Genomic DNA, 71509 nt, shown 5'->3' with positions numbered 1-71509 from the left:
AAAATGAGGACCTTGAAGAGTTCTACGCATATGTGCCCTAAATTCTGGTCCGGAAAAGAGAGCATGTGAAGCAGAGCAGGGTTCGTCAAAGAGTTATCTAGTTAACTGCCAAGTGTTTTTTTCCACAGAGCACCGAGTCTGCAAATGTTTGGACAAGTTACATTAGTCACTGGATTGAATTTTAAATTCACTTACATTTTGACAGAGTGAGGAGTCAGTCAGGAAGGTGTGCACGGCAGATTAAACATTTAACATTTAACATTTGAGTCATGGCTTCACTTTTCATGACTGTGTTAATAAAGACATCAGAAGAGTTGGACAACTGTCACTGATTGGCGTAACAACCTCATTTCCCCTGCTTCAGCTACAGTAACCATATCAATGAGTTAGATTGAATCTCTCAATCTATGGAGTGGTGCTGGTTCCCTGAACAACTACATACTGTAGCTTTCTTTAAATGAGTCCTTGCTCCACCCAGGGTTGCTTTCTCATCGCCAAAAGGCAGGCGTTCAGAATCCCAGGGCCCGTGCCAAAGACTCGCTCTACCGATAGAACACTTTGATGTTAAAGGAACACTTCACCCCCGAAATGACCATTGGTGTATTAATTACTCATCCAGTGTTGCACTGAATTCTTGAAGAAAACTTTGTTTTCCTCCCCTGCCTCCACGGTAAACGGAGAATAAAGAAATAAAAACTCTTGATGAATTTAGGTAAATCTGTCAAAGTTTCATTCATTAATTTGCTCACTACTTCCCAAACACATGAATCTTCACTGAAACCTTATATTTAAAACACTTCCTCATGAACACTTGTACAGGCACGCCGAAAACACTTCAATTATACTGCAGGCTGTGCGAGTGTCTGTTTGAGATCGTTTGCTGCCCCCTTTTACTTTAGTTCATCGCGACTTTTCTCACGTTTTATTTATTCTCTGTGGAGACGAGAGAAAAACTAAGTTTCCTTCAAGAATTTAAGGTAACTTGAGGGGAGTAACTAATGTATAAATGATCATTTTGAGGAAGATGATATCCATTTAATCATCGATGCAGTGGGCATGAATAAAAGTGTCTATGAAGTTTAGATCCAGCTTCAAAGACGATTGCAAACCACTTTCAAAGTGCTTTACCGTGTCTCTGCTCTGAGTAAAGTCACTTGGCACCGAAATAGACGACACACGCTCAATCAGTACCGGCAGTGAGACGAATTGTTTTCTGACAAGCCCGGACGAAAGACAACCCAAGTTGTCCACAGTCTCGGAAAATTCAACAGTGACAGTATTCAGGATGGTTTCTCTCCTTGACAGTGTTGCACTGCCATCATTTAAAGATGACATGGAACGAAATAATCAACAAAAAAGAAAGAAGATGAATCCATCAGAAGCATCCTGTTCCAAAAAGTCAGGAGTAACTCTCTACTTTGACAAAACCATTGTGGCTTTGGTAACTCAGGTCAGTAAGAGGTGAAGTTGTAAACACACTTCATAGCCGACTAAGTGGCGCATACCCGTCACGCAATCTCATGTTTTGGATGCTGCCATAAAACTGCTCATTGATTTGCAACATTGTTAACATTTTCCAAGAGGTGTTGATTCCGCTCTGTGATTGTTATTGAGGTCTCAGTTAGCGATGGTGTTGTATTGGACTGCATTATAGTGGACTGTGTTTGTAATATCCCTCCCCTTTTCATAAATGAACTGGGCAAAATAATAGGAACACCTCTCAATATAATGCAGTCTAGGTCATCGACACCTCCGACTCCAACATCAATAACAGAGGTATTAATAGATATACAGTACATCTATAGTTACATTAATACCTTATACCTTGATACTTACTATTAGCTTTTTTGTTTCATTTTATTTCATATATATATATATATATATATATATACATATATATATATATATATATATATATATATATATATATATATATATATATATATATATGTATATATATATATATATATATACATATACATATACATATATATATATATATATATATATATATATATATATATATATATATATATATATTTCTATTGCACAATATGAAGCATCTCACTCCGCATTGTACTTTTATAACGCGATGACAAAAACACTTGTTTTTATCACTGTATATAAACACTGTGGCATAATACTACATCATCTCATGATAAAGATCACCATGCTTCTATATTCAAGTGCGGACGGAGAGAGAGAGGCCGAATGGGGCCGGAGGTGAGGCGGACAGGAAAGGGTTCGGTAGACAAACAGCTGACAGCCAGCAGACAGACCTGGGGTTTCCATTACCTGAGACACCCTGGCCGGCCTCTGGCAGCCCTGTCACCTTAGAAGGAACAGCATTTCAACATCAGTTTGAACCCAGACAGGGACACTGGGTTATGCAAGGACAGAGTCAGAAACATCAGAAAAACAGACTCACGCCTGCTGCTGGCTGTGAGGAGCTGGTTTGACAAAGCTGCCAATTGTACTGTACAAACACTGCTGGTTGCACTTTAAGGCAACTGCACTGTTGCCACAACTTGACCACCGTACGCAATCACTAATCTTTGAAATGAAGTCCCCCCCCACCCCCAATGTGACTTATTCAGGAGAAAATCTCTACTTATTACCCAGTCTCAGGTAACATATTGCTCATAACATAACGGTGGAGCGACCTGAACAACAACGGAAAATGACAGACGAGGACAAGTCAACGCACCACGAATCACTATTTGAGTTTGAAACCTCTTTCTGGGCCTTTTATTCTTCACCGCAACCACTTCCAATTCAGGGCAAAATATTTAGACCCACAAAATATGCAGAGGCAGCCGGCGGGCCTGAACTACACAATAGACTAGAGGGTCAGTGAAAACAAAACAGACCCCCACAGGCACTAAATCTCCTCTCCCACTCACACACACACACACACACACACACACACAGCCGTCACCTCGAGCTTTATTAAAACGAAGTAATAAAGCCAAAAGAGAAACAAATCTGTGACTGACAGCTGTGAAAGCATGTCTCTGGTCCTCATGTGGTTGGGAGCTTTTGGCCTTGGTAAGTCATTATAGCAGCATACATCAATAACAAAGTGAGGTGCAGTAATCTAATTCGCTCAGGGTAAAAGAGACCCTTCCGTAGGTCTTGGCTTCCCTAAAATCACGTGGATGAAAAAGCTTTCAGCAGGAGAGTCGGGTCCGAGAGAAACACAAGGTGTAGCGCGCTTTTGTCCTGTGGCACCTGCGATATGCATATCGGTGCCTGTGTACAATGAAGCAGCATTGGTTTACTTGAGCTGTCGCATATGCAAGGGGGGGGGGGGATACTCACACGCAAGCAGCTGGTGACAGCAAACGTTTCGCTTGTTTGCTTGAGAAGTGAAAATGAATGATACATTTTTTAAATAGCTGCTGATTAATTGCAGATTAATCAATCAAGCCACTCATCATTTCAGCTCTATGTGTACATCTATTAACAGCCAACAAAATGTGCATAATCTTCATTTGTTGTAATATCCAGGCTATTGCTTTTTCTCCGATGATGTGTATTGATCTCAAACACAGTCTGTTTTAGTGGTGTGTTATTTACCCGTTCCGTGGTGCTGAAATGACACAAAGTTAATTGTGATCCATTGTTAAAACTCCACATGTATGAATAAATATTCATGTAAATGATTGGTTAATAAAAGTAAAAGAACAAAAGAGTGATGACAGTGCATCGAATATAATTGATTAGGAATGGGGGGGGGGGGGGCAATCGGCTAAACTAAATGATGCTTTTATCTCACTTAAATGTCAGCTCTGAAGGTCAGCCCATATCAGGCAGGACAGAGCAGTGATCTTTCAAACATACACGCAATGGGACCCTCCAAGTGTCCAGCAGGAGCACAATATAACATCAATACACACTGGAATTGGAAAAGGGGGAATCCGGTGCAAATGTATTCCTTCAAGTGGAAGAGAGTGGCAGAAAATGCTGCTGTTGACAACAAAACAACCTGGAAGCGCGTTATTAAGTAAGTGGAGGTATCTTCCTGCTGGTAGAGGACGTTTTACAGCATCAACAAAATGTTGCAAGATGGATGAAAAAAAGACATCGTACAGTTGTGATAAGACATTTTCCACTTGTGGATGTACAAATGCAAACACATAAGACTAAAATATGGTGACAATTATGGCCCAGACTTGTTTTAACCATGTGGTATTTCAGCTAGCTGAGCCAGTGAATAAAGTAGTCGAAATATGTTTATAATCCAAAGTATGCTAAAAAAAAGTATACAAAAGGAAATAGTTTCTAGGTTACAAAGTTTGTATTCGTCATTGTACGACAGGGTTGCACAACAACATTTTGATTGTAGTCCTAATTTGCTCCATAGGAAATAAAAAATAAAAAACGATGTTATATATTGAGGGTGGAGGATGAGTTATTGAGTCTCATAGCCACTAAGAGTTTCATTCTTAAAGATTAGACAAACCATTGGCTACTTTTTTGTCCCTTGTTTTACTGACATCATAACTCTTACAATATGGATTTCTTAGCGAGATCATAACTTTACAATTGATACGATTCATTGAGAAAATAAAAGATAATCTGTTCAGTTGTGTGGGTCTGAGCCAAATGTCACTATGTCTTTATTCAAAGACTCAGAGTAATAGTCATTTGAATGAAGTCCATGGGTTGTTTACCCCTTTACTATCAGTGGTCTACATTATCAATCAAACAATCAAAACTACGGATGGGTCACGAGGGCGTAGCTTTCAACAGTCTCCCAAAAACGGCCGGTTTATCCGCAGCACCTGTTCCCCTATCCTTCCCTTCAGCTTCCGTCTCTTTCTCTCTTACCTTCTGGTTTTATGGCACAGCTCCACCAGAGCCTGGCATTGCTTCTGGAAGTCTGGAAACACGCGCCCGGTAAAACTATCCCCGTCTTGACACGCCGCTGAACTCACACGAGTGAACTTTCCCGTTAACTCACAGCGCCGTTCGTTAACTAACGCCGGTGATGCTGCAAGCCCACGCCTGTAAGGATGACGTGTTGCCTTCACGGTCCCCTCCGAGGTTCCTGCTTCGAGGGACATCGCGGAGTTGTAAAAAGCGATTTGTTGACGCTGATTTACGTGTTTGTGGTCGGAAGTAACATCATGAATGTGTGTTTTGGCGAAACATTAAATAAATAGTTACACCCTGTTAGTTTGCAGACCGTGTTGGGATTTATTCATATGTGTTTGTAAATAAATATGTAGGTGCAAATGTGCGTGTACCCTGCATTGAAGGCTATTCTTTGTTCTTTTATTGTCTGCGTGTAAAACACTTTGGTGCTCTTTTTAAAATGTGTTGTATAAATATGTTTTTTTATTATTATCAATCACACAATATATTTGTTTTGATTAAACCTTCACTGCACAATATTCGACTAATAGACAATAATCGAGCATACAAATAATACAATTACACAGAAACATTGATTTTTCTACAAAACGTGGTGTTTGTTGTCAAATCTAAGAGCCAACACACTGAGTTTCAGTGTTTCAGTGAGGTATCTTTACTTTAACTCAAGTATGGCTTTTGAGTACTTTATACACCACTGCTAATAACACTAATAACTAAAGACACACAGTACTCATCACTGCCAGTGTTTTCTCTCTGTAGCCTGTTAGTTTAAAAGCTGCAGTGAGTATTTCAGTCTGAGGTATGTAGACTGTGTTCTGTGTCCTGTTTTAAGCGCAGGACCGAGTTCTACCAGCGGAATGCGTTTGTCTTATTTATGAATTATAAGCGTCTGGATGTTTAGAAAATTCTGAACGTGACATCATTATTAAAGAACCCGGAATATGATTATGGTGTTTTTTGAACTCTGGAATTAATTAATTAGGCTCAATGTTTCGGGGGAAATTGAAATGATATAACTCAAACCTGACATCAGGAATGATCAGCCTCATGTAACTGAATGAAAATGATAATAAATGATGTAAAAAGTCTTTCCTCTCTCCAGTTCTCTCTGACTTTAATCGTATTCATAACAAAAGCTATTGAAGGAAATAAGAGATCATGAAAAGACAAATCTTTTTAATAAATGAAGAAAGTTTTGTTGTTCAGACCTATAATAATGAACATCTATTTAAACCAGATGGTGAATCAGAACACTAATCAAATATCAAACTTGAGTTTAGTCTGTGATCTTCAGTCTGTGGGCTTTTCTTTTCTATTCATGGTGATACAATTATTACTACTACACATGTATGTGACATCACTGTAGCATACATCTTCTGATAGCCTGAAAAAGAGATGTAAGTAAAAGGATTGTGCAATACAGTATTGAGGTATACATGCATTATTAACAGGAGGCCAGATGGACCAAAAAATAGGAAAAATGTCTTCAAACCATCATGCAGTGTCTGAGTGTGGAGTCAGTCGAGCCTGAGATGTAAATCAAGGTGCTGAAGTTGGAATGGTGTTTGTACCTGTTTCATTTTTTGATTTCTGATATTTCTTTTTCATAAATGTTAGCAAATGAGTTATGACATAAATAATGAATGGAGGGGATACTGTAGAAATGAGAACAACAATTATTTTTTTTCAAAAGTGTATAAAATGTTTAAAAGTGGTAAACTATATCTCCTGATTCATGGCTTGTAGGTCACTCCGGACAGGATCTTTCCTGCAGTAACATGAATTGTAAATCTTTCATGTATCTAGCAAGTCAAGAACCCATCATTTAATTATTACAAAACTACCGGAAAACTGAGTGAGAGTGCATAGACAGGGTGTTTACAGTATGTCTGCTTCATGCAGATTAGTCATGTTAGGCCCCTGTTGCTCCGCTATAAACAAAATGTGCTGTGGAAAAAACATGTTTAATTTATGGCACAAAACAGTGTTCAGTTACATAAAAGAACAGGAAATTCCCTTTCCGCCTTTCATTTTTTTTTTCAGCAATCTGGTCAGTTACAGTGAGTGTGATAGCAACTATGTCTGCATCGCAGCTTTTTGTAGGATTTGACCTAGGTGCTGGTTTTAGTTGGTCTGACCATCACCGAGCTGTCGCTGGACAGCGTGGCGTAGAACCCGTTCAGGAACTGGTTCTTCAGCCGGTGCTGGAAGTGGACATACCTCACCCCTGGTCCATAGCCAGAGAACACGTGTGACACCTGCAGGTCAACAGAGAGACGTGCAATGAAACATCTGGATTCTGGCGCTTGGATACAAGCAGATCACTACTACCTGTCGGGGGGACTCAGGAACTCACCTCCTTCCAGTTGTGCGAGTAGGCGCTGCGGTCCTCGGTGGGGTTGGCGGTGTGCTCTGAGATCACTGTGCTTTTGTCTGCCCCCAGTAACTTCACGTGCAGCTCGTAGATGAACTTATGCAGCTGACTCTCCTCATACCTGATGGAAGGACAGAAACTTAAAATTGACGGTGCACCAAGAAATCATGAAGTAGTCTGACACGTTCATGAGTTGACAGATGGCAGCACATGCTGCCAAACACAGAATAAAAGAAGAAGTGAATAACAACTCATTTAACAGGTCGAATTCATTTCTTGTTCACTTCCAAGAAGCTTCCTGGAAATAACTTTAGCATTTGGTATTAATTGAGTGGTATATAGAGCCAGTGTTATTTGGTACACATCAAATTGATTAATTCCAGAAGATTATTATTAGTGCAACCTGGAGATTACTTTAAATCACAGCACGTCAGTGTAGCTGAAGATGCAGCAGTAGTACAGCCAAGCACACAATTCAATTCAACATATATGAGGAATTAAGAGTCCAATAACAAGTAGATCCATCCATTCCATGATATGTAACCACATGTCCTTTTGAGAATCGTGGGGGTCCGGGAGCCGATCCCAGCTCACACTGATGAGAGGCGGGGTAATACCCTGGACGAGTCAATCCCATGGCCGGCACATAGAGGCAGACAATCATTCATGCTCACATCATCACGATACTGACAATTCAGACTCCGCAATGAACCACGCTAACACAGAGAACGTGAGGATATGTTCACTGTATTATTAACGAGTCATTATTAGGTTTAAATCTGGAAGGAAAGTCCTATTTCCCTTAAATTAGTACCAAATGACAGAAAGTCATTTCCTAAGAAATTGGTAGGAACTGTATAAATACATGGATGGATTTGAATAAATTATGAATGAAGTTAAGCTTTGATTGTTTTTTTGTAACCTCTAGCAGAGGTGAAATAACACTGGGTTTAAATATTCAAACAAACCCGCCAAAGCAATATATCTACTGGTTTGTACCGCAGAATGTAAACGATGTAATTAAAGTCCTATTAGATTGTACTGTATTAGCGTTGTAAATTATGAACTTTTGTTGAATTGTTTTAATGTAACATCAACTAGCACTTGCACTTTGATGCTACGCTATGCTAATCTAGTCAAAGGTAAGGCAGTTTGTTTATCACAAACAACCCCAAATCACAACACTATTTCCTGCGCATCGTCCACACACGCTTTGCGACTGTGAAACAAATACTGTACACGGTGTCATCTATGAGTGTACTAACCAAGCTGATAAGACCACAGTGGTAAGTTATCAACACACGGGTGGGAGAGGTGGTGCGTGATGGGGGTGCTCATTAACCCACCAGTCTTGGACGACTATTTCAGGCTGAAAGTCGTCCAGCAGCTCTTCCCACAGTCCCTCTGCCTTCAGGTCCACAACCTGCTCCATGGTGAACCAGCTGAGGACAAGAGAGCGGACACGAGTCAGAGTCACTACATGTTAATGATTCAGCATCCTGGCCTTATATCTCTCTTGTAGGTGGTATCATATAATCCCTGTTGTGACCAGCTGCATGGTAACACCCACCTGTATTGAGGCAACTGACAGATCACAGCACCTGCCGGGATGCCACTGGAGTCGTAGGGGAGGGTTTCAGTGCTGGTGGTCCAGCCGCTGAAGTCGCCTATGAATTGACAGAAACCTGATCAGAGACTTTACAGAATTAATTTCCTGTGTTTTGTTTCGCAGCTCAAACATGCAGGACACTCCTGTGCCTCACCATGAGGCTGAAAACATGGGGGTCCATGTGTTGGCACTTCAGGCAGGTCGGGTTCAGGTGGAGGGACGTCCTTGCTTACACCTGAGAGAAGACAAAGGGACAATTGTAAATGGTCGCACGCCTACTGAAGCCACTGTAATTCCACTGTGAATCCCTCAAAGCCAGAGCATATATCTTTGTGACAGGGTAACTGGGTGTGCCTCCGAGTGACTAAAGTACACTTTAAGTATCAGTGAGCAGCTTATGAAGCTCACGTCGGCATTTTTGGAAACTTCCAGTGTAGTTGTGTTTGATGTCACTGAAGAATCCGACTTTGCAACTTTTTTTAACCCAAGCAAACCCAGTGGTCCGTTGAGTTTGTGAAGAAATGACGTGTGCAATCCTGTCACCTAGCTCCACTCGTTCCTTTGTATCTATTTTGGTTTAATGTTTTAAATGTTTTAAAAAACTCAATCAACTCACGTTTGCATTGAAGATATAGCCATTATAGAAAGTTATTATGATAAGTGATGCAAATTCTCTGTATAAGTCAGATTTAATTCATGCTTTTCTGTACCTTTATGACATATAACTGTGGTTGCCACTTCGCATATCCCTGTTTAATGGATATGTTGTAGTTTGGGTTAGGTATTGATGTTGATAATATCGCAGACAGACAGTTGTTGGCTGATGTTCCCCTTTAGTGTGGCTATCCAAGCACGGTGAGAGTGAGACTACAATGTAGGAGACCCCACAGAAGAAATACCAAACCGAAAGAGCAGCAATGACGCCAGAAACGTCCTCAGGAGCGCAGTCCTGCATTTAGCATCTCCACACACCATTAGTCAGGCTGCACAAAGCTGCTACGTCTGCGCCTTATTGGCTCAATTGTTACTGGAGAGGAACAGCAGCCTGGTGCTGACTAACAGATGAGTCATGCATTAGTTCTGTTTAGAAAACAACAACCCTAAAACCACTTCAGAATTAATGAAGGCATCAAAACAGAACTTTGAAATACTGTAAAACGTCAATAAAAATGATCCTGATCAGTAAGTAGGCTATAGCAGAACAGCACAACAGCGCACGAGTCGTGTTTCTAACGGTGTTCTTGTTGTCGTACCGTGAGGTGACGGGTTCTTCAACATATTTCTCCCCAGCGGTTTGACGTCATAGACGGACTTCCAGTCCAGGGTGTCGGGCATCGGTGCGCCCTGCAGGCTCCACTCATCCTCACATCTCTTCTTCCACTCAGACATGGTGCGACACTAACGCTGTGGAATCTCACTCTTTCACCAGTTTTTCAGGAAGTCTGAGAAGGTTTTTATTACAGTCTGTAGTTCATACGCCACACCCCACTGTTGCAATGGAAGTAAGGCAGCGCACAGCACGCTGCTGCCTGGCCTCTTAAAGCCACAGTGCAATATCATGAGATGTAAAAGATCAATGACACTGAAGTGAAAAGAAGTGATTATGGAGCCCCAAAACTGACAGTAAAAGGTTAGACAGTAAATGACCTTGTAATAACTAAACAGCACATGATTGATATCTAAAAGGTTTATTTTTGAATAACTCATTTAATTTTTACTGAACCATAGAGAGAAAAAGTAGACGCCTCTACCAAGGCCACCATTTACTAATAATTCATGCACATGAGTTATGATGCATGGCCTCAAATTAAGTAAATTGTTCACACGTTTTGATTCATTCGGGGGCAAGAATTAAATAACTAAGTCAACTTTGGCAGTGCAAGGCAAGTCACTGATTCCACCTGCTTAAAGGTAACGGCTGGAATATACATAATCATAATCCCAAACCAGAAATATGAAAATAAATGTATTAGTTGGCAAATTGCTCTTTCGTAAATATGTTTCAATTTCGGTGTAATTAATCAATTAATAAATTGTAAGTAACCACTGAAATACTTTCCAAGTATTTCCATTGCAGAATCCATACACCTTTGAACTATGAGTCATTCTACAGTAAGTAGCTATGAGTCATAGTGGCAGCCTGTCTGCTAGTTCTTATGGTTTACCAATATATGCTCTCTCCATGGTAACAGGACAGATACTGCCCTGACCTTTGCACTGCATATAGGGTGTACTGTGCGTTTATTACCCAGAGAAGAGTTTAAGTGCACTGACATGGAGCACAATGCAAGGTTTGTGTGCAAGGTTAAATGTAAAATGTGAACTGTGAAACATTTGACTTGTACAGACTCAACCTGTTTGACGATATCGCTGTGTGCTCTCTCTTCAGCAGGTTATCTGTGAACAAGGTACAGACATAAAGAAGATCTGGCCCTTTGCTGCAGAGTATTAATAATGAGAGGAGCAGGGTATTTCCAGTTTATTAAAATAAAATGAAATGAAATAAAAAGAAATGAAATAAAATAAAATAATTTCCTGACCATTAGAGAGGTTAAAGTTCAAGGTAGAACACAGATAGTAAATAATTCATACTAAACCTATATGGATGTGTAGTGAGCTTTAAAGGATAAATAACTATTATTAAAATCATGTTATTAGCTGAAACTGAGCCAAACCTTTCCAGTTTCCAGTGTACAGTGCATATATGGATCTTGCCAGGGAGTTACACATGTTTGTGATCTGCACTGACGTGATTGTTGACTTGGAGAGGAGAGGTCTAACTACATCTGAAGATCTGAAAGATGACAGTGAGGTGCCGGGTCAACTTACACTGCAAATACTTTACAAATGTCTCCACCTTGTGGATTCTAGGCAAGGCAAGGCAAGGCAAGTTTATTTGTATAGCACATTTCAACAACAAGGTAATTCAAAGTGCTTCACATGAAACCATTAAAAGCATAAAGGCAAAAGTAAAGGAGATTTAAAACATACATTGAAACAATAATTGATGTCTCCCTGAGACATTACGCTGCACGCAATCAACCATACACTGCCGCAATTCTGCAATTACTCGCACACAAACCACGTCTGGAAAAGATCTCTGCCGATCTGCGTTTTATAGTGTACGCCTTGCACGAACTCGGTCCCGGAGGAAATGGCGATATATTGTGCAGTCCTTTTAAAACCATTAAAAGCATCAAAACATAAGGCAAAAGAAAAGGAGATTTAACAGCAATTAAGAACAGTGTAAGAAATAAAATACAGTAGTAAAATGCAGGAAATTGATTAATATATGAATTGAATGTGGTTCAATTAAAGGCAGCAGCAAACAGAAAGGTCTTCAATCTTGATTTAAATGAGCTGAGGGTCTCAGCAGACCTGCAGCTTTCTGGGACTTTGTTCCAGATATGTGGAGCAGAAAAACTGAACGCTGCTTCTCCATGTTTAGTTCTGACTCTGGGAACAGAAAGTAGACCGGTCCCAGACGACCTGAGGGGTCGGGATGGTTCGTAAGGTAGCAGCAGATCAGAGATGTATTTTGGCCCTAAACCATTCAGTGCTTTGTAAACCAACAGTAGGATTTTAAAGTCAATTCTTTGTTGGACAGGAAGCCAGTGCAAAGACATCAGAACTGGGGTGATATGATCCACCCTCCTGGTCTTAGTGAGGACTCGAGCTGCAGCTTTCTGACAGACTTGTCACAGAGACCTGTAAACACACCGTTACAGTAGTCCAGTCTGCTGAAGATAAATGCGTGGACAAGTTTTTCCAAATCCTGTTGAGACATAAGTCCTCTAATCCTTGATATATTCTTCAGGTGATAGTAGGCTGATTTTGTAATTGTCTTGATATGGCTGTTCAGGTTGAGGTCTGAATCCATAACTACACCTAGATTTCTGGCTTGGTTTGTGGGTTTTAACATCAGTGACTGAAGCTGAGCGGTGATTTTCAATTGTTCGTCCTTGGTACCAAAAACAATTACTTCTGTTTTATCTTTGTTTAATTGAAGAAAATTCTGGCGCATCCAGTTGTTGATTTGTTCAATGCAGTTACCCAGCCCTTGTATGGGATTATAGTCGCCTGGTGACATAGTTATGTAGATTTGTGTGTCGTCTGCATAATTATGATAACACACTTTGTTGTTTTCCATAATCTGAGCTAGTGGAAGCATGTAGATGTTGAACAGAAGAGGCCCCAGTGTTGAACCTTGGGGAACACCACATGTCATTTTAGTCAGCTCTGATGTGTAATCAGCTACAGACACAAAGTATTCTCGGTCCTTCAAGTAGGATTCAAACCAGTTAAGTGCTGTGCCAGAGAGTCCCACCCAGATGTTTAGTCTTTCTAGGAGTATGGCATGGTCGACCGTGTCGAATGCAGCACTGAGATCCAGTAAGACTAAGACTGAACTTCTGCCATTGTCTATGTTTAAGTGGATGTCGTTGAAAACCTTAACAAGAGCAGTTTCAGTGCTGTGGTGCTGTCGAAAGCCTGACTGGAAAACATCAAAGCAGTTATTTACGGCCAAGAAGTTGGTCAGCTGTTGGAAAACCGCTTTTTCAATTATTTTACTTAAAAATGGGAGGTTTGATATTGGCCTATAATTTTTCATCGTTGCGGAGTCTAAACTAGCCTTCTTTAGGAGCGGTTTAATAACTGCAGTTTTTAGGGCTTGTGGGAAGACACCTGAGAGAAGGGATGTGTTTACAATTTGTAAAAGATCAGTGGTCATGCAGTTTGAAATATTTTTGAAAAAGTGTGTTGGTAGAATATCCAAGCAGCAGGAGGATGACTTCAGATGTTGTATAATGTCTTCTAGGCTTCTACGGTCGATTGAATGAAATTGTGTCATGATATTTGAATGGATGTTATTCAGAGATCGGGACAACACATATCCTGTGGTTGGTGTGGAGGCACTGACTGCTTGTCTAATTTTCTGAATTTTGTCAGTAAAAAACGAGCCTGTCGAGAGTAGCAAATAAGGCGCGTGTATTGTTCTTGTTTTTGGTTATGATGTCAGAGAAGAATGACTGCCTTGCATTTCTAAGTTCCAAATTATAATTGCGAAGTCTCTCTTTATAGATGTCACAGTGAACCTGGAGATTAGTTTTTCGCCACCTGCGCTCAGCTTTCCGACACTCTCGTTTCTCTATTTTGACCAGCGTAGCATTTCTCCAAGGAGATCTTTGCTTACCCGAGACAACCTTCACTTTAGTGGGTGCAATGGCATCAATAATATTTTTTACTTTAAAATTGAAGCCATCGACAAGCTCATTGACTGAGAGGCAAGAGAGGGCTGGTGTGGAGGAGAACTTCTGAATAAATAGTTCACTGGTGTTTTCAGAGATGTAACGCTTTGTCACAACCTCGGTTTGGACATTTGTGTGCAATCAATTTGTGTAATCAATACAGATTACAGACAGCAGTTCAGTAAACTCATCAAAGAAGGTTGCACAGTATTTAGGCGGTCTGCTTGAGTGGAATTTAGAGCCACATATTCAAAATAACTAAAATGACCAGTATGTTCTAGCAGTATGTTTGACAGTAAACTCAACTTCAAACTGCTTGCAGTACAGTAAGTACAGTAAGCAGTACAGATGTATTGTCTGAAGCTTTTGGGAGCAGAATAGGAGAATTGCATTTTCTAGAAGTCGTGGTAATGATTTTAGTTTTCCAGCATAGAAGCTTTTGCTGCACAAGTGTAGGGACAAATGAATCATTGTTGCACTTTTTGGGTTATATCCATATGGTTGAATGCACTTATTGTAACGCTTTGGATCATAGCGTCAGCTAAATAAATGTGATGTAATGTCTTAACATTATCATGCATTATTATGCAACATGTCTAAAAGTTATATATAGTATAATTCGAAGTGTTGGTGTTTCGACCCTGCAACAACATTGAACAATATCCACCAATGCTGCCTGTCAAAGAATGATGTTTCTGTTTTGTGTACATTTAAAATAAATGTATCTGCCACAGCTAATAAATGACTGAAACACACCTGGGCTGACCTTTGACCTTTTCACAATTCTTTAAATTGTTGAAATATGTTCAATAAAATACCATGGTAATTAAAGTGTGTGTATGTAAATCTGTGTTGCTAATTAGGTTTTTCTTTTTATTCTAAGTTAACCCTGAAGCACATGTGAGGGCTCAGAATAGAACAGTGGATTCTGTCTTGATACGATACACGATGGCACCATGAGATGCAGCTGTAGTCCCCACCACACTACAAATAAAGTATATCAGATATTCTCAGATCTTTTAAAATTAGAATATAATTTAACAATAAAATAGGTAATAAAATAGAACGAAGTGTATAGAAGGTAGCACAAAAGAAAGAAGTAAAAGCATAGAACATAATCACACTCATTTACAATGGAGACGTAGCAGATGGATGTTATACAAGTTGAAAACAGCACACACTGCTTGTGTTTTTTTAAGTCATGGAGGTTAATTCATAGTTCAGCTGCCGATGATGTAAGACGGACCCGGAGCCAGTCGTGTTTATGTTTGTAAGAGGGCCAGAGAAAAGCAACAGGGGGCAGCAGACCCTTGATCTGAAGAGTGTACTGCTGCAGGGCAACCAGCCGGCTCCAAAACCACATACTCTCAAAGTACAAAACAATACATTTAAATGCATTGCCAAAGCTTTGTAGTTCAAGTGTTTAATCTTCTGAGGACATAGACTGCGCTGCAAAAGTAGGACAGCATACTGTGAGATTATGTAACAGACATTCAGTAATACGATCAGCTGCCAATTGTTAGACATGTGCTACCAGCCTATATGGAGAGGTGTTTAAAGGGGCAATCCTATAGATTCCAGTCCCGGCTATTTTAGAATCTTTATTTGATGGAAAAAAAAGGAATTGTACATTCTGTACACAAGACATCTATTGCACTTCTATCACACTTCTGTCCATCCTGATAGAGGGATCCCTCCTCTGTTGCTCTCCCTAAGATTTCTTCCTTTTTTTCTCCGCGTTAAGGTTTTTCCTGTTCCGATGTGTGCAGATTGTAAAGCCCTCTGAGGCAAATTTGGGATTTTGGGCCAAACAAAATAAATTTAATTGAATAGTGACTTAATAGACATTTATTCAAATAAAATTCCTTAAATCTATAAAGTGTTCATAGGAGGCATCGTATGACAAGTACGCTTGAAGACCGATCAGTCTATATTGGGGAAAAAACATGGTAGCACCATTGCTTTGAAAAACAACTGTAACAGCTCTTCAGTGCAGACATGTAGGCTGCTGTGATAACTGCCTCCGTGTAGAGTCAACACCTGTCGTCTACCCTTGTGCCCCTGTGCGTTGTGGCTTTACTGACTACTGTGAGCTGAACTCTGACCACCTGATAAGTAGCAACATTAGCTCTCCTGTTAGTGGATGAAGAAGAATCCCCTTTAATAATCTCCTTGCTTTAACCCTGGTTATAACATAAGATCTGTCTCTCACAAGTCCCCCAACTTTATGGAGCTGCAAAACTAAAACGAATCACTAGAATGTCCCTTTAAATGGGAGGACATATGAAAAGCACCAATAGACAACCGGATTATCCCTTGAATGAAACCATCCATTCAATGCAGAATCACTCAAATGAAGACATTTGAACGCATCCTTGTGTAACACAAGCTGAGGACAAGCCTATGAAGGTGAAACTTACACACTATATATATATGTGTCCCCAGGGTTGTGGCACTGAGCCACAGTGCAGTATGTGCAATGATACGGGGTCACATACTGTACTGCAAGCCTCTGGAATGCCAGCCCTTTATTCATTCAGATGCACTGATACACGTTTGATACGCTAAAATAAACATTCTCCCACGAGAGCGTGTTGTGTTCACGTGTTTGGGTCCAGTTAATCCAATGGAAAGGGCCGTGACCTATTTACTGAGCAGCAGCACCTGCATGACTCACTCGTTAATACTGTGGTGAAGGACAAAAGACAAATCCCTAATCTCCCTTTACCTACTGTTTTCTATATAGAATATAGTTTACAAAAGTGCTTTTAGTCTGATAAAAAAATGGCGTGAAAATGAGACAATCGTTCAACATCTGTGTATAACAATAGTATACAATTTTGTTTAATTTTTGTGTTTTTGCTCACTCGACACAAACCTAATTTGTTGCCGCACAACATCACTGCACTGCCCACCTTGGTGCAGCTTAATTTCACAATATTTTTTGCAAGGTTTATGACATGAACTGACTCGCTGAAATTGAATCTGGGTCCTGGGTGGGCGGTGGCTCCTGTTTGACAGGGTGCAGATGGACCAGCAAGCCTGGTACACTTATAGCCTCCCCCTGACCACACGTGACATTGGCGGCTTGAATTTCAAGGGCGCAACCACCAACACTCAAACCGGTCTGCAACAAGTAAAACACTGCCGGGCGTGCAACTGAAAGTTCAGCTTGCATCATATCCAATTCAGCCTATTTGTAAATCTCCATAATCATTATTTACACTAATAACAAACTATAACAATAACTAAAACAAAACATCAGCCGTCAGCCAGCGTTTTTAGGCCTCAGGCCGTCTAAAGATAAAGTGTATTCTTATATCTGAAAACCCGTATTTATCTTGAAAATTAAACAAATATATCCCCTTAAATGTTATGTTGTTGATCTGCATCTCCAGGCTCCTTCTCCACAGACAGGTGTTGAATTTGATGTGGGAGAGAAGCTTTCAATATAGCCTGCCATAAAGGTGTTATTTATACAGGCTCGCTGTGTCATTGTGTGTGGTTGCTAAGCACATACTGCTACTCTTCCAGTCAGGTGTCATTCCAATGGTTTCATAATGAAAGAACTACGGACAGGTATCACTAATCGTGGCAGAGATATTGAAATTATACATTTTCCCCACTTCGGACCAATGTGACATAACATGCTCACTTAACACTTAAGAGTGGGTCACGCAGCTGGTGCTTGACACTGTGCTATTCTGACGCAGGTCAGTGCAGTTGGTGCAGATTACTCTCCAAGGGTCAAGCTGTGTATGTCTCAAAGCGTCCTGCAAGGCTACAAACTAATGCTCTCTTCCTCTGACATACGCAGTGGAATGAGAAGACAGAAATTGTTGAAATTCAACGCTAAGGTTTCAGGAAATACATTGGGCCTCATTCAGCAACATTATCCTAAAGTTCTCTGATTCTTTCTCTTCATTTTTCTGAGAAATAATAGGAGAGGTCAACAAAACCAAACGTATGCTGTTCACCACGTAAAATGTTCTCTTTCCTAAGAGAAGAGCAAAAATAAGAGAACGTTGATGAATCCCAGAAATCAATGGGGACAACAAAATAATACAAAACGGTGGATACGTACAAAAATCTGTAATATCGGTTCCTGCATGAGGCCCAATGAGCGTAGTCACCACATAATTCCTCACAACAATCCCCAAAACTATTTATTACCCAATTTAGAATACTCTACGTCCCATACTTCTTCTTAAATAAAAGCACAGTGTACCTGCCCTTTGTTGGAAATTGTTCAAACCATAATGAGGGTGCATCTCAAAAGCCAGATGGAGATTTCAGCATCTTGTGAAACTTGAGAAACTTCCTGGCCTGCATGAGCAGAAGTCACATCATCTAGTCACTGCCCTGTTGCATAACTGTTCTAGACTGACATTATTCAATTGCTCTGGATGAAATGTCAGCCAGCAGCACGCCGCTCTGTCTGATGTCATATTTGCAGGTGATACTACTTCCTTGTAGGGATTAAAAGATAGCCAAACATATTTCAAATCTTACTTGCATATATACCAGAAATGGTATACATGCAAAAACCCAGGCATCTCCACTGTGCTTCAATTGTATGCACAAGACCAAACCATGTTGCACGCAATGGAGTAGAAGATAATACTGCAGAAGGGCTGAAGTACGTGGCAGGGTTGGGTTGGGTATTTGGGAGGGAGGGGGAAGTGTTCTACGAGCTGGTTGTACAGACAGGGGTAGGGATGGTAATGATACTTCGGACTGGAAGGAGCAGGTGTCAGCCAGCAAGCTGCAGATATGGCTGGGACATCCCACAGACACAGTTGCTTGCTGGGATGCCCCCCCCCCCCCCCCCCCTTATTGGAACAGGGTCTGCAACAACCTTCCTATGGATCCCCATTTCATTTGCTACCACACACGTTAGTTTTTCCACCAAGTGGTGTCGTCGCCAGCTTTCTCTCCAGTGTAGATAGATTTGGATTTGATGAGTAACTTTTTGCTTTGGGTGCAGGCCAACTAGCGTGGTGTTCCTGAAAAAGCTGGGGGTGGCATAGCTTGTCTGGAGAATTTAGTCCCTGAGAACTAAACCTGGATCAAAGGGCAGCCATGTTAGAAGCCAGGAGCATTTTGTTTACATTTTGATCACGGATTGCCATTAAACTAGACAAAAACAACAACAAAAGTCCTGACAATACTGCAAGTTCCATGAAATAAATGAAGAACTTTCAATTCTTCTGGATGAAACTGTATTAAAGCAATGCGTGAAGCAGCTGCGGAACAGATACATTGGTAAAATAGTGTGAGGCATTTTCAAAGAAGGGCGCTAATGAAGCTAATGTCAAAGACGGCATCATCTTTCATCCTCAACATTGCATCCAACCGTCAGCCTGATAATTGCCATATCAATTAGAGCCGGAATGGGTCTTGGATGCTTTAACGTAGTTTCCTCTGCAGGTCTGTGGGGGTCAACGAAACTGTACCGGGGAACACAGCAACAATACCTGCACAATCTAATGCTGTCCAATACAATAGCCTTGTTTTCAGTCTGTTAAAAAAAGTACATTTGAATGACAGTAGTGATGTTACATTTCAAAATCTAATTTGAAGGTCATTATTTTTCCTTGACCTCGATGGAAGACGTCATGAGGTCAAGGAAAGATGTAAAGGAGAAGATGAGGTCATAGGGAAAACACAACCACCGTGCTCACAGCATAACCCTTGTGTGTCGGCGGTGCTGCCGCAAGGAATTGTGGGACAGTATTACCTCCTGTCCTTCGGTAAAGAGTGGTCCAGTGTACCCGATTCTAAATCAGCATTGAAGCACTTTACCTTAGCATTTAAAGGATTCCACTAGCTCTTATCATGGCTGCCATTTACATACCTCTGGGTCATTTCACTCTGTTAGGAACCTCCCTAAGCAAAAAAGACTGCTTGACCACAGTCCGCTTTCAGAAGAAACCAAGCAGAGTGGAGGCCGTAAGAAAGGTCTTCTGGGCTGGGATGGTCTGCTCCGTCCCTCTTTGTCCGATTAGTTTACTTTGTATACGTCAGTCTTCACTGATCCATGCACCCTTGTTATCACATCACCTTGATTTATTTATCAAAGTAGTTCACTGAAACAACTTCCTCTTTTTTGTTTGAGCCTTGAGCCTGTTCATGACACAATTCACCCCAACAAGCTGCTGCTGTGGAAAATAGTGTGTTCATACATTCCACAGTGCAAAAGTGACCATTCTGCCCTCAGATGGCCATTACTCATCAACAAGGAGGTATCCATCGACTGTTAACATTTAGGATTAACATGCTCAGCATTCCTGCTGACCAGACATCAGTCAGAGACAACTCGGACTCCCACCTGCTGGATAAAAAGTGTCTTTGGGCAGCATTTCTACATGGCAGCCATTTGATGAGAAGCACACCAACTCTTTCCAACCTTCACTCCTCACACCAGGACCACCCTCCCTCCTCCTCCCCTTGATACTCGTCTGGTGCTATGTATGGTCGACAGGTGGGTGAGGGGGGAGAGGTTGGGGGAGGAAGGTGAGGGGGTTGAGGGTACAGCTGCACTAGGCCACTCGTCTTGGATGACTGAGATGTAAATGCGTCCCTTTCATGAACTGTTCTGGTATCAGTACAGAGGATCTGGCCAATGAGGGCGCAGCAGGCACTAAAATGGACAAGCCAATGGCCGAGTATCGGCCGGGTATATAAACGGGGAGCAAAGACCTCCAGATTCGGGTGCCCCTATTTTGGCTGTGTTGAACAGGATCTGATCCCAAGGACTGTTACCTCTGTTCTTTTCTGCTGTGAAGGTAAAGAAATGTCACAGACATTAGTTTTGTGGAGTTAAAGAAGGAGGGGAAGATATAGGGAGGCATGTGCGGATTCAGAGAACCATTCAAACATTTAAGAGAAAACAACTCTTTTTGGCTGTTTGTTGCTTTTGCCTGTGATGAAGTGTTTAATAACTTAAAGTCTGTGATGAAATCAAAGGAGGAATGCACAACAATTCCGGGATGTTTGAATCCATATGATGCATTCTGGGTAAAAAAACAAAACAGACCTAGTGGGTATCAGAGGTCATTGAATTTTGTAAGACTATTTCATTGTTATGAAATTAAAAAAGGCAAGAAAATGTTTTAGCCCAGCGGTAGCTGCATTAACTTGTATCACTAGAAATATTTACGCTCTCCGCAAATGGTTTTCTCATTTGGATGCTGATATATGTAGACAGGTGCTTCACAGTGTGACACATGTAGACCCTGGATATCCAGTAATTGATTTTTAGCTCTTTTTAAGATGACTTTTTCGGGCTTTAACTTAACAAGACAATTAGCAAAGTGATAACTACATCTAAAATATCACTTTCCTAAACCAATTTGGCTCATTACCAACTCTTGGATTGCATTTCATGTGATGTCACAAGTGCATCATTGCAAGTGTCAGTCTTTTGTTACTCATGTGATCAGCATTTCAAGGGAAGATAAAACGAATTTCTGTACAAAAGTGTATCGACAATTAGAAGTAAACAGATCTTGCTGGAGCAGTGGACTGAGGGGAAGCATCAGCAGCTGGTCAGCCTTATGTCAGGAGTTTGGCATAGCGACAGCTTCAAGAGATGCCCTAAGGGTTTGAACCTGCAGGGTTTAGCTGTGATACATGTGTGATACAAAAAAGGTGAAGAGTGTTTTCAAACGGGACATGTTAGTGAAACACGACCAGCAAACACTTCTATCTGGGTGTCAACGTGTGAATTGTAGAACTGGAGTTGTGCTTGTGCCAAGAGAATTACAACACTTCTTATATATGCTGGGGACATTTTTTAAGCTACAGTATACGATCAGATGTGCTGATGCTAAAAATACCCAGGCAACATATGCTCCTCCCCCAACTCTATTTCAACTGGACATTCGAGCCGCTGAGAATCGAGTGACACTTGTTCCTAGGATTCCTCTGCCGACACCAGTTATCGTCTGCAGCTGTCTCCCAGAAATTCCAACATCTCTAAAAGATGTTTTTTTTGAGCAGAGTAGTATCCGATTAGGACTAATTGTTTCTTGATTATCCAGGGCCTCTGTTCAAGTTTGCTCATCCTGTGCCTCCCTCTCTTTGCAGTGTTAGAAAGCAATCATGCCTTTCGGAAACACCCACAACAACTTCAAACTCAACTACAAAGTTGAGGAGGAGTTCCCCGACCTGTCCAAGCACAACAACCATATGGCCAAGGTCCTCACCAAGGAGATGTATGGCAAGATTAGGGACAGGCAGACACCCAGCGGCTACACCGTGGATGACGTCATCCAGACTGGTGTCGACAACCCTGGTGAGACCCAAGAGACACGTCAATGTAGACCAAATCATCTAGACGCATAGCTCTACTGACTGAAATAAAACTTCATGTTACATTTCTTGGTAAAACCTGTGAATAATGACTAACTGTACAACAGCTCTCATCTTCCCTCCCATCATCTAACGGCTGCTTTTCCCATTCTCCCTGCCTTCAGGTCACCCCTTCATCATGACTGTTGGCTGCGTCGCTGGTGATGAGGAGACCTACGAGGTCTTCAAGGAGCTGTTGGACCCCGTCATCTCCGACCGTCATAATGGATACAAGCCCACTGACAAGCACCAGACCGACCTGAACTTCGAGAACCTGAAGGTGCAGTACGCCAGTTAGTTAAAGAGCAGGAAGCTCTTTGTTTCATTGAGTAAAGACTCTGAGGAACAGAAACCAAACACTACACTGGATTAGTAAATTGATCTTTAAAAAACTACTAACCACATGATGAATCCCAGGTGCCCTACATTTGTATGCTTGTGTTTCGCTGTGTAATTGAGAATTCATCATTAGGGTGGTGACGACCTGGACCCCAACTACGTTCTGTCTAGCCGCGTTCGTACTGGCCGCAGCATCAAGGGATTCACCCTGCCCCCCCACAACAGCCGTGGAGAGCGCAGAGCCATTGAGAAGCTGTCCGTTGAGGGTAAGTTATAAATAGTTTGAGTCCATAAGTTTTACAAAGGAATGGGCAGTAAGCAAGGCCTTCCCCAAACAATCGGTGTGCACAAGATTGTGTCACTTTAGGATAAGAGGTTGAATCTACAGTGAACCGATAAGGAAACAGTCTTGTTCTGATTGTCCATTTAGTGCAGAATCAGTCAAATGTTAAATGGCAGAAGACACTCTACAAAGCTCGTCATTTCTCGTTGAGATCTATCGCAGCAGTAGAGTAGTACGTTCAGTCTCCTAACTGTATATGTGTCTCTCCAGCTCTGACCAGCCTGGATGGCGAGTTCAAGGGAAAGTACTACCCCCTAAAGTCCATGACTGACGCAGAGCAGGAGCAGCTGATCAATGATCACTTCCTGTTTGACAAGCCCGTCTCTCCCCTGCTGACCTGTGCCGGCATGGCCCGTGACTGGCCCGATGGCAGAGGCATCATGTGAGTACCACCAATCACTGTCAGCGGGCCAGCTGTGGAAACACCTTTCAAAACTCATCATGTGACGGCGTCACCTGTGTGTTTAATGCTGTATGCTGATCCTTTGCATCCATCTCCGTCCAGGCACAACGACAACAAGACCTTCCTGGTCTGGGTGAACGAGGAGGATCACCTGCGTGTCATCTCAATGCAGCAGGGCGGCAACATGAGGGAGGTCTTCAAACGTTTCTGCGTTGGCCTGCAGAAGGTACACGTAAATAAAACAAGGTCAAAAATCAAGATTAAAAAGAAGTGTAGATCACTGCTGGATGCAACTCTGACTCTTCTTTTCTTCTTCTCCCCAGATTGAGGAGATCTTCAAGAAGCACAACCACGGCTTCATGTGGAATGAGCATCTTGGCTACATCCTGACCTGCCCCTCCAACCTGGGTACCGGCCTGCGTGGCGGTGTTCACGTGAAGCTGCCCAAGCTGAGCACACACGCCAAGTTTGATGAGGTCCTCACCAGGCTGCGTCTGCAGAAGCGTGGAACAGGTACTCATTTATCCACCCTTTAGCTTGTACACCTGGCAGGTCCGTTAAGATCTCTACTGAGATTCTACAGCACTCTAAACTCAAAAGGTGTGGTGCGTAATCCGAACATCATCCCTTGACCTTTCTTCCTCCTTAGGTGGTGTGGACACTGCCTCCGTGGGAGGTGTGTTCGACATCTCCAACGCCGACCGTCTGGGCTCCTCTGAGGTAGCACAGGTCCAGCTGGTGGTTGACGGTGTCAAGCTCATGGTCGAGATGGAGAAGAAGTTGGAGAAGGGAGAGGCCATCGACAGCATGATCCCCGCACAGAAGTAAAGAGGAACAATCTTTTGTTTATCTCCAGACCATTCATGTGCAATCGAGCCAGCTGACGGGGGTGCAGAGGAAGCAGGCGCTCACAAAGAGACTCGTGACTCGGCTCACCTCTTTTTTCTTCCTTCCAGCTTTTTTTCTTTCCTCTTTCGCCCTTTTTTTCACGTTCTCCTGTGTTGGTTGGTAACATCCTGGGATCAGCCTCCACTGAGCCGGGCTCGCCTGGCAGACGTGGCATCACCTACTTTTTGTTATAAAAAGTAATGATTATTGAAGCTGTTCATATTGCTCAATAAAAAATGGTACCCCATGAAACAACGAAATGAATCATTATGATCTTTTGTGATGCAGCATGAGAAATGACAATTCACAAAGTGTCGTCTTCACGAATCAATACTCACCTTGTCAGATGATCCGAAGCCATTGACAAATATTCTGATTGTGTGTCGCAACTACGAGAACAAGACTCCAAAAATGAAAGAAAAGAAAATGCCAACATCAGTGAATTTTATTAATCTTCAGCTCCGTGTTCTCCTTATAAACCACAACCACTCCATCTCAGTTTACAGTTTGTTTCTGAGGGGAGGAATCAAACAGTAGAGCAGTGTAAAATTACTCATACAGGTCAAACTGTGTGTGTTCTTCAGTCTCTGTTGCATATAACATCCAGCTGTTTCCAAAAATCAGTTTGGAAATGACAGCGCATGTTAAATACTGAGCCCCCTGGCGTCCTAATACTGTACCATCTAAAACCAGACCAGTCATACGCCATCTCTGAGCAGGTACAAACACGTTTACTCAACAAGCAGGTCAACTAAATCTTTTCAAGATTTTTTCACAGTAGATTCCACCTCAAGACAATGTTCATCCACCTTATACTAAGAGTGAGTTGCTTTACACTAAGTTATTTTCTTTTTCGCCCGTCTTACCTTGATAATTGCCACCGAAAGGCTTCGCAAACAACCTGACTCACGTTTGCCATCGGGAGACAGTGATGTGACATTTCTATGGCTTGAATGCAACCCAGGGCTTTCCACATGTTAGGGACTTATTGTAAATTCAAGTTAAAGTAGAACCAAACCGAACAGTTGATTCCAAATGCAAGTGTCCTTGCTGGATCTATAACTGAACACTTCTCTTACACACTGTGTACGTTGTGGTACATTTCATGGCATGTCTGCACACTTGGGAGTGTACTGAAACTATCCTTTAGCAAAGAAGTTGGAGTGAAGTCACTGTGTTTCACCCAAGCCGCCCTGTTTGTCTTCTTGTGAACGGGGGAAGGACTGGCCGCTACCTTTAGCACCGTTTATTTGTACCAATTCATGTCTAAAAATGATCGTGTCTGCATTTCACAAAGCTTCCAATCCTAGGTGTGCATCATGTTCAATTTTTTCCCCTAAAACCCAAACTCTGAAGTCATGCAGGATTGCAGGTTGGTTTTGTTCCCCATTGTCACTGACAGAATCTGCTTTAAACGAGAAGTACTTTCCTTGCTCTAGCTATAAATAAACCTTGAGCTCTAAGATATATACTATATTCATATATTTTATGTACAGCCATCAACTGACTGATATAAATCCTGTTTTTTTTAAATGATATTATTCTAAAAAATAAATAAAGTACCTGTGCAAATATCCACAAATTGAAGTGTTTCACATTTAAGACATTGGCGCCCTCCAGTGGCTAGTTCTGGGCATTACCTGTACAGGTACACTGGAAGGAGCTGATTCAAGTCAAAGCAAAGTGCATTGAGGTCTATATTACCTAATGCTAATATACACCACAATGAGAAACGTCCAGGGAGAGGACAAGGACAGACTCCTGGTGTCTGCTTCTCACCCTGAGGAGGAGAACGGGTCGATACCGGTCTCCCCCCGACGGGCTCCGTGGAACAACACACGCCAAACATGACTGAGAAGATGTCATACATGGGTCTACAATGCAAGAGTTTTGATGATGGCTGAATGTCGCCCCGCGAGAGAGCAGGGCCTCAAACGAAGAGCTGAGGAAAGCCAAACGCTCGTGACGTTAGAAAAGAGGCGGTCGTACGTGCGAAGGTGGTGGACAGGGGTCAACTCCCTGGTAGATGTAGGGAGGTTATGATGGGTGGGGGAGGAAATGGGGCTGGGGCGTTTTGGAGTCACCATGAGCAAAGCCACAACTGAGAGATAGTATTAACAGTAAATCAGCAGCCAAACAACATGATCTCTGTAGCCTACGTAAATATCACAGTACGGTATTCACCAGAAACAGGGAGGGAGAATAGAAAGCCTTCTCGTTTTTTCTGTCTCTCTTTTTTCTTTTTTTCTTTACATTAAATATGCACTATATGAAGGCGACGGGGGTTGTTTCGCTTTAAAGGCAACTGGACTAACAAGAAGAAAACACTGTGCACACTGCCCCCCGTCGTGCCTTTCCGGATTCGGAACACTCCCCTCTGAACCCTGCAGCCCACAAAGTCATCGACGATGGACGTGCCAGTTCATAGACTGTGCCACAAAAACGGGAGAGGGTGGAGATTTAGAGGTGCGTGTTTCTCCGTGTGCGCGTAAAGGTGAGTGTGTAACTGAGATTTCGCTGCTCGGCCTGATCCGCTTTTGGTGCTTCCCATCAATGCACTGAGATGATGGCACATGGCACAGAAGAGAACCCAGAGAATTGCATTGCACTGGAGATGAAACCAGAGCACCACTGTTACTTTGCAGCGGGACGACTGCGAGATTTCAAGGGGCAAGGTTTGCGTTTGTCGCTCTCACGCCACCTGACCAGACAGCTGAGGGAGTATAGGTGGAAAGGTTTTCTCAAGTGTGTGTCTCTGCTTGTCGCGTTTTCAGTACGAGGGTTTGTTTTAAGAAAGGTAAAGGGATGAAACGGGGTGGGACGTTGGGGAAATCAAAATGCTTTGAAACAAGTTTTACTGACAATGACCAGCGCTGACGAACGATGAATCCAGCCAACCAGAGAGCAGCATGTGTGCATGTGGTCTTTCCAGGCCTCTCTATTCATTCCTTTGTAGAGGCAGCCATAGAAAAAGTGTTTCTTGACAACAATGGTATGAGAGTTATATAACTCTATAATATTATACCAAATCAGGTGTGTTGATTGGTGCATGGCGTTACTGCACCAACATTTTTTTCTTCATCCTGTATGCATAAAAGTTGTGCAAACAACGTGGGGATTGTTTCTCAATAAACATCACCTACATGTTTTAAAGTCCCATGCAGAGAAAACGAATGTGATTGAGAGGCGACAACTCCGTCGGATCAAGAAGCGGAAGATGTCACTGGCTTTTTGTATTCCAGGTCGGCCTCTGATTGGCTGTTTCAAAGGCCTGTCAACTCCGCTCCCACTGACCTTAATCCAGTGCGGTCGTCACTGCTGCATGTACATGGACCAAAGCAGCGCAAAACTCTGTGGCTGCCGGTCTGACCACTGAGTCGGACCATATCCACGTATGTGCATGTTATTGTCCCCAGGTGACAGAAAGTCAGCAGATAATCATCGGTTGGGGGGGGGGTGGGTATAGTGTACGTAAAAGGTGACATATAAAAAGAACAATCAAAAAAAAAAGGACTGGCTGATTAATGACGTCCGGTACACAAGAGATGATGTTTTTCTGTAGTGGTGAAAGTGACAGTGGGTAAAAACAATGATCAGAGCAATAAATAACAAAATAAAGAGTCATTATGGCTAGAGTAGCGATACAAAATATTCAACTAGATTCCGTCTGATCCAGGTCCAGTGGGTGCAGATGCTCACTGAAGAAGTTGGCTGAGCTGGGTGGGGTGATTGGGTGGATGGCGTGCCTCAGTCTGTATAACTTTACGGGTCAGGTGTGCGCGTATGTGTGTGCGAGTGTGTGTGTGTTTGGGGGGGTAGTCATGAAAGAGACAGAAGGAGTAGTCTTTTCTCTCGGGTCCAGCCCCTCGCCCCTTCTCTGCTATTTTTTCCCCACCAACACCTCCCTTTTGCGCACACACATCCAACACTCGCTCACACAACAACAAGCACTCATACGCAAACACGTCCCTCTGTTCAAAGTTCAAGGTCCTTAGAGATTTGTGTGGCAATGTCTCGAAAAGCTAGCGGCGTCCCCCAGAGTCGCGTGTAGCGCACCCCGTTAGAAGTCTCGGAGGTGCCCGCGGAAAGGTGGCACACCTCGGCCTCGAAAGCCACGCGGCCCCCTGCCGCGCCGTGGGTGCAGGAGAGCAGAAAGGGGCCGGCATGGTGGACCTGGCAGCCACATCCGAGCGCCGCCTCCCGCAGGGCCAGAACCACCTCCGCAGGGTCCCTCCGCCCACCGCCTTTCAGATCCCAGCCACGTCCGACGGCCCGGGGCTCGGACGCTTTTTGATACCAAGGTAGATGGCAACTAGGGAGGCGGGGGGGTCATCAGAAAAATGTTTAGGCATTGAAACGTGCTTGCTTTCTACTAGTCTCATAAAAAACAACATCTATTTTCTAAGTGCTGTCCTGCACTGACCTTGTGACCGCAAATCTCCTGATTCCCTCAGATTCATTTGTGACCCTGTGGGACAAACAGGCAGTGAGAGGTAATCCACCCGAGCACACCGAGCCTTCTGAGCAATCCACAACTCTCAGATGAGATGGCAGGCAGTCGTGGATGTTAGGGCTGTACCATTAAGGCCAAAACGACAATCACGATTATTTTTGATCAATATTGTGATCACGATTTATCATCACGATTATTAAACCTGATCGCGAATTGGATTAATAGTGCAGCCCTACTGGGTACCGTACGGTGAGAGGTTTCCATTTCCTCACAAATTTCAAAGCATGCAGATATGAATGCAGTCATTTGACTCTTCGTCACCTCTGTTCATGGCACTACGCATTCCAATCCATTCTCGCAAACAACAGGTGGAGTAACATGTGATGACTTTCAACCCATCAACCACAAAAACATAAAACACAGTTTCTAAGGGTACACTTACACCCGGGATCATAGAAGACTGTCTGTGCTGACAATGACACTGATAACAACGGGAAGTTAAGGAACAAGAATCAAATGAATCTTCCTTGGATGCAACCATGCTTGGAACCAAGAGTGTGGGACCATGACAGTATGAAGATGGTTAACAGTCATGCAGACAAGCAAGAATTCACAGATAGAGGTGTGAAGAAGTCAGGCAGACGTATGGGGCAGCACAGGCAGACAAGAAAGAAGCCAGAGACATGGGAACTTACTAACTGTTTTTGATCCTTGTGGAAGAGTACAACCCGAGACTGATTTGTTTGAGCCCTGGCGCTTGGACGGGTCAAGGTTGACCCTGATGCCATGACAGTGGGGGGAAAGCACAACGAGATAAAGAGGGAAGAGCAGGGGGTGGGGGTGGGGAATAAGAGAGAATATAATTGAATCACAGGAGAGCAAGTGGTGGAAAAGAAGCGCAGCGCACGAGCCGATTGGCGAGGATAAAGCTGAGGTTTGATAAGATTAGACGTGTGTGATTATGACGACTGGGAGGGAGGGGGGAGCGGAGGATAATCCGGGGCCACAGGAGGGCTTGCCAAAAGGCCGGTGAATACAATGTTCTGATAAGCGTGGATCCATATCCAGGGCTGTGCTCAAGCTGAAAGGAAGAACTTCACAACAACGCTACATCATTTCATAGCGTATGTTTGATATTCTTGGTTTGTGATATATTGTCTTCTGAAGACATATTTTACATTTGAGCAGCTGAAACAGATCCTGATACTTGGTGACATCTTTATCGATACATTTTCTTTGATTCAAAATAAATCTTGGCATTAGAAGTTTTCATGGTGTATTATAAACTGCTTAGGGCGAGTGTTTGGAAGTAGGTCATAATTCTCTTTCTAATATCTATTTTATATTGCTTTGGAAATCTCCTTCAAACAAATGGATTCACTCTAGTTTCTCACCAAACGCTACATTTACATATGAAGACATGATGGCCTTCGCTTTACTCGTATTCCTCATGAATAGGGCTTACATGCACAACCATGGAACTCAATGCAACCTCAGCATGTTAGCTGTTCACTCTATTATTATCGGTAACAGATCACGTTGACTAGCTCTCCTGCTGATTATAACACAGATTTGTTTTTTACAATGCAGCAAATTCAAAGCTGTATCGGAGGCATTTCCACTACTGGTGTCTGAACAATTCTAATGAATTATTCCCCTCTTCATATGACCATACAACAACATTCGGGAGCCAGTAATAGGATAAAAGCTATGTGGAGAGTAGAGCGGTAGGAACTGATGACCACATCAACACATAGGTCACATAGGTCACATAGGTCCCCTCTATAGGTTAAAGGTGTAAAAACATGTACTGCCTGAAATAGTGAAAAGTGAAATTAGTAGCTTGAGTTTAATTCCAGCCATAACATGAATAGTTCAACTTATGACATCTGCAGCTCTGAATAGTTTGACATTTTGGAACATATAGCTCCTTGCAGAGTTACATGAGAAGATCGATATCACTCATGTCTGTACTGTAAATATGAAGCTAGAGCCAACAGACTATTAGCTAAGTTTAGCACAACGACTGGAAACAGGAGGAAACAGCGAGCCCGGCTCTGTCCAAAGTATTAAAAAAAAAAGCCACACCTACCAGCGCTTGAAAATGGTGTGTCTTTATGTATCTCACTTGCTTAATCTGTACAAAAACCAAAGTGTAAAGCATGAAGTAGTGAGCTTTAGAGGTCCTGGTGGGTGCTTTTTGTTTCCTTTAAAGAGGGCCAGGCTAGCTGTTTCCACCTGCTTCCAGTCTTTATGCTAAGCTATGCTAACAGTCTCCTGGCTGTAGCTTCATATCTAATGCTCAGACTCTAAACGTGGGATCAATCCTGTGATACGTGACAAGCGGCATGCATCTACCTGCGAGTGAGTTTGGAGGTCAGCTTGGTGAAGAGGTTGGAGGTTGCCCTGGTGCGGGCGTGGGGCAGGGGGTTGGTGTCATGGTGGGACAAGGTGGGTGAGGTGGGTGGGGCTGAGTAGACCGGGGGCCCGCGGTCCCTCAGCTGTCCCCCGTGAAAGGTGCTGCGGATGGTGGAGCCTCGGGTCAGGCGGCACCGGTCCGAGGAGGAGGTGGCAGCTCCGGAGCCAGAAATGCTGAGCGTGGAGGGAGACGCTTGCGGCATGCGGTGGCCCAATGAGCTGCAGAGTAGAGAAAGGAATGATTGTGTCTTACGCTAGCCCAGGCATTGTCTCTGAACAACAGAACAACTGAGAGTGACAACTGCTACCTTTTTAAGTCAAGAGTTTCAGGCAAAATGACCGGAGCATTAATCTTACACTCTTACCTTTTTAAGTCTATGTATGATTTGATGTTGTTGCTTAACGGGTCCATAATGATGATGTGCTGATATGGCTCCACCAAATAGTTGCCTGCTTGATCTGCTTATTAAAGATCTGTACTGGTAAATATTCAAAGCTCCCACACACAAGTGGTACCTGTTGTCTTTGCCGTTCTGCAGAAGAGAGTGTCGGTCAGCGCCCGAGCGGTCAGTGCAGACATATGTGTTCCTGCGTGTCATGGCGCTTCCAGGGATGTTATTCTACAGAGAGGAGAAAAAGGTAAGCGGCAGGATATTAAGTTGATGTTCAGTGGAGCCAATTCCACTCCACACTGTTACAGTATCACATTCAGTACACACACAAAAGTGACACGAGCAGCAAACTGTTATTTTCTATGTCAAAGTGTGTTTTCTACTTCCATGTATACGCCTCATGTCTATCTATGAGTTAAGCTGCTCTCAGAACATGCAACATAAATAAACGCTGTTTATGAAATGAATCGCTGATAGAACTGGAGCCTTTAACGAGGGGAAAATGTAAGTTTGAATTTCATGATTTTGTTGTGTATTTACAGTAATGCGAGGAAGTCCAAATTAGTGCAAAGGTAGGTCTGAAGCGTCGATGATGGAAAGTGAGTAAATAATTGACAAAAAGGGGCCAGAACAGCACACTGAGCCATGTCGTGTCATTTAAAAATGGAGGTTGTGGATGCAGTGGGAGGAGTGGGAATAAAGCGTCAGTGATAAAAAAAATGAGAAAGCCTGAACACAAAAATCTAAAAGCTCTCTTGGATATTTGTAATGACTTTTGAGACGCTCCCTAACTCCAGCTCTGCAGTTCCCCTTCTTCAGTGCAGCCTTAAACATCAGATTACAGCTGTGTCACATCAGTCAAGCTTTATCCCGCACTCCACAATTCATCTCGTGAAAACCTCTGAACATCATGTCTTTTTTGTTTACATTTTGGCAAATTGCTGCTTTGGCAACAGCTCCTGTTCACACTGTACTGATAACGATCCCCTGGATTATTTCTGTACAAAAGAAAAAGTCTTAATGTGACGACTATGGGCCTAGATCGGAAATTAGAAGCGTTGCCTTTTTTTATGATTTCTAGATCATACATTTTTCTTCTCTCTGCTTCTTGAGGACATCTGTCACTTACTGTGGTGGCCGTCATGTCTTTGCGGCGGTCTGGGATCTCAGACTTGTTGGGGTTGTTGGCACTGCTGACCATTGGGCTGGAGGGAGGGAGGCTGTGGCTCCCCATCACGCTGCAGCTGGTCTTACGTGAAGGCATTCGTCCCTCCCGCAGCTCACGCTCGCCCGTGCTAGTGGGGCTCCGTTTGGGGTGCATGACGGGCATGGAGGGTCCGCCTTTGTTGTGGAGGACAGCAGAGCACAGACACACAGATACTCGTATAAGGAATATTCTGCAAATACACTCTAGTGGGTATGTACCCTCCATACAACCAGTCAAAGCCCTGCACTCTTAGAAAAAGGGTTCCAAACGGGTTCTCGGAAGCAGCTCCTGGCTGGGTTCTAGATGAAACCCTTAGAATATAAAAGGGTTCTCATTAGCAACCCCTGGGTGGGTTGGAGATGAAACCATTGTAATATAAAAGGGTTCGCTGTCGCACCTCCTGAGAGGGATCTAGATGAAACCTTTGGAATATGAAATATGAGGGTGGAAAGGCTCTGGATAGAGCCTCCAGAGAGTGTTCTTGGCGGAACCGTTACACCATAGAAGGGTTTTCCGAAGAACCTCTCATAGGGGTTTCTGGGTAGAACCCTCTGAATGGGTTGCAGGTGGAACCTTTATAAAAGGTTAGAGAAGTTAGAGAAGAGACTCACAGAAGTCGCTGTGTCGTCGCTGCCTGTGGTAGGTGGAGGCACTGCGCTGGGTCTTGCTATGCGAGGAGGAGGTGGATGATGAAGAGGAGCCGGTGGCTGAGGAGTGCTTGTTGGTCCCATTGGTGATGGGACTGGGTCGTACCCTTGCCAGGGACAGGCTACTAGCTGTCCGAGCCTCACTGCCCTCCTATAACGGCACAGTGATATTCATGTTTGAGAACAGATATTTCCCTTTTCCCCTTCCATGCTTTATTTACAAAATGTTCTTATAAGCAGCTAACACAGTAGAACAAAGCTGACAACATGGAAAGAAAGAGTGGAGATACATTCCAGATATTGTGGTTTATATTATTGAAGCAAGCTTTTGTATGGCCGTTTGTTTTCAGATGACATTTAACACATGCATTTAAAAAGTTGAAAAATATGTCAATCTTTGCCAAGTAAGGAATTCAAAGTATTGTACTATTCTATGTACAACTGGTGATGAAGGAAAATGTCAACCTGGTATTTCATTCATTGTCAATTGCTCTGGTTAGCATGTCAGCCAAATACTTTATATGCAAAAATAAATATTGGGTAGATCTAAATCACTCACATCGCCTTTACGGCCCAGTAGTAAGTAGGTGGCGGTGACTTCATTGTATTTCTGATTGAGCAGAGCGTCCTTGATTTCCTCTGAAGTGAAGCCCATCCCCACCATTACCTCTGAGGAACACAAAACATCACATAAGGCAAGAGAAGAGACGGTTATAGAAAACATCGTGCATCTGGACTACATCGACCAGGTTTCTTATGGTCTCTTAGCAGTAACAGCGGTCCAGCTGACTCACCTATGCGAGCCGGATCGCTGAAGTCTTCTACAGGTTCTATGTGGGGCTTCAGGTCATCAGTCTCGTAACCTGAATTTATCCACTTGTCCTTCATGACTTGCTGTAGAAACGGAGACACAGAAAAGCTTCAGTTGCGTTTGGATTTCCCGCAACGCTAATTTGTGCCTCATGTGCTTGTGTGTACTCACGTCGAGGGTGCAGCGTTTGGTGGGGTTGAGCACCAGGAAGCGGCGAAGGATCCCCTCACAGTCTGTGGACATGTAGAAGGGCACGCGGTACTTTCCTCTCAGCACGCGCTCCCTCAGCTCCTATTGGCCAGATCCATCACATGTTAGACATACAGCTCTTCAAATTCCAGCTCTGCAACCAGACCAGGCGGCAACCTCCATTTCTGAAGCCGTTGTGGAAGTGTCTTAATTTTGCATTCTCTCTACTGGCCAGCAGGGGGCGACTCCTCTGGTTGTATAGAAGTCTATGAGAGAATGACTCTACTTCTCTCTTGATTTATTCCCTCAGTAAACATTGTAAACATGAGTTTATGGTCTCAATCTCTAGTTTCAAATCTTCTTCAATACAGCATGATGTTCATTGAGTACATTATGGTCCATTTAGAGTCACACAGACCATAAAGCAGGGGATGCTTTAGGGCGGGCTTACTGTGATTGACAGGTCACGGCCCCTACCAGAGCCGTATACAACGTCTCTACGTCACTCCTCCACTTTCCAAATATGGTAACCTCCATTCATTGGTTGCGAAAAACAACAACATGGCAACGGCCGTAATCCAAGATGGCGACGAACTCAAGGTTTCAAAAGGTCAATCCACAAACCAATGGGTGATGTCACGATGACGATGTCCACTACTTATCTACAGTCTATGAACCAGATGCACATATGCGGGTTTTTTTACACAAATATGGTAAGAAGAGTACTTTTGTATTGGGCATTATGAGCGTGACAGCATGATGCATCACAACACATTCTGCACTCGGATGAGGAAATTCTGACTCCCCCACTCATAACCACCACTTTGGTTTATGTTGAACTTTTAAATTACAACATATCTAAAACAGTTTATCTGATAAGACCAGTTAGATGTGTGTGTTGCATGAAAGTCCCCAAGTCCCTCACTGCAGCCAGTACTGTACGCTGGGATGCGGTCGGATATGAGACGGGTAAAACACACATTTGTCTCCATCCTCTGGTCTCGAGCTCTAGGGGGCCGCTCATTGCCATCTGCTGGATTTTGGATGGAAATACTATATTTTTTTAGGTGTTGTTATTTAGCAGCGGGTTCTATTACAGTCAATAACATGACAGAAGATGAAGACAGAGAATACTGCGACCAATAAGTTGACTAAGAGGGGGCAGCCCTAACTCACACACACACACACACACACACACACACACACACAACCTAACGCATCATCTCCCCACAGTCTTACATCTTGCGGAGATCATAACATTGAAAGCAAACCAAACCACTCAGCCCTAAATGATGATAAAAATACACACTTCAAACTACATGGGTTTTATACAGCCCAATAAAATGGTTCCACAGTGTGAAAATAGCAAATATTCATATATAGAGAAGAAACAGACATCTAGTCATCTTGACTAAATCAGGTGGCTGTCGGAAACATTTCAATACATGTGCCGCCATTACTGTTACTGTCACCCCCCTGAGGGAAACTCAAGGCCCCAGATGTAACCAGACACACAGACAGTCCCTCTCTCCCATCCACTCGCCTTCAGGTTCTGCCCATCAAAGGGCAGCGAGCCGCTGACCAGCGTGTAGAGGATGACTCCGAGACTCCAGACGTCCACCTCGGGCCCGTCATACTTCTTGCCCTGGAAAAGCTCGGGGGCGGCGTAGGGCGGCGAGCCGCAGAACGTGTCCAGCTTGTTGCCCAGCGTGAACTCGTTGCTGAAGCCAAAGTCGGCGATCTTGATGTTGGCGTCGGCGTCCAGCAGAAGGTTCTCCGCCTGAGTCGCACATATATTGATGTAGAAGAGGAGGGGGGGGGGGAAAGGACAGCAAATGAGAGACTGATGGGGGGTGGAGCTTGTGTGTTGTCCAACAACATGGTTACTGTACATGACTCACGCTGTGTCTATGTCACTGTGTATGTTTAGGGCTGTAATAGTCTAGAACAGGCCCTGGCTACCTCCTACCCTTCCCAGCTTCTCTATTCACCAGCGCCTCACCGTGCGATTAAGATGGCAAAGGGCCCTTTTCACAGACACAGTTTAAAACTAGTCCCAGATTATAATTTTCTGTTCAGTGTAATCTGTCAGTGGAAGAAATGCCCCAGCTCTCTGAAAAGCAGCCCCCAAAACCTCTCCAGAGCCTCTCACCTTCAAATCTCTGTGGACAATGTTCTTCGTGTGGCAGTAGTGGACAGCGGAGACAATCTGTGAACGTGAGACGGACAAAACTGAAGTGCTGACGACTGGATGTGAGGGTCGGTACAATGCGGGCATCCAAGAGGCAACATATTCATACCTGTCGAAATTTGGCTCTGGCTTCAACCTCCTTCATTCTCCCATGAGACACGAGGTAGTCGAACACTTCACCTGTGAGCAACAGAGACAGATCAGTCAGCTGATGAAGCCAGAAGCATTATAGCTATTTGATTACATATTGCTGGTGCACGCAATCAATTCCAATGAATTCAGTTATTAATATTCATAAGGTGTAAGTGCTGTCAAGGTGTCGACTTTATTGTCTGCAAGGGGAAATGTGTCCTGTAGCCACGGGAAAACAGAGAATGACAGAGAATTAGAAAAAGAGTTTGACATTTTGGGAAATATGCTTATTCGCTTACAGAAGATCACAAACAATAGAACACACCCTTGCTTACCCAATACACTCAGGGGATAATATGGCTAACGTCTAATATAGCTAATATTAGCTAATGGTGCCATCCTGCTACGTTGATTTGAATGGGAATGTCCGTCCTACTGCTGTTCTATTTCTATGGTGTATGCACTGCTGTTCAACAGACATACAGTGGATCATTTTTCAGCTGATACCAATTTAGCATTGGCGTTACATTTAGATAGATTCACATTTTTTACATTGCTGCCACATAAGCTTTCGCTGATGACAGGAAATATTAGATAGAAACACAACTTCTCAATGACTGACGAGCTTTTCTGAATGACAAAGAAAGAGACGAATGCGTGGCTTAGAGACTAGGGAGATGACTAAGGTGGGGTTGATATTTATATTTCACTTCATAAACTAAGATGATCGCCTCGTGGCTGTATGCTGCAGCAAACCAATCATGTTGCAGTTCACATCCATGTCTGTCCAAACTGTCATTAGTTCATCATCTGATCCTATTCCACTAAAAATACAATTTTATATTCCCTAATCATTGTAATTGTGTGTTTTTATGCAAATCACCACAATAGATGATTTTAACAAAGTAAAGGAAACTAGATGATGATAATAAATATTTGAGTTCATTGGTTATAGGCCTATTAGAAATGGACTGAAGGGAGATGACCGAGTGAAAACTATATCTTAAGATAAAACAGATGTTGACAAACTGCATAATTTGCAAATGAAAAAAGATAATAAATCGCAATATATCCCAATGTCAGCATATAGCAATATCACAATAATATCGTATCGTGACCTATGTATCGTGATAATATCTTATTGTGAGCCTTCTGCTGATTCCCACCCCTAAATACAATGATGAAAGGCCCTTTCCTCATGTCCCTTTCAAAACATAGAACAACTTATCCCACTCCTTTTCTGACCCCCCCCCCCCCCCCACCATCATTTCTGTAGAGTCTCTTAGATGTTGTTTAGTTACCTCTGTGTTCGAGTGGCTGCGAGATGATTTGGATTAACAGAGTGAACTGTTGTTGGATGTCATATTATTCATATTTGAAAATACTCTTCAGTCACCACTGCAACTCCCTGATACATGCTTATGGTCTTGTTGATCCTCAAGCTAAAGCACTTTGGGCTTTGACAGAAAGCCACATTTGAAACAGAGTCTGTGACATTCTCCAAGGTCACAGTAAGCAAACGATACGGGTCGGGCCAGAACACAGAACAACAGGATTGCTGACCGACACAAATAGAAGCATAAAAGAGACTAAATGAAGCCAGAAGGGGGAAAAAAGGAGAGCAACATTCGATACGATGTGCTTCCATCACTCCTGAAACTGTGTCTAAAGTCAGTTCAAACAGCTTGGAGGAGGCTCAGTTATTTATGTTGTGGTTCCATACTCTATTAAGGTTGGCTGTTGAACCGTACAACACCTATTAGGTGGTAGTCAACAGGCATCTGATGGTGACTACATGATCCCACTATGTCAGAGTGCTGGAGCATCACGGGTTTGGATGAGTAAACTAGTGATCTGGTGAATGCATAGATGCATATCGCTCAAAAAACGAATTCACCACTCCATTGTTGTTTAAAAGAGTGGGAAAAGACACTCAACAATGGTGAAATAATTTCACGTGATTTTGTCTTGTTTGAATACAAACGATATTAACACGACTGAAACAGTATTTATCATTATTAACAGTACCAGCTCTCATATTTTTCAATTCCCCTCAACTGCAGAGGGAACAAAGCTGTGTATCTGAAAGAAATACTGCCACATGTTTGACAAGCACGCTCCCTCTTAACTTGACTGTGAATGTAAGGCTACAGCCAGCAGACCGTTAGCTTAGCATAAAGCCTGCTCTAGCGTTACATTATATCTTGCAAACGGACATCATCCTTCTCATCGAACTCTCAACAAAAAGGCAAATAGGCGTATCTCCCAAAATGTCAAACTATTCCTGGAAATTGTATTTGAGATATGGAAGAAAAAAAAAAAAACTCCAATGTACCCGTGTTGTTACAATTCTGCCCGTTCGCCGTTGCGTTTCACCATTCATCCAAATGGAAGAAGTAAAGTGTAAAATGATCCAATCATGATCACACACACATTCCCTGTTGGAAGCATGGACAAGCCGTGGTTCCACCAAAGCTGTGACTTTCTGCATCATTTGCACACATAGTATTCCCCGGACATGACGGCGGATGTACCCACCTCCACTGGCGTATTCCATGATTAGGTAAAGGGTCTTATCAGTCTCAATCACCTCGAACAGCTGCACTGTGACCCAAAACAGAAGCAGATTAAAATCAAACAGATATCAACAAACCTGCTGCCATCATAAATAAACAGCGTCTCAACACCAATGACCTCACCATAATGCTGTGGGTTTGTTTTTATTTATCCATATGGCATTTCAGCTTTACGCAATCCAACCTGGTGACCTCCATATGAGGCGTGAGATGACGCTCGCTACGGTTCGGTCAACGAACGCTCTGAAGCTTAATCAAAGCATTACGCTTCTGTCTGGGCACACACACACACACACACACATGCGCACAGGGACCCAGCACTCAGACACACAAACACATTGAGATGCATGTATGCGCCTTACCTATGTTCGGGTGATTTAAGCCTTTCATTATTCGTACCTCCCGAAAGAGCTGGGAAGACAAAAAACAGAATTTGAATGCCTTGATGATATTAGACACAGGTCGACCTTGTGTTGCAGACGCTGCATTTGAGTGTTCTCCACGTTGCGGTGAATCTGGGCTTTAGAGTGCAGCAACGAGGGACAAGAAATGCATTGGCATTGTAGAGAACCGTGTATGTTCTTTGCCTTTCCTGGCTGGATACCCATGTCTTTAGGTCCCAGGTCAGGCTGACAAGTAAGAATGAGTCGGCATTTTTTTTTTTTTTTCTCATTTTAAGAGGGCGTCGTTCATTTCAACAGCTGAAAAACGTTTATGATGATCCTTATTTTTGTTCTTCTTGTAAACATACAATTTTAAATCTCTCATCTTCTGGAGCATCACCAAAATGTTAGCAAATGGTTGAGGCCAAAAACCAATCCATCCACTGACTTCCCTGAAATAAGTTAAGATTCAGTAAAAACCTCCGTGTCAGAGGTGCAGAGACACACCTGGACGGAGTGAGCTGACACTAATGTCTTGTGAATCCTGCGAGTCAATTCCCTTTATTATCAATGAACAGCCAGGTCACCCAGGTGAATAGGGTCACAATGTAACCAATAGACAGCATTGATCACTTAAATTAAGACAATTCAATTGTAGGACAACTTTTCTGAAATGTTATGTATATAATGGTAACTTTTGGTGAATTTAGGAGAAATCTACAGACGCAAATAGACGAAGTAGTAAAATAAAACACCTAAATGTGTATTTAGAATGTTTTCTCTCCACTAGTCTTAGATGACACGTGATATGGAAGATAAATAGCCCAAAATCTCTAAATTGACCAGTATGAAAAACAATGTTTTTGCCTTAAATTGTTTCGAAATTTCATTTTGTTTTCTGACTGCATAATTCAGAGTTGGGTCTGAAGACTACACGTTTGAATAAAATCTCTGCTCCAGGCTAAAGGCTCCAGGCTACATGAGCTGCTGCCAGCACACACAATGCCTGGATCTCCTAAACCGTTAGCATTCAAGTTGCATTGTGGGTAACGCAGGGTTTCAACTAGAAAGACGAAGGTGTGTAATCAAAAAAGATGATGTCCTGCAATGTTGCTGAATTGATTCCGATTCTTTTTTTAAACTGTCCATTGTGAGTCTGACAGTATCGTAGAAATGATCACCACAGTGCAGAGCAACTGTTTTAATACACCACTTCAGAGATTAAATGTCCGTTCAAATAAGATGGGCCCTGTGCTGTGGTAGTTTGTCACATAGTCTTTAAAGCACACCAATGTGCTTTCAATTTAGCTGCTGAAATAAAACAAAGACCCCCGAAGAGATCGGGGTAACCAGGACAAGCCATTTATACTTTTTGTCCTAAAAATAACACCATCCCTTGCCACCGAGGGAACAACCAACAAAGCCCCCTCGCTGTTAAAAACAACAACGACAACAACAAATGGCCCACACACAAATGGGATGAATCTGCAGCCAAAAACTTCTACTCTCCATCCGATCGCGTCTCACTGTGGTGTGGTATGTCTCCTCTGGGGGACAGATTTGTACACTTTGTCGGAGAACAGGGGGATCTGATTTGAGCCAGCTCCCGTGGTTTCACATCTATAATGGTACACTCCCTCAACAAAAAGGCCATCGCTGAAAATGAGCGACTCTCCTCCGCCACATCGTCAACTCCACCAACTGGGGTAAAAAACTAAAGTTAAAAGATGGTGCGATAAGCTTTTCTATCCTGTTTTCTCAACCCTCCCCCTCTCCTGTTGTCCCTCCGTCCCCTCCTCCTTCATTCGATTCCTCTCTGGCAGTCTTCTCCTCAAGCGGGGCCTCCAACGTCACTGTTGCCATAGCGACCCAGGTATTAAGACCGGGCTCTTTCCCAGCTTCTCCAGCTGTGTTCAGAGGGAAACTTGGGATACGTCGTGCTGAAGCGTCTCATCATCCAGGCGTCCCATTAATCCCCCCCTCCCCCCAGCTTGCCCGTCACGGCGGGCGCTGAGCCGTCAGATCTGTCAAAACAATAAACAATCCTCTGGCAACATGTTCGACCCCGGTTATCGCTAATGAGCGCAAATAAATAGCAATCCTACGATAAAGCTGACCGAGAAGGACACACGTGCTCCGTGGTATTAAAGGCTGCAGGCTGCAATTAACAACATAGCAGATAAAAACGAATTGTGTTAAAATGTAAGAATTAACGATATATACTGTATATATCATTTCTAACTGACACATGTTTGGTGTCCTCCAGCATCAGAGAGGCCAGTATATAAACCTCCTATAACCTGCTATTTCCTCTTAACAGGTGCTGAGGTTTGATTTTCACTTCCCTCTTCTTTTCTTCCTCCCCCTCTTTTACCCTCCCCTATACAATACATCTCCCTCTGTCCTTCTCCTCTCTACATGATGCTCCAGATTATACTAATATGGGCTCTTTCATGTCTTCGGTGCTGAGGATTTTCTCTAGCCCACGGGTATGTCAAGAAGCCCCGCTATCATCACCGGCCAATAGTAAGAGCAATCTCTCCAATCAGCGGTCGCCTCTCTCTCCTCTCCATTGTCTCTCGCGCAGCCGGTTCCCGGTCCAAAAAAAAAAAAAAAAGCACCAGGCAGGATAACATACAAATTGGGATTACAGTTGCTGCAGAGCATCTAATATTCGAGGCAGGTTTGGTACACGATATAAGCACCAGGAATATGATGAGTCAAAGTGTCAGGATTACAGGAAGCCAGAGATCAAAGGGCCAACGGGTGGTTATGGGAAAAGAGTACTTTTATGCACTAAAGCATGATCATGCTGTAAAAACCCAAGGTCACCGCTATCGTTGGACTGATTGAGGAAAAGATTATTTACAAAAAAAAAGAGAAGTCAAATGAAAAATAATACTAATCAAGAGGGAGTTATCAGGAGATAAGAGAGGGACACACTTGTAGCTAAATGAGGGAGACACTCTGGCCTATGTGCATACATAAGCAGCATTGTGGACAAATATGAGTTGATTGATCGGTTGTCTGCGCTTATATTCCCTCACTGTGCGACACTTCTTCACCTGGCTCTGTGCGATCCAGATTAATGTGGTGGAGAGATAAGCTGGAGATATCCGAGCATGTGATCAGCCAGTGACTGACGGGCCCAGGCCATCCTTCTCCCGAATGTCTGACATTCGCAGACACTGTGTCTGAAGCACGTGTGCGTCAGCGCCACGCTGCGGCTGCTCTTGATGAGTGGCGAAACCAAAGTGTCCACCGGACAGGCTCAACACTCAAAAGTGCTGACCACAGCAGGAGGGGAAAGAAAAGAAAGTCCAGTCCATCAAAAGCCTTCCTTGTGACAAACAGCGAAAGCTTTTCTGAAGACACAACGAAATGGCCACCAAACCCCAAGCATCAAAGACTGGAAGACAAATTATGAACAAACGTATGAGTTCCGAGATGAGCCCCCCCCCATCAGGGCAGTGATTAGCCCAAGAGAGAGACAAGAGATGATCACCGGAGCAGAGGTCTCCCCTCGCTCCCATCCAGTCCCTAGCACCTGCCAAACAGCATCACATCCCACGAGCCCTCTCTCCCGCTCTATCAGCTGCTCTCTTGTTCCTGCCCCCCTCTGAGGAGGGAACAGCTGAGGATCAACCTGAACCTCTCCAAGTCCCCGACAGCGTGTCGCCTATTTTGTTGAATTATATCGATGTGACCGAAAACCCTCCACATTTCTGATGCCTGGCTGCTGCCGATGAGGGCCGATTGTATGAGGTGGTGTAGCGTGTGTGTTCCACTTTTTGTACCTGAGGACGCGATGCACATATTCCTCAATAAACAGGCCATCGTTATAAAGAGGGGGAACTCACCTTTTGTAGGCTGGTTGGGTTCAACTGAGTTTTGTCAATGATTTTTATTGCAACCTGGAAGAGACGTCAAGCAAGATTTTGATGAGGAGAAGTAAACAAACCACCATTACAATTTGCCTCTCCTTATAACAGCCTCCATTCATTCCTACTGATGTCATAAACACATCTGGTACAATACACAGCCCTATCTCAGTGTAACACAAATAACATCTATGAATATGTGCACCACTGTCAATGGAGCCGTCTTTTACAATGGCTAAATTGCACCCAATGGTTTTATGACTGATAAATCATTTACTGAAGCTTTAAGTCTTCAGTAATGTATGATAACCAATTTGGGGTTGCCAGGTTGTAAAAGATTTCCAGTGTTTGTCTTTTCTTTTTCGGTAATAATGCAGTTATAAATTATTAAGAAGAAGTGGTCATAAGGTCCAATCAGTCAAAGCATCCCAAAAGTTGTTCTCAATGGTTTATTACTGATCTATTAAGCTTCATGAAATGGCTTACGAAACATTATGAAGCAATTATTTACAACATATAAACATTTCACAAAATGCACCTTATCATAAAGTGGTACCCATGCGGATTGAAACTATTTGTCTTAAGTCAAACCACGAGCTTGAAACTGAAAAGGTGAGTTTTTTTATGATTCCCTTTCAATACTCGACCAAATCATCAACTGACCGCCGCCTTTCATCACCTCGGATTCATCATCCGTCAACTGCCCATCCATCTCTTCCTCCCTCCCTCCCTCCCTCCCTCCCTCTCTCCCTCCACTGCCCCATGTCTCACCTCCTTGCCCGTCAGGATGTGGCGGGCCAGCTTGACCTTGGCAAAGTTTCCCTTGCCGATGGTCTTGAGCAGGCGGTAGTTGCCAATGTGCGGCTGCTCGTCGGAGCAGGAGGCGATGGAGTTCCTGCACCGGGCGCCCAGCGAGCGGCTGGACTGGCTGGTGGCCTTGTCGGAGCGGCTGGCCCCCAACGACACATGCTGGAAGGAAAAACAAAATAAGGACGGGCGGGGTTAAAAAGAGAGGAGAGAAAGAGTAGTCACTCACTGTGCCAACACCATAACACCTCCATATAGGGCTGGGCAATATGGAGACAATCAAATGTCATTTTATATATATATGACCACGTATCAATATTATTGGGTTTACTCAATGACATTTTGATAAATAACCATCAGTAAAGTGGATATAATGATTAAGTGGGCAAAGGCAAATAATAGAGCAGCTATAACAGTCTGGTAAATTCAGAAAACTACAAAAAAAGACAACACTTCTGCCATCATGACATCCAAAATCTAAGATGTTATCTAGTCACGTATCATGATATCGATATATTGCCCAGCTCTACCTTCCAGGACTGCCTGTACCCATGGAGCACCGGTGGTCTCCAGAAGCTACATGATCTGGGTTAAGTCCCTTTTGTCTCTTCAAGCTGGTTCTGAACTCTGGTCCCCAAAGAATGTGGAGACAACATACTGTTTTTAGGCAGCAGCTAAACAGTTTGAAGGCAAAGGTCCAGGGAACTCAAACTAGAGTATCTGCTGTATTTGTGGGAGTCACTGAGCTGCTACACCAGATGTTTTGTTTCTCCACAAAAAAGGAGCGACGCTGAGCCGAGCAACATGTGAATACATGCCCCTTCCTTTCTGGGTTAACAGCTGTTGTCCCCCACGTGAACACATTGTTTCCATTTTGGGTTTCAGCATCGTCTCCTTTTGAGGTCTGCTACTTGACCTGAAGATGTCTTCATGCAATACGACAGAGCGTAAGGTAATACTTTTCCGCTGCAACCTGAAGTAGCCCTGGAGTGTTCACAGCCCTGTTAGCCGCTGCTGCATGTTACCACCTCGATTCTGGACCACAACGCTTCCGAAGCTTGAGTCACGGACAATGTTCAGAGGGGAAGCCGAGCGGAAGACAAAAGGAGGACAACAACGTGCCTTTACACAAATGAAGCCGGATGCATCGCAGTGTGAAGCAGCTTCTTGTCATGTGACCAGAAAAGATACAGGGGGATAATGATGATGATGATGGGGGAGGAAAACAAAAGCAAGGAGATGGAGAAACCAGGATATAAGTGGAGAGAAGACGGAGACAGACGATAAAAGGGTGGAGAGAGAAGGATGTACAGCAGGAAAGAGGGAGCAGATGCCGGCACTGTGGTCCCTGGCATCACACGTCCATCCCCCCAGCATGTCATCTTGCTCTCAGCTCCACACACACTCACACAAGCACGTAGCCCCACGCCCCACCTTCAGACACTCCCTCCTTCCCTGTTCTCATGCCCCACCTTGAGCCAATTTGGACCCATGTCTCCAAATCTAAAGACGCCAGCAACTCCCAACCGACAGCAAGGGGGCCGGGGTGCATCAGCTCCACCGACTGTACAGCACAGGCTCGCGTCGAAGCCATTGGGCCTCAAACCTGTATTCCCACCCCCACCCCCTGTCCACTCATCTGTCACCGTCGCTTAACTGTGGAAGGGACGACAGCAGGATCCAGATCCATTTTAAGTGGAAGGAAATGGCTCTGCGTTCGTAATCAATCGTGCACTCACACTTAGTGTAAACTCACATGCTGGTGCACATCCAGTTCCACACACACACACACACACACACACCCACACACACACGCACACACACACACACACATCTACTAGACTGTGTCATATTCCGTCTGTCTCACATGAATAAACCCCCTTCGCCTCTGTCTTCATTGGAGGCCACTACTGTGCTCCACTGTACTGAATGTGTGGCGCTGTCTGACACCCACTGGCTCTGGGGTTGGGCGCTTTGTAGGCTGCGCAGCAACGGACTGCACATCATTTTACGCAGTAATCCCCCTTCGCTTCATGCGAGCAAACCCAGATATTCTCCATACATTTATTGTGGCCTTCTGCGCTCACATACCACCCATCCAATTTCTGGGGAATACACGCACGCACACACACACGCGCAGGCAAACACACACACAGCAGCAGCAGCAAGGAGTCTAATGTGACATCACTATCTCTCCACTGCCTTACAATAAGAGGTGACGGCTGGTTTTTCAGGCTTTCTGCGCATATCCGCTGAATGTTATCGCATGCGGATGGACTCATTCCAGGCTTGGCTCGCCATCGGCTCATTCGCTGCGCAGACACTCAAGGTTAGCCATATTTTGTAAACAATGTAAAGAAACAAAGAGCCTGTTCTACTTAAAAGCTCCATCCGATATCACCTCCAGAGTCCTTTCACCCGATGAGGAACATATAGCAGCATCCATGACCCCCCCACCCCCCCACCCTTTCCCCCCGCCTACACTGTGTGAATGAATGCTAAAGGCCACATATATTTCTTTTTTGCAGGGATGCACGGTTTATCCTTTGCATGCACACACACATAGAGGCTATCGGCTTCAATTGCACTTACATGGTCTCCAGTACTCCTGTCGTTCCCAGACGGTAATGCAGACCGAGAGGACATGTTGTTTTACTCTCTCCCTTCCCTGAGTGAGAATCGCGGTGCGTTTGCGTGGATGCTATTCACGGGGCTCCGAACGGACACAATAACATCCGCAGACGCGACCCCGACCGTCCCCAAATCAATCTGCCTCTTCTCCAGCCGGCCGAGCCGCGGTCGAGAGGAGACCTCTGCCTGTCATGGCAGCGACGGATATCTGGAGGAGAGGGGGGGGGGGGGGGGGTGTCCTCTCAAACAAGCTGCATTTTTTTCCACCATGCACTTTGCAAAAAATAAATAAATAAATACATGTCAAAAATTAAAAACACGGCCGATCAGCGATGCAGCAAATGCAATGCAATGCAAATCCCGAGCATCGAATGAAGTGCTTAAAATGCGGTGATGTTTGGCCGGAGCCCAGCGTCTCTGTGGCGACTATCCACCCCCTGCCTCATCTCGCCACACAAAACAAACACGGCTCCTTCTGAGTACGTTGGTCAATAGCACTGCCCGATACCTTCGTTCACTTTAAACCCCGCGACGCCAAATGCAACCCGCTCCCCCTTTTTTGCAGCAAGCTCGCAGGAAAACACAGCTCATGGTGCGGCGGTGGGTGTGTGTGTGTGTGTGGGGGGGGGGGGGGGGGGGGGGGCGGAATGTTCAGAAATCGGTGTTCCCGGTCGGTGAGATGCGCACCGCCGTCAAGTCAGGAAGAATGCACCGAGTAGGCAGTACCGGTCTCTTTCTTTTGACGTAAAGGCATTTATGAATCAACAAGAATTCATTGTAACATGCATATTGGGCTGAAGCTGAAAGTACTACAGTCCTGCAATGAGTCTTCATGAAGGTTTTGAAGTTTGTGGTGCAGCTGGGATTCTGTTATACTGACAGGTGTTTCTATTATAGTGTGAGGTTTACACTAAAACAGCACATATCTCTCCTGACAAAAAAAATCCGAACATGAAGTCTCACCTTTCAAATACAACATGCAGATCCATCAAAAGAACATCCGCATGATAACACAAGCCAAATAAGACAAATGAACGAAGCCAAAGACAAAAGTAGGGCCATCAGGAGGAGGGAAATAACAGGCGACTGAGTCTATACAAGTGTATTTAGTGATACGCTGCTGATATATATGTCATTTATTGCTGTTGTATATAAACAAAAACTTCATCAATAAAAACATGACAGACCTAAACAATCGTTACATAAAAGATAGATTGAAGTAACAATTGAATATTTACCAGAGTGTGCTGGTGTGTTCATGTGTATATTTATTCATCTGTTTACTTATAAAACATGGGAAATAATATCTATCTTTGTTGTATTATTTTTTGCCACTTCAACTTGCCTGTGATATTAATATTCCCTCTTGTATTCTTACACGTGTGGATGATGGGAGGATTTAAAGCGGTTACAATTTTATTTTGAAAACCACCTTCTCTTCGCTTCCTGTCTGATTTTTCTGACCACAGCTGATGCGCCACATCAGGAATGCTCACAGGTCCAGCACACAACACAACGCACCGCAGGTGTTACCAGCGTAGATTTGTGCGTAAATTAGCAGAAAACTCGATACAAAATACAAAATACCCCTCAAATAAATGTATCAAAATAAAATATAAAATACTGGTGCCGGAAAATGTAACAAAATACAATACATGTATTTTGTATTTAAAATATAGGAAATACTTTTTTCTGGATTTTCCGTTTTCTCACAATTTGGTATAGCAGAACATTCAGGTTTGGGCTATATGATATAATATAATTATATATAATGTACACAAAGCTCTGGTGAAGCCCACAAAAAGGAAGAACAGTCACAGACATGTAACAAAGCACATCTGTGCTTGTTGATGGTTCTTCTTGCTGAGACATGTTGTCCACCTGGCCAACTGTAAAAGACTTTCATAATATGCCTTTTAAATAAAATAAATTGGATATTTAATGTTTTTTAGTTTTTTTGAACAAATGGACATCTACTGTCATAGACTGGCTAACTGTGAACTATATTATCTGCCAGTAATTGATATGGCATTATGACATTCACATTGAGAATATACAGCATAACTTCTAACAGTGCAAGATTAGATGGTCAGACGTCTCTTGATAAGGTTATCATGAACATACAAGCTCCCAATCTCCCTCTTATAGCTAGCTACTCCACTGATAAGTTAACTTGCTAAACACTGGCTATGACTCAGGCTTATAGTTAGGGCTGACTCAGGCTTATAGTCAGGGCTGGCTCAGGTTTATAGTTAGGGCTGGCTCAGGTTTATAGTTAGGGCTGACTCAGGCTTATAGTTAGGGCTGACTCAGGCTTATAGTCAGGGCTGGCTCAGGTTTATAGTTAGGGCTGGCTCAGGTTTATAGTTAGGGCTGACTCAGGTTTATAGTTAGGGCTGGCTCAGGTTTATAGTTAGGGCTGACTCAGGTTTATAGTTAGGGCTGGCTCAGGTTTATAGTTAGGGCTGGCTCGGGTTTATAGTTCGGGCTGACTCGGGTTTATAGTTAGGACTGGCTCCGGTTCATAGTTAGGGCTGGCTCGAGTTTATAGTTAGGGCTGACTCGGGTTCATAGTTAGGGCTGACTCGGGTTCATAGTTAGGGCTGACTCGGGTTCATAGTTAGGGCTGGCTCGGGTTTATAGTTAGGGCTGACTCGGGTTCATAGTTAGGGCTGACTCGGGTTCATAGTTAGGGCTGGCTCGGGTTTATAGTTAGGGCTGACTCGGGTTCATAGTTAGGGCTGGCTCGGGTTTATAGTTAGGGTTGACTCGGGTTCATAGTTAGGGCTGGCTCGGGTTCATAGTTAGGGCTGACTCGGGTTCATAGTTAGGGCTGACTCGGGTTTATAGTTAGGGCTGACTCGAGTTTATAGTTAGGGCTGACTCTGTCAGGATCCAGGATCCCTGTCTGACCCGGTGTGTGTGTCCCCTGATCTCCTCTCCTCATGTGCTCTGTCATTCCCCTGTCTGTTATTGTGTGCCATGTGCTCTGTTTGTCCTCTGCCTCCAGACACCTCCCATGGCCGCACCCTTAATCGTGCACGGCTGAGGACACTCAAGCTGATCACCTCCTGCAGCCTGACACACCAGACTCAGGGCCCCTTAATGAGTATCCTGCCACTATATAAGCTCTGGCCCTGCAGTCTGGGAGTGTCAGGTCGTACCGTCTTCTCCCGCTGAAACCCTGTGGCTCCTCTGCCCGCCTTGTGTCTGTGGATTACACTCCGCTCCTCTGCCCTCCTTGTGTCTGTGGATTACACTCCGCCGCTCTGCCCTCCTTGTGTTTGTGGACCCGCTCCGCCGCTCTGCTCTCCTTGTGGTCTACGGATTACACTCTGTCGACTCCAGTATCGAGCCACGGGACTTCACGCCGTCAACTCACCAGCCCTCCAGTGTCGAGCCACGGGCCTCACACTGTCGCTCTACCCGCCTGGGGTTAAACGGACTACAATCGCCGTCAAGCTGCCAGGCCTCCGGTGTCGAGCCACGGGACTCACACCGTCGATCTGCCACTCGGGTGTCGGACCACGGGCTCCACACCTGCACCCACCTGTCTATAAATAAAAGCGGATTAACATTCACTTCTGTCTCTTGTGGTCTTGCTTTTGGGTCCTATCTGTGAACTCCCGTGACAGAACGACCTGACCATAATGGACCCAGCAACCACAGGAGCAGCTACGCTGGCCGGACATAGCACGCAGCTGGAGGCACCCCAGCAGATGCTCATGGAGATGCGTCAAGCCCTGCAATCCATGGCAGGTGAGGTCTCTGAGGTTGGCCGCATCTTGCAGGGACTGGTTCGGACAGGCCAGCTTCAGCCGGCTCCAGCACCGGACCCATCACCTGCACTCCCCTCTCCAGTCCTCGCCCCGCCGGTTCGGGAGTCCCCCGTGCCACCTCCAGGTCCCTATGATGGAACACTGGGGAAGTGTCAGGGCTTCCTGTTGCTATGCCAACGGGTGTTTGACCGACAGCCCCTGACTTTCGCCTCAGACAGGTCCAAGGTGTCTTACGTGGTCTGCTTACTGCGGGGAAGGGCTTTGGACTGGGCCATGTACACAGTGAGCAGCGACCAGCCTAATACTGTGGGGTATGTGGACTTTGTGACTGCTCTGATGAGAGTTTTTGACCCTCTGGGGAACTCTGAGTATATGGTCAAGCGCCTTCTCAGCCGGAGACTGAGCCATGCAAGGGTAGCGGAACACTCAGTGGCCCGGTCGACTCCGGCTCCCCGTAGTCAGACTGCATTGCAGCCGGCTCCTGTTCCTGTCACCTCTTCGCCGCAGCTAGCTCCGGTTCCTACCGCCTCTGCGGCACAGCTTTCGCCAGTCCCGGCCGCCGCCGTCTCCGTACCGCGGCGACCTCCAGTCCCGGCCGCCGCTGTCTCCATACCGTGGCGACCTCCAGTCCCGGCCGCCGCAGTCGCAGTGCAGCAGCGACCTCCAGTTCCCGCCGCTGCCGTCCCGGAGCAGCAGCAACCTCCAGGTCCCGCCGCTGCCGTCGCAGTGCAGCAGCGACCTCCAGCTCCCGCGGCTGCCGTCCCAGAGCAGCAGCGACCTCCAGTTCCCGCCGCTGCCGTCCCAGATCAGCAGCGACCTCCAGCTCCCGCCGCTGCCGTCCCAGAGCAGCGACCGCCAGTTCCCGCCGCTGCCGTCCCGGAGCAGCAGCGACCTCCAGTTCCCGCCGCTGTCATCCCGGAGCAGCAGCGAGCTCCAGTTCCTGCCGCCGCAGGGCCAGCTCCAGTTCCTGCCGCCGCAGGGCCAGCTCCAGTTCCTGCCGCCGCAGCTCCAGTTGCTGCCGCCTCTACGCCGCAGCCCGCTCCAGTTCCTGCCGCCGCAGCGCCAGCTCCAGTTCCTGCCGCTGCCACCTCTACGCCAGTTCCTGCCGCTGCCGCCTCTACGCCGCAGCCCGCTTCAGTTCCTGCCGCCTCAGCGCCGCAGTCCGCTCCAGTTCCTGTCGCCGCCTCCGTGCCGCAGCCTCTTCCACACCCGGCCGCCGTCCCAGAGGCGCAACGACCTCCAGTTGCCGTCTCTGAGCGGCAGCGACCTCCAGTGCCCGCTGCCGTCTCTGAGCAGCAGCGACCTCCAGTGCCCGCTGCCGTCTCTGAGCAGCAGCGACCTCCAGTGCCCGCTGCCGTCGCGGAGCAGCAGAGACCTCCAGTACCTGCCACTGCGGCACCAGCATCCTATTCTCCAGAGCCCTTCCGCCCGCCCGGCCGTCCGCCGGAGCACCCGTGTCCGGAGCCCTTCCGCCCGCCCGGCCGTCCGCCGGAGCACCCGTGTCCGGAGCCCTTCCGCCCGCCCGGCCGTCCGCCGGAGCACCCGTGTCCGGAGCCCTTCCGCCCTCCCGGCCGTCCGCCGGAGCACCGGTGGCCGACGCTCTTCGGCGGCCCCGTGGCGGGTCAGATCCTGTCACCCCTCCTCCGGACCCCCGCCGCCCACCCTAGTCGGCCTTGTAGCTGTGGGGACATCCCTCCTCCGGACCCCCTCCACCCGCCCTGTGTTGTGTCTTGTGTTACGTCTGGAATCCGTTCCTTAAGGGGGGGGTACTGTCAGGATCCAGGATCCCTGTCTGACCCGGTGTGTGTGTCCCCTGATCTCCTCTCCTCATGTGCTCTGTCATTCCCCTGTCTGTTATTGTGTGCCATGTGCTCTGTGTTTGTCCTCTGCCTCCAGACACCTCCCATGGCCGCACCCTTAATCGTGCACGGCTGAGGACACTCAAGCTGATCACCTCCTGCAGCCTGACACACCAGACTCAGGGCCCCTTAATGAGTATCCTGCCACTATATAAGCTCTGGCCCTGCAGTCTGGGAGTGTCAGGTCGTACCGTCTTCTCCCGCTGAAACCCCGTGGCTCCTCTGCCCGCCTTGTGTCTGTGGATTACACTCCGCTCCTCTGCCCTCCTTGTGTCTGTGGATTACACTCCGCCGCTCTGCCCTCCTTGTGTTTGTGGACCCGCTCCGCCGCTCTGCTCTCCTTGTGGTCTACGGATTACACTCTGTCGACTCCAGTATCGAGCCACGGGACTTCACGCCGTCAACTCACCAGCCCTCCAGTGTCGAGCCACGGGCCTCACACTGTCGCTCTACCCGCCTGGGGTTAAACGGACTACAATCGCCGTCAAGCTGCCAGGCCTCCGGTGTCGAGCCACGGGACTCACACCGTCGATCTGCCACTCGGGTGTCGGACCACGGGCTCCACACCTGCACCCACCTGTCTATAAATAAAAGCGGATTAACATTCACTTCTGTCTCTTGTGGTCTTGCTTTTGGGTCCTATCTGTGAACTCCCGTGACAGACTCGGGTTTATAGTTAGGGCTGGCTCGTGTTTATAGTTAGGGCTGACTCGGCTTTATAGTTAGGGCTGGCTCGGGTTTATAGTTAGGGCTGGCTCGGGTTTATAGTTAGGGCTGGCTCGGGTTTATAGTTAGGGCTGGCTCGGGTTCATAGTTAGGGCTGGCTCGGGTTCATAGTTAGGGATGACTCGGGTTTATAGTTAGGGCTGACTCGGGTTTATAGTTAGGGCTGGCTCGGGTTTATAGTTAGGGCTGGCTCGGGTGTATAGTTAGGGCTGGCTCGGGTTCACAGTTAGGGCTGGCTCAGGTTTATACTTAGGGCTGGCTCAGGTTAGGGCTGGCTCAGGTTCATAGTTAGGGCTGGCTCGGGTTTATAGTTAGGGCTGACTCGGGTTTATAGTTAGGGCTGGCTCGGGTTTATAGTTAGGGCTGGCTCGGGTTTATAGTTAGGGCTGGCTCGGGTGTATAGTTAGGGCTGGCTCGGGTTCATAGTTAGGGCTGGCTCAGGTTTATAGTTAGGGCTGGCTCAGGTTAGGGCTGGCTCAGGTTCATAGTTAGGGCTGGCTCGGGTTTATAGTTAGGGCTGACTCGGGTTTATAGTTAGGGCTGGCTCGGGTTTATAGTTAGGGCTGGCTCGGGTTTATAGTTAGGGCTGGCTCGGGTGTATAGTTAGGGCTGGCTCGGGTTCATAGTTAGGGCTGGCTCAGGTTTATAGTTAGGGCTGGCTCAGGTTAGGGCTGGCTCAGGTTCATAGTTAGGGCTGGCTCGGGTTTATAGTTAGGGCTGACTCGGGTTTATAGTTAGGGCTGGCTCGGGTTTATAGTTAGGGCTGGCTCGGGTTTATAGTTAGGGCTGACTCTGGTTTATAGTTAGGGCTGGCTCGGGTTCATAGTTAGGGCTGGCTCAGGTTTATAGTTAGGGCTGGCTCGGGTTCATAGTTAGGGCTGGCTCAGGTTCATAGGTAGGGCTGGCTCAGGTTTATAGTTAGGGCTGACTCGGGTTCATAGTTAGTGCTGGCTCAGGTTTATATTTAGGGCTGGCTCAGGTTAGGGCTGGCTCAGGTTCATAGTTAGGGCTGGCTCGGGTTTGCCTCGGACTACCCACTAGATATGCTGCTATAGGCCTAGACTGCCGGGGGACTTCCTTGGATACACTGAGCTCCTTTTCATCTGTATACATCCATGTCCCATTAACGCATATTACTGTATTTGCTTCTTCCCTGGAGTCTCTGTGCTTTCTCGCCTCGCAGGTTTCCATGTACTGTGGTTACACCTGGACTGTGGTCTTGCCTTCTGCCGTGGGCCTGTCTGACACCCACTCCTATATTATTATTATTATTAGTGACAATTATATTACTGATACCGTTAATGGTTTTATTATCATTATTATATCCACTGCTCCTATTATTATTAGTTGTCATTTTTCTGCTTACTACTCTCATTATTTGAATAATTTATGTCATATGCATTGGGTGTGTTGTACTATGCTCTGTTATGCTGTTCATTCTGTACACATGACATCTGCACTTCTATCCATCCTGATAGAGCAGGGGTCTCAAACTCATTTTCACTCCGGGCCACATCAGCATCATGGTCGCCGACAAAGGGCCGGTTGTAAATGTAACTACCCGTAACATATTGTTAAATAACTCTCTGCATTCACAGTTTAAAGTAGTCTTCAATGTACTCACAATACATTTCCATGTTAAATGTACAGTAACCAGTCAAAGAGCTGCTTCTAACTATTTAAGTATCTCATAATTTTGACTTTCTATTTCATAATTTTGACTTTCAATCTCATAATTTTGACTTTCAATCTCATAATTTTGACTTTCAATCTCATAATTTTGACTGTCAATCTCATCATTTTGACTGTCAATCTCATAATTTTGACTGTAAATCTTATCATTTTGACTTTCAATCTCATCTTTTTGACTTTCTATCTCATCTTTTTGACTTTATATCCCATAATTTCGACTATGGGGATATTTATTATTGTTATTATTCTAACTTAAAAATTAAACATAAATTTTTTTTTTTAACTTTTTTTTTTTGCTGGCGGATTCACGGGCCACATAAAATTACGTGGAGTTTGAGACCCCGGGAGTTTGAGACAACACAAACAATGACCTCGCAGTGAGTGAGTGACTGAGAGACAGGGGTTTATTAGGTGACTTGAACAGGTGAGTGTTGAGGCAGAAATCTCCTCACAATGAAAATGGAGCAGGCCAGCACACGTGGAATGATAGCTTTTCAGACACACGGCGCTAAAAACGTTACCGAAACTGATTTACAATTATAAGGAATTTAATTCCACTGATGCAAGTACGATTACAGTTAAACATTGGAGTACATACTCCTACGAAATATTACAATATTAACCCACTTTGGAAAAAAACTACCTCTGGTCCCAGATCCACACGCTAAAAGAGGCAGAAAAACACTTCTAACCCGCCCACATATTAATTCACGACTCCTCCCCTTCCGTCTATCTCAATTTCTATTGGCCAAATTCCCCTATGCACTTTTAGCTACTTAATCCTATATCACTTTATGTTTATCTTAATTATGCATTCCAAAACCCTTATGATTATGACTAATTATGAATTCTTAATTATGAATTATTAAACACTTTTATTATATCTACTAACTACAGTTTTTTGCTCAAATGTCTTACAATTCCCCCCTAACTCACAGTTCACTGTGAGTTAGCTACTCAAATGTAGTTAGTTATTGAAATGTCCCTGGAGACCTCCCCCCTACTCAATCCAGGGAGAGGCTCCCTATCTATCTAAACAGAGGCAAACAATTCATGCATACAGATATCATTTCAAGTATTCCTGTTCAGTTCGTTTCAAAATCGAGTGCGTTGAAAATCACTGCCTTCCATGTCTTGGGGCTGGCAGGATCATGATACAGCCGGATGTTTTAGAAGTCCATCTGGGCCTTATCAGGTCCTTCAGGATCTCCGAGAGGATGGTCAGGAACCGCTTGTGAAGTTCTGCTATGGCACCGCTGGTGGCCTCATCTAGACTGTGGCCATCAGAAGCTCCAATTCGTCCTCATCCTCGTCACATAACTGGTTGCCTGGACTGGTGTCTGGCTCATCGGTGAAGCAATAAACCCCTGTAGAAGTCCACGGATGCAAGGGAACCCCCATCCACAGACAACTAGGAGGCCTACGACGACAGCACACAGAGTAATTACGATTGACAAAAATGTATGTTTCCACTGGCCAAACATACTTCCCAACCAGTCGGTGAACGGATTCGTGACACCAGAGTTGTCCGCTAGCTCTTGGCTGAGTGCTGTCAGTCCCTCCAGAGCCCTGGTCACCGATCCATCAGGAGCTGTGTTATTTGGAATGAAAGTACAGCACGCAGACCCAAACATCTGGCACACGCCACCTTTCTCTGCTAAATCATATCTAATGCCATTCTGTTCTCAATGTCATAAAACTAGTCTTCGCCAGCTGTGCATGCAGTCCTGATATGGCGTCCCTGGTGAAGTTTACAAAACGCTGTTGGTTATAGTAAATGTAGTTGATCCAATCGACATTTTTATTAATCATCACCCTCTGAGAGAAAACAGATTCTAAATCTGCTGCTATTTGATTTCTGGCTTGAAAGTCATTAGACACCCCCTTTGGCACTCTTATGACATCTTATGTACACTTGGTCATCAAAGGCTCCCTTCGGGCCACCGGCATCTCTTTTGGATCTTCTGTTAGCATGTGGGCGTGGAGAGATGAGTTCTCTATAAGTTGCATCAGTGACAGGCAAGATATAGAATGACAATATAAGTTGCACCAACGCACATCTACCTGTCCAATCTTTAGGCAGGATTGGATGTATGGTTCTTCCTCCACACCACCACCATAAATCAGCTCTAGGTGCTGTCTGTCTTAACACACTGTTATATAGATAGTCGCTAGCATTGTGACTGTTGCTACAATTTGCAATAATTTGCAATAATACTACCTACATTGGGCCCCTTAGCTGTATCTGAGACTATACAATCAAATGGACCCTCTGTAACCTTGAACAGAGGTGGGGTATTATATTCTACAGGTGGGTAATCCCAGTGTAGCCCCTGACAAGTGTGATGGAGGGGCAAAGTGTCATCAGTAAACAGAGTTAAAATACAACTAAATTCAGGACTTAGGAGTCTGAATCTTGAAGGAACTGGTGTTGCTAGGGGTCTAGATCCTAAACACACAATACAATCTGTACTACTGACTTGAAGCCGTATATTGTACCCACCATAAATTCCCATCTGCCATTCCAGTTTCCACCCCTTACCTCATTCTCTGCGTCAGTCGTATGTCGAACCTGGTCTTTTTGACAGGCTTAACAATAATCCTAATGAGCCCTTGTGGGCAGGACTATCAGTAGTTGCCTTTCCCTGTACTACGTAAAGTCCTCAGTCAGTCAATTTTGGGTCTGTTAAGGTAAGTCTTAAAGGATTACATCTACCCACCCCCTTTCTACACATGTGATAAGAAGCTGGGGCATTTAACATCTTTAGTCGGTCTTTAAGACCTGGGTTGGGGTCTTTTCCTAAACCCTCGCCACCTGTGTTCATCGTTGCCCATCCCCAATCTTCACAATCACAGTTATAATACGATAACAGCTTACCATACTTATTTGTGGCGGGCCCACACTCGTCAGTTATGATGCACAAGGTTTTGGTCATCCACCCGTAGGTGTGTTCATACCTGGGACAGGAAACTACTTCACAGAAGTCGAACTGGACCGTTGATGTTGTACCTTCTTTGAACGTAAGAGTGAGAGTTACATTTTCATAGGTGAGTGTCAGAGAAGCCTCTCTACGTGGTCTGAGATCGGTTTGATTAGTTACTGAGGCTAAATTTCGAATCCTGATGTAGTCATGCATGTGTTCTGGTTCCTGTCTGTGGTTAATTCCCCATACTAAGAGGGAAACTACTGAAATCAGGACGAAAGTAATTACAGACTTCCATAACCTACTGAAGCTAGAGTCTCCCAATGGAAGGCCTCGCTTAAACTGTGGGGGAAACGTCATTGTCAGTACTGTCTAAACCCTCTTTTGAGGTGTCTTTAACTTCAAATTTTGCCTTTCTGATGTTCAATCCTGTCTCTGCGAGTGTCTCACTCGTTACCTTCGCTGCTGCACAGTGAGTGAGGTGGTGCCAAGTCGCTCCCATTTTACCTTTTCTGCATGTGAGGTTGCCAATACTACCTCCCATGGACCGGTCCACCTTGGTTCACTCCACCTGCGCTCGTGGACTTTTATCCACACCAGACTGCCTGGTGACACGTCAGCCTGCTTCCTTTCGTCAGCTGCTGCTTCTGCGTTTGTCACCTGAGAAAACAAAACTCGGCTCATGTTAGTTAGAGCTCCCGTATATTTCTCATTTCTAGAGTTAGCAAGTCTAGTTGTGGTTTATCATTACGTTATTAAATCTCAAAAATTGTGAGTAGCACCTTTACTGAAAACTATTCTAAATGTGGATCTACAAAAATGTTTGACACCTTACCATATCCCCCCTTCACCTCGATATCTCTGCTGTAAGGGATCACATGGCAACCATCTATGTATCTTGGCTATACACTGAACCTCCCCATGGTCCTGGTGACAGCATGGGCATCTGTTGATGTCTCATGGGAGGAGGTCCAGATGGTCCTGGTCTTAGGTGCTGCTGATGTTGTGGTGGTGCATTGGGCTGTCTTCCTCTTCTTTTATGTCGGCAATCTCTCTGCCAATGACCTTCTCTCCCACATACGTAGCACACTCCTTTACTTACACGACCCCCCTGCCCCCCTTTATCGTTACCTCTCCCTCTGTTGGATGCACCACTTCTGCATCGTGGTGGAGGCTGATAGTACACCACCGTGGAGGCTGGTACTGCTGGATTTTGTTGCTGCTGGGCTTCTGCTGCTATCATCTGTTTCTTGGCCTGAACTTTTCTATTTAATTCTCTGTCGACCTCTGCTACTTGCAGTTTCAGCAGTCGCCGCTGCATTCTCTTTATATCCTCGTCTTCTTTACTTTCTGCTCGTCTTTCCTCTATCTGCTGTTGCAAATCTTTTCTGATGCGTTCTACTCCTCTTACTTCACATTTTAGTCTTCTTACCAGTTCTCCTACTTCCTTCCTCTGCTTCTTTAATGTAAACATTATGCAGCCTAGGAGTATTCAAATGTGTGTATTAAATGTGCACGCTTGTCATCACATGAATCAAAGTCAACTCACCCTCTGTGCTGTATGGTGTGCGGCCGTTGACTCCAAAACTGGGATCCACTGCTCCACTTCCCAGATCTGGATCCACTCAACCACGCACCTTGACTAAAACAACCACAAAACTGCCAAAAGTTCAGCAGTAAATGTTAGCATACGTCTGTAGTGTAAGAGAGGTCAACGATCTCTCAAATATGTTTGCGCCGTCCGTGTCAAAATTGATTCTTAGGAACGATGCAAAATAGTAAATGTACCAAAATTAGTCAATACTGGATATGTGAAGGAATCTCGAATCCAAAATTGAAGTTAGAATTCCGAAATCAAACTCAACATCTAAATCAGAATCAAAATCACAATCCAGTTCCAAATCAGAATTCGAAAGGTTTAAAATTGGAAGTAAAATGAAATTAAAAACAATGAATAATTAATCAATTAAATATTAAATTCAACTTTAAAAATCAATAACTGTGTTCAAAGATATTCAATCAGAAATACCAATGCAAGTCAAACTGTTGAACTGCACTTACACTCTGGTCTGCACAATAATGAATCACAATTAAGTTCAAGAATTGAAGAAGCACAACTGAAACCATTAATCTTTGTTAAAATGCTGAATTAAAACCAAAGTCAACAACTAAAGTTATAATGCTTAATTAAAACTAAGGTCAGGATATAAGCTCACAGCTCTTAGACAATGAATCTCTGAAAAATTCACAGATTCTAAACACTTATTTACGATTATCTAGCAGTTACTCCTCCTAGCAGTTACTCCTCCTGGCCGCTAGTTGGTTTTCTGGCGTTTTGCATTTATTCTACTATTTTTTCGCAGACCAGAAGTTATCCTGAAACTGGCTGTTTTGGCAACGGATATGCTAACCGCTATGCTAACGACAAAAACGGAGCTTCTAATAAAGCATACGCACACACAAGTTTCACCAAAATCCCACACTTTAATTCCACTGGTGCGCCCTCTGTCTCCTCTCACACTCTACTGGTTATTTTATTTTATAAGCACGTTTATTTTACATACAGAGTACCGCAAAACCGGAGCTACACGTAGCTAGCGTTAGCTCCTCACAGCGCGGCTACAGATTATGCAATGTTATTCATCATTTTAAACGTATTTCCACGCTGCTAAAACACAGACTGGTCACACGTATTATTGGACTTATTGTCCGGTTTTATTAAACCTTAAATCCTCCGGTTAACAGGCTATTAGCTCCTCCAGACCTGAGTTCATTGTTACGTTATGATCGCGAGTTATAAACTTCCAGCGTCACACCACTCTCCTCAGTCAGTCTAGTTTCCCCAAAAGCCCATTATTCTACGTCTTCTGAATCAACCACACGATCCTCTATTTTTGCACGGCCAAAGCAAGCAAGAGTGTCTTCCAGGAACCGCAGCCTCAGAAGCTAACTCCCGCTAGCCTAGCTTCTCTAAACAGCGTATGCTCAAGGCCCAAAACTCGTGGTCTAAACCCGCAAAGGATTGCACCCCTAAGCCGGAATGCCACGATATTTCAGTTCGCCAAGCTACACACCTGCTTTTGAACTAGTTGTCAACACAAGCCCAACCATGCACCCGCCGAGCCAGAGTGTCTCAGTATGTGCAAAATTAGTCCGCTTTAGCCAACAGCTGTTTGATACCAATGTGATGATTTAATTACAGCGCTGTCTGCCTTTAATTTCTTTATTCTTAGGATCCTTATACCCTGGACTAGTCCCTTAGTTCACCATACTTCAGACAGTAAATCGTACTTACCTCAGTGGAACGCGGCCTTCCACATGGAACGTCCCCACCGGCAACGCAGAGCTAGCTGTTAGCAACGCTTAGCCAAGCAGAAATTCCTCTAAATGTCCTAAAAGCTACCTCACAGATTTCATGAAACGGCTCTGCCTACCGATATTATGGGCCCAGGATGTCTGCTTGGCCAACCCTGCCTTCAGCACACACAGCGAGGCCGGTAAGAATGTCCCTTCGTGTTATGCCAAATTTGTTGAGGCAGAAATCTCCTCACAATGAAAATGGAGCAGGCCAGCACACGTGGAATGATAGCTTTTCAGACACACGGCGCTAAAACGTTACCGAAACTGATTTACAATTATAAGGAATTTAATTCCACTGATGCAAGTACGATTACAGTTAAACATTGGAGTACATACTCCTACGAAATATTACAATATTAACCCACTTTGGAAAAAACTACCTCTGGTCCCAGGACACAGCCGTCCTGCAGATCCACACGCTAAAAGAGGCAGAAAAACACTTCTAACCCGCCCACATATTAATTCACGACTCCTCCCCTTCCGTCTATCTCAATTTCTATTGGCCAAATTCCCCTATGCACTTTTAGCTACTTAATCCTATATCACTTTATGTTTATCTTAATTATGCATTCCAAAACCCTTATGATTATGACTAATTATGAATTCTTAATTATGAATTATTAAACACTTTTATTATATCTACTAACTACAGTTTTTTGCTCAAATTTCTTACATGAGGAGAGTAGTGCTGATGAGGGAGAGCTTGATTACTGATCAGGGACAGGTGAAGGGAGTTGGACTGGTGCTGAGGGAGTGGCTGACAGGTGGAGTACTTGATTAGCGGCAGGTGAAGGGAGTTAGGCTGAAGCTATACAATGACACCCAGAACACACAAGGCAAAGCCTGATCGTGACACGATACAAATAAATTGAATTGAAGTGAAATGTACACACAACCAGCTGATGGGCCTTTAGAGGTGCCAAACACAGGAGCTGTATCCACCCTTCCTGTGGCCCCGGAAATGATGACATTTCCATGGATACCTTTAGTGATGGCGAGATGAAGCCTCATGAGGCCTCGCAACACTTCAGCCAATTGGTTCGAGAAAGGGTTCATTACTCGATGCTTCATGTGCACACGATACCACCTACTGGCCAAGTGTATAATCACAGGCAGCTGTATCTGAACCACATAATGTGATGCATTGAATTGTTGTGTCTGTTATGGCTGTTGGGAATGACTGAATTACAAAAATGTATGACCAAATAATTTCTGTACATAAATGATCACATATGTGCATAATAAAATATTTTTATATATTTTTTGAATGTATTCTGTGTGTGTAAATTTTTCCCAAAATGGGAGTATCATATGATATGGCAGGTTGTGTATTAATGTTATTATGTCACTTTAGGAAAATGGCATGGGCTTAAGCAGACAGAGGACAGTGAAAGTGCTTGTGGAACGAGGAAGAGGGGACTGAATATGCTTGTGTAACTTGGACAGTGATGTACAGGACAGGGGATATTTTATTCATTTTTATTCAGAAATAACAGTTTCTCAACAGTTTTTAGTTTTAAACGATTCCTTTTTTTTGACACAACCTCTCCGGCCTTTGAAAACACCCTTTCACAGGGTACAGAAGATGCTGGCGTGCACAAAAACGCAAACACAAATGCCCTGAATCCAACATCATCCACAATACTGAAGGGCTGTGTGTCCTTCACTATCATGGAGACGAGGGCTTCATCGAGCTCTTCTTTTCTGGTGGCTGGTTAAAAGAGAATAAATACAGTGTCTGTTACCTGTCTTTATTTGCACAATAAACAAAAGTGAACAGGGAAAAATTGTGATGGTGCATTTGTAATATTGTAATGACTTACCATGGCTGGGTGACGCTCCAGTTTCCGGTGTTGTTATTGTACCCCAACTCCTTGGAGCACAATAAACACCTCACCTTTGAATAAAAGAAGAAACTGTGACAAATACAGTTCTTGATAAGCAAACCTAATGTGTCTGAAATAGAGTTAGATTTAGCTTACCTTATTAGGAGTTATCAAATCAAAGTGTTCCCACACAGGGGAAATCCTCCTCTTCCTAGCTGGCTCCATCTTATCACCTATCCTTCTCTCCTCACTCTCCTAACTCTCCAAACTATCTCTAAACTCTCCAAACTATATAAACGCTATCCAAACTATCTCTCTCTCTCCAAACTATCCAAACTCTCAACTGACCGCAACTCTCCACCAACAACCCACATTTTGAATGGAGCCTGAGTGGTTTATATTACTGTCGAACCTCCCGGCAAACTCTGAACCACTTCCCGAAGCAGTCACGTGGTACAGCCGGGCAGCGAGGCTTCGGACGTCATCATTTTTGGCTCCTCCCCTACATGAAGCAAGCCTCGATACGCGCTTCAAGGAAACGCCCCCTCCATTACTCGACACACGCTTCGAAGCGTCGGCACATCTCGTAACATCACTACCTTTGTCTTTGCTCTGTCCATGTCCACTAACGGCCCCTGTTGACTTCCAGAGGGTCATCTCTGGGGTTGGCAGAGAGAAGAGACGTGCCGATAACACATCTGTTGGCGTGTGTGCTCCTGTGATGGAGCGGTTGTAAGGAACTGGTCCCCCATTGGTTTTTATGATGGCATATCACAGTCCCACCGCCACGTATATGTATTATGCGTTCCATGTCTGGAGGTTTGTGCAGAGGCATTATGGTTGATGCCCTGTCCGTTTATTGAGTCCCTACCTGTTGGACATGTCTAGGCATGTGCAAAACAGGTCGGTGCTACGCACTATGATATCAACTATCTTAAAGACATTTTCAAATCTGTCTCAAAACAATAGTCTGGTGCCCATTTCGCTTGGTGTATTCATTCTTTCTGTTCCCATTGGCCTTCCAGAGATCCCTTGGTCCTTTAAGGCGAATTCAATGTATGCAAGTGATGGGAGATCAAATCTACAGTCTTCATTTATTGAAAAAAATACATCCCACAGTTTAAATCAAGAGATACTCCCCAGATGAATAGGGTTAAAAAAATGTAACTAATAGATCTCACTGAGGAAACAAGCCATGTTGTTTACTCAAGTTAAAACTATTACGTTTGGTATTACAAGTTTTCTGAAATGGTACATTAAAATGTGTAAATGAGACGTTATCTAATGGTAACTTTTGGTGAATTTAGTAGAACTCTACAGACACGAAGAAAGCGAAATAGACCAACATCTCCAGTGTATGTAAAAAAACTATTTTTCTTGACCGGGGTGTGTTGGTAGGTCATTTCTTTTAAAAACATGTTTTGTTACAGCTGTTGAACTTCAACAGGAACCGAACACTGTTTCAACACAGGACGTCCATGTGGTTCTGGTTTGGCAACGGTCTAATGTGGTATGAAATCCAGTAAGTTTTGGGATCTTGTAATGTGTCTCTCAGTGGCTCCACTTTGTGGTAGCCACATTCATCATACTCATAAAGAGCTCAGTTTCCAGCTTCACCGGACCTGTGAGGCAGAGAGGGGTTTTTCTGCTTCCTCTGACCCTGATATGTTATTGCATCATTGTAGAGAACCCTCCCACAGCAGCCTCTCTGAGTTTCTGTCTGCTGCCAAGTTACCTACTGAGCTCCACATGACTCGACTGGTCATTCTTATTTTTTAGGCCTTTTGTTGAAGGGAAACGAAAAAGCCTATAGGAGGTGGTGTGTTCATCAATTCAGTAAGTCTTGCTAATCTATACAGAGGATTGGTGCCCTCAGACTAGTTAATTGCACATACATTTAGACCCTAATTATGAAACTTTGCCGGAAGCCTGTGAGTATTTGTTGTTACTACTTTACTTTATCCAAAGTGTCATTCTACATTTATTCTTTGGGCCATCACTTTGACTGCCTTTTTGCTAGGGTTGGACATATGGATAAAATCTGCCATCACTTTATATGCAATTTCAAATCACAATATTGATGACGCAGTACATTTTCTGGTAATGCAAATGTCTGTTTTTGGCTACGGCATTGAATTAGATACTTGAACAATAAGATGCTAGCAACTCTGTAAGGCTGCACTTAAGCACAGTAGTGCTTTAAACTAACTGCTAATGTCAACATGCTAATATGCCCACGGTGACACGGTCAACACGGGGATATTTAATGGTTACCATGTTCACCGGCTTAGCTTAACATGTTAGCATGTGAACACTCGCAATTAGCACTTAACACAGAGTACAGCCGAGGCTGATGGCTAATGTCCTTTTTTCACTACAGGAAAAAAAACAGAAATTTGGACCTGATGATGGTTTAAATCAGCGGTTCCCAAACTTTTTAGGCCGCGCACCCCCTTCTACATCCCGACCGGGTTCGCGCACCCCCCCCCCTTAATAAAAATAAATAAAAAAGAAGCAACAGAGCCTTTTAAGCCTTCATAGCCGCATAAGAATCGGACCAATGAGAGAACTGTTTGCTCGCGCGTGGCATTTGTTTACAACATTTAGTCCGCTGTTAAATGTTGCAGTGTGAACACAAACCGAACAAAGGAGCAACTGCAACATTGTATCATATTAATCCCTGAATCGGAACAAAGCAAACAAACTGAAGGTGTGAAAACGCCCTGAAACACTGCAACAAAGTTTCAATATCTTTCAGTGACACAAGGCGTCACTTTTAAAGAGCAATACGGATGCGAGGACACACGCACAGGCTCAGAGGCAGATTATCACATTTAATTTACAATTAATGAGCGACTAATGTAGCCAGGATGTCTTCGGACAAAGCATCGATGCGGCGACACAGTGTTGTTGGACACCGGGATCATGTCCAACTTTTTTGCTTCTTTCTCCCCAATCATACATTCCACCATCTCTCTGGCAGCTGGCAAGCTCACGTCTTCGGCGATTGTGTGCGGTAGCCCCTTTCTCGCTATTCTGTAACCAGATATGAAGCCCGTAGTGCGTCATTTATAGACCAACACATGAATGAGACTGCAGTTGTTTTTGGCTGTTTTGTAACTCCTCCAATTTCGATATAAACAATGTAAGGGGCTTTTGACTTGCACTGGCATGCTTGGTGTTCAGGTGGTGACGTAAATAAGAGCTTCAGACTGTTAGCCAGAACCTCACTGCACACCACGCACTGTGGCTTTGGGCAATCTGCGTTGCCAATCCAAGTGAAGCCCAGACACAGATACTTTTCATCATATTTCCTCTTTTTTTTCCCAGTCTGATGCTCACTCTCGTTTCCTCTTTTTTCACCTTGACTCCGCGATGGGCCGATGTGCTCCCGATTTGTCTGTGCTATCCCTTCCTCCTTTTCGGTCTCCTCCGTCTCATCTTCCTCTGACTCTGGCTCGATTTCTTCTCCCGGTCTCTCCCCAACGCACCTCTCCGTTCCCCTCGCCTCCGATTCCTCTCTCTCGCTCTCCTCTTTTACGACTGATAGCTTCAGATGTCCCACCTGACAGTTTTTAAATTAAAATTACATTTTTTTTAAATATTTAATATTATTACACCATCAGACCGCCATTACACTTTTCCTCTCGCGCACCCCCTAGAGGCAGCTCGCGCACCCCCAGGGGTGCGCGCACCCCACTTTGGGAATCCCTGGTTTAAATGAAAAGAAAGGTTAGGGGATCAATAAGTTATCAACCTGGGGGAACACAAACATCAAAATTCATGACAATCCAATAGCTGTCAAGACATTTCACTCAAAACTACAAAAAAAGTCAACCTCATGGTGGCACCAGAGGAAAAGTCAGGGGTTTGTTTGTTGGGATTCATCCTCTGGGCACAATGAATATCAGAGCCGAACTTCATTGCAATCCGTTCTATAATTATTGAGAAATTCCAGTCGGACCAAATATGTGGACAGACCGACTGACAGAGCGACATTGTATCCTTAGTATTATGATAATTACGTAAATTAGTATTTGCATGAAGTGGTCCGGCTCATTGACGAACTGGCACAACCAGAGATTATAAGGAACGGCTACCTCTGTATCAAAAGTAGGAACTCTACAGTTGGAGCTTAATAGAAAATAAGAGGAAAAACAGTGTAATATCAACGGATGTCTTCTGAGATGATCCCTCAAATTATCCATCTCAAAAGCAATACAACTTCATCATTTGGCATGCACCAGAGGAGTTTATAAGTGCATGAATTAACAACTTTGCCAATCAAACACTACAATCTCAGGATGTCAGAGGTATTTGTGGCCTTCTTGTTTGCTTGTTTGGTTGCACTATGCATCAAAATGTGATGCATGGAAATTCTGAAAGACGAACTAGACAGTGTCTCGATGAAACTAGGGACCAGAGCCTGAGGAAAGAAATAGAGGACACGTCCAAAGCATTTGTTCCGTTCAAACAAAAGCATTGTTCATTCATAGAACATGATGGCTTCCTCTTTGGACAGCACTGATGCACTCTGGAACAGACAAAGACTTTTGCTTTCATGAGTCAGAAACATTGTAGTTAGTTGAAAGCAAACAAAACAAAGTCCAAGTGACATTAATGCTGCAAAAGGAGAAAGCCAGCAGGTTTATGAGTGACGAACACAAGTAAGAACCATCATGGTGACGCTAATTAGGTTATTAAATGAGGTGCAACTTATTGCTACAATGTAACTGCATTTATAGTAGATTATTATCAATTCACATTTTATTTGATTTCATCAAAATGATTGATGTCATTTTATTCTATTTGACTTGATTTCATTTTTTCTTTTTGAATGTTGTTCTAATGTATGTTTTAGCCTTACTCAGCACAATAGTACCTCAGTTTGATGAAGGCCTTGGGTTTGGTCTTGTAATGTCACACGGAAGTCGAGGATGGCAATGTGTAACTGATGATCACACAGATAACCACTATTGTCTGGATTTTTCAAGATGAAAAAAGAAAAAAGCCCAAAAAGAAAAAGTCATACATACATTATATGCCTAAAACATTTGAAAATATGCTCTGCATTAATGAAGTCGGTTACTTTGACTCATTGGCAGTGAAGGAGCTATTCATTTGTTGTTTGTATTTAGCTGTTTTACTCAGAAGTAGTATTGTTTGATTATTCTAGATGTTTGCTTTATTCAGATTCGATGTTTGATACTTTTTTCTTTTGTTCGTTATTTGTTTAGTGTGAATATTTTGTTGTTTAGTATATTTAATTATGTTTTCTGTTCTTTGGACTGTTTTTTTTTTTTACCAGAGGAGCAGAGGTATGATTTCTTTGTTCTTTGGCTTGATTGCTTTTTTTTTTGATAAATATCATTTTTGTATGGACAATGGACTGCTTTGCCTGCGTATACCACATCAGTGGCACTTTGATTTATGTTTTATTTAAATTTTTCAAACAAATACAAGTAGCAAAGCGTGGCACAGTATGTTGTTTCTACCTTGTTATGCAACACCTCTGCTAGCCTGTAGGTGTTCCTAGTGAGCTTTCGTTTGACACTAAAGACCTCCTAGGTTAGGTTGAGTCAGGAACTCCTCCCCACTGCCCCTCAGCTGCCTTCAGGATCCACATCAGTCAATGCTTATGGCCTGTCTTTTAACACAGACAGGAGAATGCATGGACTGCCAGCACAGATGCACTGATGGATGTTAAAAAAGATGAGTAGGTTCAAGTGTCAAAGGTCAAATGGACAAAATTGTGAAGTGTGCGAGGGCAAATGTGAGGGCAAGTGTGTGTTGCATAGTCAGCAAGAGGGCAGAGAGGATGTGGAGTCATGAGGCTCAAACTTTAACCCTCTGCTAATGAATAACGGCTGAGGGTCATGAAGGGGTGAGAAATGATTCTCGAACTATGTGATGCATTCACGGCTCATTATGGTCGATGGTGTTTAGAGCTGTCAAACTGTTTGAACTCATCTGGATGGCAAGAAGAGTGCTGGTGTTTCCATAGATTTGTGATAACTATTCCCTATTATGTCTTCTGAGCCAGATGAAAATGAACGAGAAAGAAAAGTTTTGTCTGGTTATGAATATTACGTTTTTTTGAGTTCAAAAGCCTCACACTTATACGGTCCGCTGTAAGTGCAAACATGCTGATAAATTTCTCGGTTCAAGGGCTCTTTCCTGCAGCATGCTATATTCTACTCCTTATATAAGAGTCCACTTGAGCTGAATGAAAGGCAGCCACAAGAAATCATTTTTGCGATCTCCATTTAATGTTTTAAAAAAATGTCTGTTTGAGAATCACGTTTTTTGTGAGTATCTTGGCCCGGATTTATCCAACTTCTTAGAATTACCTTACATACTGATGACCAACGACAACTTAGGCATGGCAAGGCAAGTTTGTATGGCACATTTCAACAACAAGGTAATTCAAAGTGCTTCACATGCTCCTCTGATGCCAACCTCCTGTCTCTTCCACTCAGGACCAAGCACCAGACATGGGGCGACAGAGCCTTCTCCATAGCTGCCCCCTTCCTCTGGAACTCTCTCCCCAAACACATCCGAGACTGCACTGACCTTTCCATGTTCAAATCAAAAGCCACCTTTACAGAACTGCTTTTAATGTGTGACCGATATTATGTGTTTTAAAATGTTAGTGTATAGCTTTCTTTTATATGATGATTTTAATGTAAAGTGTCTTTGAGAATCACGAAAAGCTCTCAATAAATAAAATGTATTATTATTATTATTATTGTTATAAAAGCATCAAAACATAAGGCAAAATAAAAGGAGATTTAAAAGCAATTAAGAACATTCATTGAAACATTAAAAACAGCCATTAAAACACGAAAAAGCAGTGTAAGAAATAGAATACAGTAGTAAAATGCAGAAATTGATTCATATCCTTGAATCTGGTTGAATTAAAGGCAGCAGCAAACAGAAAAGTCTTCAGTCTTGATTTGAAGGAGCTGAGGGTCTCACTCTGGGAACAGAAAGTAGACCGGTCCCAGACGACCTGAGGGGTCGGGATGGTTCATAAGGTAGCAGCAGATCAGAGATGTATTTTGGCCCTAAACCATTCAGTGCTTTGTAAACCAACAGCAGGATTTTAAAGTCAAGTCTTTGTTGGACAGAAAGCCAGTGCAAAGACATCAGAACTGGAGTGATGTGATCCACTTTCTTGGTCTTCGTGAGGACTCGAGCTGCAGCTTTCTGACAGACTTTTTACAGAGACCTGTAAACACACCGTTACAGTAGTCCATTCTGCTGAAGATAAATGCGTGGACAAGGTTTTCCAAATCCTGTTGCGACATAAGTCCTCTAATCCTTGATATATTCTTCAGGTGATAGTAGGCTGATTTTGTAATTGTCTTGATATGGCTGTTCAGGTTGAGGTCTGAATCCATAACTACACCTAATAGATTTCTGGCTTGGTTTGTGGTTTTTAACATCAGTGACTGAAGCTGAGCGGTGATTTTCAATTGTTCGTCATTGGTACCAAAAACAATTACTTCTGTTTTATCTTTGTTTAATTGAAGAAAATTCTGGCACATCCAGTTGTTGATTTGTTCAATGCAGTTACCCAGCCCTTGTATGGGATTATAGTCCCCTGGTGACATAGTTATGTAGATTTGTGTGTCGTCTGCATAATTATGATAACGCACTTTGTTGTTTTCCATAATCTGAGCTAGTGGAAGCATGTAGATGTTGAACAGAAGAGGCCCCAGTGTTGAACCTTGGGGAACACCACATGTCATTTTAGTCAGCTCTGATGTGTAATCAGCTACAGACACAAAGTATTCTCGGCCCTTCAAGTAGGATTCAAACCAGTTAAGTGCTGTGCCAGAGAGTCCCACCCAGATTTTTAGTCTTTCTAGTAGTATGTCAAGGTCGACTGTGTCGAATGCAGCACTGAGATCCAGTAATACTAAGAATGAAACTTCTGCCATTGTCTATGTTTAGGTGGATGTCGTTGAAAACTTTAATAAGAGCAGTTTCAGTACTGTGGTGCTGTCGAAACCCTGACTGGAAGACATCAAAACAGTTATTTACGGCCAAGAAGTTGGTCAGCTGTTGAAAAAAACGCTTTTTCAATTATTTTACTTAAAAATGGGAGGTTTGATATTGGCCTATAATTTTTCATTGTTGCGGAGTCTAACTTCTTTAGGAGTGGTTTAATAACTGCAG

At 44.1% G+C, this 71509-nt stretch overlaps 3 protein-coding genes across 5 annotated transcripts; 1 reads left to right on the top strand and 2 right to left on the bottom strand.

Annotated features, from left to right (window-relative positions):
* Nucleotides 1-6040: 6040 nt before the first annotated feature.
* Nucleotides 6041-10356, bottom strand: nccrp1 (P1, F-box associated domain containing). Its single transcript, XM_079283042.1, has 6 exons — nucleotides 10118-10356; nucleotides 9019-9099; nucleotides 8826-8922; nucleotides 8602-8697; nucleotides 7238-7376; nucleotides 6041-7139 (listed from the first exon to the last, which is right to left on the bottom strand). Exons 1-6 carry the CDS (start codon nucleotides 10251-10253, stop codon nucleotides 6993-6995), a joined length of 696 nt encoding a protein of 231 aa, XP_079139168.1. The 5' UTR covers nucleotides 10254-10356; the 3' UTR covers nucleotides 6041-6992.
* A 10407-nt stretch (nucleotides 10357-20763) lies between these two features.
* On the top strand, nucleotides 20764-24701 carry ckma (creatine kinase, muscle a). The gene is made up of 8 exons (XM_079283255.1): nucleotides 20764-20901; nucleotides 22205-22412; nucleotides 22594-22748; nucleotides 22941-23073; nucleotides 23361-23532; nucleotides 23656-23779; nucleotides 23877-24066; nucleotides 24203-24701. Exons 2-8 carry the CDS (start codon nucleotides 22220-22222, stop codon nucleotides 24379-24381), a joined length of 1146 nt encoding a protein of 381 aa, XP_079139381.1. The 5' UTR covers nucleotides 20764-20901; nucleotides 22205-22219; the 3' UTR covers nucleotides 24382-24701.
* Nucleotides 24702-27922: 3221 nt separating this feature from the next.
* On the bottom strand, nucleotides 27923-47178 carry mark4a (MAP/microtubule affinity-regulating kinase 4a). 3 transcript variants are annotated; one of them, XM_079282937.1, is made up of 18 exons: nucleotides 47121-47178; nucleotides 44493-44690; nucleotides 43701-43754; nucleotides 39820-39868; nucleotides 39420-39485; nucleotides 36859-36929; nucleotides 36711-36767; nucleotides 36102-36338; nucleotides 34541-34660; nucleotides 34353-34452; nucleotides 34118-34227; nucleotides 33523-33709; nucleotides 32834-33045; nucleotides 31829-31932; nucleotides 31253-31531; nucleotides 29586-29672; nucleotides 28865-28909; nucleotides 27923-28753 (listed from the first exon to the last, which is right to left on the bottom strand). In XM_079282937.1, exons 1-18 carry the CDS (start codon nucleotides 47172-47174, stop codon nucleotides 28417-28419), a joined length of 2367 nt encoding a protein of 788 aa, XP_079139063.1. In that variant the 5' UTR covers nucleotides 47175-47178; the 3' UTR covers nucleotides 27923-28416. The 3 variants fall into 3 exon arrangements, with proteins under 3 accessions (XP_079139063.1, XP_079139062.1, XP_079139064.1); XM_079282936.1 differs by having other exon boundaries at nucleotides 28861-28909; nucleotides 29590-29672; XM_079282938.1 differs by lacking the exon at nucleotides 29586-29672.
* Nucleotides 47179-71509: the final 24331 nt, after the last annotated feature.

The sequence above is a fragment of the Melanostigma gelatinosum genome (genome assembly GCF_949748355.1).
Source record: "Melanostigma gelatinosum genome assembly, chromosome: 14".
In the NCBI taxonomy this organism is placed as follows: Eukaryota; Metazoa; Chordata; class Actinopteri; order Perciformes; family Zoarcidae; genus Melanostigma; species Melanostigma gelatinosum.
This window is presented reverse-complemented; position numbering and strand designations above follow the sequence as displayed.

What these genes read in the sequence shown, in the direction of transcription:
- ckma (XM_079283255.1), top strand. Translation starts at nt 22,220, where the DNA reads ATGCCTTTCGGAAACACCCACAACAACTTCAAACTCAACTACAAAGTT. An exon ending in GACTGGTGTCGACAACCCTG is followed by an intron (nt 22,413 to 22,593) that starts GTGAGACCCAAG and finishes CCCTGCCTTCAG; the next exon opens with GTCACCCCTTCATCATGACT. An exon ending in TCTGCAGAAGCGTGGAACAG is followed by an intron (nt 24,067 to 24,202) that starts GTACTCATTTAT and finishes CTTCCTCCTTAG; the next exon opens with GTGGTGTGGACACTGCCTCC.
- mark4a (XM_079282937.1), bottom strand. Translation starts at nt 47,174, where the DNA reads ATGTCCTCTCGGTCTGCATTACCGTCTGGGAACGACAGGAGTACTGGA. An exon ending in CTTAAATCACCCGAACATAG is followed by an intron (nt 39,486 to 39,819) that starts GTAAGGCGCATA and finishes TTTGGGTCACAG; the next exon opens with TGCAGCTGTTCGAGGTGATT. An exon ending in TACTGGGCCGTAAAGGCGAT is followed by an intron (nt 33,710 to 34,117) that starts GTGAGTGATTTA and finishes GTGCCGTTATAG; the next exon opens with GAGGGCAGTGAGGCTCGGAC.
- nccrp1 (XM_079283042.1), bottom strand. Translation starts at nt 10,253, where the DNA reads ATGTCTGAGTGGAAGAAGAGATGTGAGGATGAGTGGAGCCTGCAGGGC. An exon ending in CCCATGTTTTCAGCCTCATG is followed by an intron (nt 8,923 to 9,018) that starts GTGAGGCACAGG and finishes GTCAATTCATAG; the next exon opens with GCGACTTCAGCGGCTGGACC. An exon ending in ACTCGCACAACTGGAAGGAG is followed by an intron (nt 7,140 to 7,237) that starts GTGAGTTCCTGA and finishes GTTGACCTGCAG; the next exon opens with GTGTCACACGTGTTCTCTGG.